Below are 72,089 nucleotides of genomic sequence, written 5' to 3' on the forward strand. Positions count from 1 at the left end.
TTATATTTGTTTTTGCATTAAAGATTGAATGTTTGTTTTGCTGTATTTCTTTCAATTAGCTTATAAGATTTTGGAAGACAAACTTATGATTATTGTATGAAACAAAATGTGAGTTTGGAATTGTATTTTCCTTTAGTTTGTTTATTCATGTTATTTCTTTTGTTTTTGTATTTGTTGTAGTCTATCCTATTTTAGAATGCATTATGTTGTAACTGGATTCAGCTTTGCATTTAAGCGACTTGGACTAGATTAGTTCTATAATTGTATTTATTTTCCACCTTCTCGAATTGAATGAATTTCAATGGAGTTCCTTCTAGTAGTCCAAAATAGATATTTTCAGCTCTTCCAAATGACTGGTTTCATTGATTTTTATCTCTATTACATGTGAGGGTTGTACGGGCTCTTAAGCTCATGAAGGTGGGTTTCTTGGGAACATTTGATCCATATGTTAAATTCAGATTGAATGGTGAAATGTTTCCAACAAAGAAAACCATAGTTAAGATGGAGAACCTGAATCCTGAGTGGAACGGGGATTTTAAACTTATTGTGAAAGATCTTGAGTCTTAACTCTCAAGTCCTTCAGATAAATGTCTATGATTGGGATAAGGTTAAGTCTTTCTCATTTGTTTCCTAAACTTCTATGTTGCTTTGCTTCTTTATTATAATGATGTTAGAAAAAAAATAAAGACAATCACTTCAATGAGGCAGGGTTGCTTTTGGTTATAGTCCATGGTGCCAACTACGTTGAGGGGAAAGCATCACAATAACCCTTACGCAATAGTCCTTTGTGGAGGAGAGAAGAAGAAAACTAAGGTGAAATTTGTTGATCAAACTTGGACTTGGTTTTATGAGTCTTCATTCCAATTTAATAGTAAAACATAGCTAAGTAATTGATAATATTTGTTGACTTTAAGATTGTTAGCTTAGTTTATCAAACGATTCAGCCATTATATAACGGTAATCTCAACCAATCTAATCAAGTCAACATTGTTGCAAAGCAACTTTGGAGGAGTTTGACATTTGTTTGTGAAAATTTAAGGCAATTGGTTCTTGGCATTTCAAATGTTACTCAGGTGTACCAAAGCCAATGTTGATTTTTAATTCTATGTCCCATGCACAACTTTACATCTCCCCATGATCTTTTCTAACTTAGAATAAATGGAATGTGTTTTTTATCAATGGAAACAAACATAACAGATCTATAAAACCTAATTAAAATAGCTTTCTAATATCTAATAATCCATGCCTAATATTTTCATTTTCCACACCAATGTAATATATTTGATTTAAACTTCAAACCATCTTTTTTTTCTTTCTGATTTTCTAAATTTTTAATTATCAAAAAGTTATCTAATTAATCACCAGGAGATAATTAGACATTCGATTTACACTTCCATAATATTTTCCTTATGCAATATTCAGTTTTTTCATTGTTATGCTTCTATTCTGTGGTTGTCCTCTCCCCTTGTAATTTGGCAGGGTGTTGTGGGTGATAGAGTATGATAGAGTCATACATCTGTCAAACTCTATCCTGTACATCTCTATCCTGTACACCTGTCAATTTCTATCATGTTCTAACTTATTGCATTCTTATCTTGTACATACCTGTATGATGAAGACTCTTGTACACTGAAGACTCCTGTACACATAGTACTCTTAAGAATCAATATAAATTCAAGTCCAAGAACTCACCGAAATCATCAAGGTGAGATTACTAATTTTTGTGTTCTGTGATATTATTGTTTATAGTGTTCTGTTTTATGGTATCAGAGCATAGGTTGTTAGCCTCTTTTGCAACTCAATCATGTCAACTGTATCTGCAAGCTCAGGCACTACTGAAGCTGGAGTCACAACCGTTGTGAACTTGAATCTACCAACTACAACAAGCCATTTAATCTCCATCAAACTAGATTGCATGAACTACTTACTATGGCGATCTCAGCTTGTGGCTACTCTCAAAGGTTTTAAAGCTATGGGCTACATTGATGGTACTATCCAATGCCCACCTAAGACCATTGAGAAGGATGATACTTATACTATGAATCCAGATTTCATTTTATGGGAACAACAGGACCGGTTGCTCCTTGGTTGGATCCTTGCTTCTCTCTCAGAAGGTGTTTTGGCCCAGGTTATTGGGTACACAACCTCAAGAAGCGTATGGAATACCCTGTCAAAGCTGTTTGCTTCAAAATCAAAAGCTCATGTGATGCAACTCAGATTTGAATTGACCCATTTGAAGAAGATGAATTGATCAATGGATGATTATCTAGAAAAGGCTCGTTTGATCTCTGATAGCCTTCTGTTGGTGAAATAGTCACAGACTCTGAACTGATTCAATTTGTGCTAAGAGGACTTGGCCCAGACTATGAATCTCTTGTTACTACTCTCTTGCTGAAGGGAGAAGATCTATCATTTGATGACATACATGCTATTCTTCTCAATCACGAGATTTGAATGCAGCACACTAGATCTCTGTTTGATCCAATATCTCCCCAGGTCAATGTTGCAATGCAGAAGCAATCTCAGTCATTCAAAACAGATGGCTACAAGTCTAAGTCAAAGCCAGGTGAGCAGAAAGGTAAGAAACCTAATCCCTATCAAGGGGTTAGGTGCCAGATATGTCTAAAATTCAATCATATAGCTTACAAGTGCATGGCTCATTTTGATAATAATTTTCGTCTTAATTCATCTCCTTCTGCATACACTGCTGCAACTGGTCCAGTCATTGATAATAGTTGGTACCCAGATTCGGGTGCTAGCCACCATATGACTGCAGATTTGGCAAATCTTCATCTTCAATCTGAATATACTGGACCAGATCAAATAACAATTGGCAATGGAGAAGGTCTGTCTAGTGCACATACTGATACCTCTACATTACATGCTTCTGAACATTCCTTTATTTTGAAAGACATAGTCCATGTTCCTAACATTACTAAGAATTTACTTTCTATGGCTAAATTTTCTAAGGACAACAATTGTTTCTTTGAATTTCACCCCAATGAGTTCTTTGTGAAGGACTGGGAGACAGGCAGAGTGTTACTTCAGGGTCATAAGATCGACATCTTAAAACCAACATCAAGTGAGAAGGAACTGAGCTTCTGATACCAAGCTCGAGGAGCTTGTTTTAAGCCATATAGGGACTTGCGCAGATGACACACAATCACGATGCGTTGGGTCCACAAAACTGGGAAGTTGCTTCATATATACGTCCTCCTCAAGATCTCCATGGAGAAATGCATTTTGTACATCCAGTTACTGAAGAGGCCATCCTTTAGAGAGAGCAATACTTAAAACAACACGTATGGTTGTGGGCTGAATGTCTCTGTATAATCAATACCATGACGTTGATGAAATCCCTGAGCAACTAGTTGCGCTTTATAGCGACTGATGATGCCATTTGGGTTTCGCTTAATGCGAAAAACCCATTTTCATCCAACCAAATTGACGTTAGGTGGGGGTGGTACCAACACCCAAGTTTGATTGTGGTGTAAGGCATCAATTTCAAACTGCATAGCTGCTCGCCATTTTGGACTGGCACTGGCCTCAGCAAATGATGTGGGTTCAGTAGACAAAGAGGATAGTGGATACTTGGAAGCCATATATGATTTAGGTTTGAATATCCCACTTTTGCTCCTAGTCTGCATAGGATGACAGTTCAGAGGAGCAGAGGAGGGAAACATCGGAGCATCATTAGTAGAGGAGGGAGAAACAAGCTCACTGGTACTGTTTTATGGTTAAGGTAAAGGAGATGAAGCAGAATCAGTTGGCGAAGGTGAGGTGCATGACTGTACGAAATCAGGTGGTGCAGATGAGGGTGGTAAGGAGAGTGGCGGGTCAGCAAAATGTGCAATAGGAGGATCAGCAGTAGTAGTGGGACATGATACTGAAGGAACATGACTTACCATAGGAGGCGGTCCAAGAGAGAACCGTGAAGGTGAAGACTGCTGTTTGGGTTCATGGGATTCAAACAAAAACACATCTTCATCAAATAGGACATGCCGAGATGTAAAAATGCGTTGAGAGGGCAAATGTAAGCATCGATATCCTTTGTAATTATCATAGTATCCCAAGAACACACAAGTTGATGAACGAAAGTCCAGTTTATTACAAGCATAGGGCCAAAGATATGGGAAGCATAAACACCCAAAAACCTTTAAGAACTCATAATCGGGCTTATGTTTGAACAATAGTTCAAATGGTGATTGCATGTTGAGTGTCGGCGTGGGAAGTCTATTAGCCAGAAACAATGCTGCATGAAAGGCCTCCGACTAGTAATCTCAAGGCACTGAGGACTTTCCTAATAATGTAAGTCCTGTTTCAACAATTTGGCGATGGCGTCTTTCAACCATCCCATTTTGCTCTTACGTATGTGGGCAAGAGAGTCGATGAGAAATGCCACAGTGCTCAAGGTAAGATTGAAATTTTCTAAACTCTCCCCCACCATTAGTTTGAAGAAATTTAATTTTAACATTGAAAAGATTTTCAACCTGTTGTTTAAATTTGACAAATGTAGGAAGTGCATCTGATTTGTGAACAAGAGGAAAAATCCACTGATATCTGCTAAAGCCATCAACAAAGACAATATAGTACCTGAATCCATTAATGGAGTTCACAGTAGAAGGTCCCCATACATCACTAAAAATAAGTTCAAGTGGAGATGTATATGTAGTAGAACTAGAAGAGAATGGTAGTTTATGCGACTTGCCAAGTGGGCAAGAATGACAAAATGTCATCTGCTTATTAGAAGATAGAGGAAGATTATTGGAGGTGACAACATATCGAACCAGCCTTGCAGCAGGATGCCCAAGCCTTTCATGCCAGTGATCAATAGAAGTCCGCACCCCAAGGAATGCAGTAGAAGGAGGGACATTATTTGTAACTCCACTTGAAATCCCCTGTAACTCATACAAGCCGTGTTTACTATGACCCTGAATCAGAATCAAGGTCATCCACTAAGGCTATACAGCTTACCATTCATCAAATGAGCAGTGCCTTTGCAGTTAAAGACTTGGGTCCATTACATTTCTTCCTTGGTGTTGAGGTCATTCTTGACAAAACATGTTTAATCTTATCACAACGCCAATACATTGTTGACCTCTTGCGTCGTGCTTCACTAAACGGGGTGAAACCTGTTTCCACACCAATGGCTTCCACCACTAAGCTGGTCCAACATTCTAGAGAGCCTCTTGTTGATCGTACTACTTTTCATAGTATCATTAGTGCTTTACAATATCTGACTCTAACTAGACCTGACATTGCCTTCTCTGTCAACAAAGTTTGCCAATTCATTCATCAACCCACTTCTGATGTTAAGCGAATTCTACGTTATCTCAAGTCTATGCTTCTTTTTGGATTGCGGCTGTCTCCTTCTACATCTCTTGATCTCCATGCCTTTTCAGACGCAGACTGGGCTGGCTGTCCTGATGATAGACGATCCCATGGTGGTTTTTGTGTCTTTATGGGTTCCAATCTCATTTGTTGGTTCTCTTGTAAGCAAGCTACAGTTTCTCGCTCTAGCACGGAATTAGAATACAGAAGCCTTGCTTGTGCTACATCAGAACTGATTTGGTTGCAGTCACTCCTTCGTGAATTGGGTGTTTCATCCACTACTTCTCCCACCCTATGGTGTGATAATCTTGGTGCAACCTATCTTACAACAGATCCAATCTTCCATGCTTGCACCAAGCATATTGAAATTGATTATCATTTTGTGAGAGAGCAGGTTGCTAAAAAGGATCTCCATGTTCGATTTATTTCTAGTCATGATCAGGTGGCCGACATCTTCACTAAGCTCCTCTCTCTTGCTCGAGTCAGCATGTTGCGTGACAAGTTGACTGTTGTTTCACCCCTGTCAACTTGAGGGGGGATGATAGAGTATGATAGAGTCATACATCTGTAAAACTCTATCTTGTACACTTGCCAATTTCTATCGTGTTCTAACTTACTGTATTCTTATCTTGTACATACCTATACGATGAAGACTCCTGTACACTGAAGACTCCTGTGCACATAGTACTCTTAAGAATCAATATAAATTCAAGTCCAAGAACTCATCGAAATCATCAAGGTGAGATTACTAATTTCTGTGTTCTGTGATATTACTGTTTATAGTGTTCTGTTTTAGTGGGGGAGAGGAATAACCACATTTTCAAAGGTAAAGTGTTGCAGGTGGAGGTTGTGATACGTAAAGCAGAGAGGTTACTAGCAAATTGGGCTTCTCTAAAGGAGTTTAGTGGTCTCTCATTTCAGAATTTGTGTATATGCTATGTTAAGCACACATGGGTGCCTCCCTAATCATATTGCTATGTTTGGTTTGAGTACAAAGTACATTTGAGAAGTGGTTTCTTAGGTTCATATTCCTACCTTGGCAAGTTCTCTAGCATCTCCCTGTGCCCCAATTGTTCTATTATTTATTTATTTTATTTCGTCAAATTTAATATATGACTTGTTGATTGGCAGTAATGACTTTGGACATGTTATTTCTTTCTTGTGTATCAACATATCCATTCTGAAGCCCCTAACGCTACCATTTCTTCCTACTTTCAACTTTAGGACATCTAAAAAGGTAAGTAATTGGAGCAGAATACAAAACCTGTTGAATGTAAACTTTTAACCCAAGGTGTGATCAAATATTGTCAAGTTCCCATTTGTTGGTTTCACAACAAGACCAGATGGGGCAATGAATGGCATGGTTGACATTTTCTTTATTTGTAACAAAATTAGACTCAGACACCATATTATAATTGTCCATGTTTGATGTTTGAGAAAGAGAAATAGCATATGGTGTGAGACGGGCCTTTGGTCAAGAAATAACCAATTATGAAAGGGATGGCTGGAGAAGAAAATCATTCGGCACAAAACATTAAACAACTTGGAAAAACCGAAGTTAACCAAGTGAAGCATGTAAACACAATTGGACAGGCATAATCCAATCTGGCCATGCCTAATGAGCTTGGTTGCAATAAAAAAGAATTCTTGAAGCAATGTGGATCTTGTTCTATTCACTGTTGGTCTTAAAGGTTTACATGCTAATTATTTGTTCCTTTGATCACTTGTGTTTTTTCCCTTTAATTTTCTTAAATATTTCTTATCATCTTTTTGTTCTTGTTTGTATGATGAGAAATTCACCCATTCATCTTTACATAAAATTGCAGTTCCTTGTTACATGTTTCTATGCTTCTTAATTCACATAATTTTTCTTAAACAATGAAATCTCATGAGGCTTAATCATCGTTGTGAGCTCTGGGAAGCCCATGGCTGGCTCAAAGAGTTGGGGTTGCCACCCATTTTTAGATTTGAAAAACTCGATTTAAGTCTTTGATAGTGGCTTTGTTTTCCATGGGAAAGGCACAGAACCGAGAGATTTCGAGTCCCAAGGATTGGGAGAGGGAAGGTGTTAGGCACCCCTCTCTCTAAGCTACTGTTGCAGCCCAATACAGAAGTCATTCAGGCTCAGTTTATTTCTGAGAAAAACATAAATGGTTGCAATAATTTCTTAAATCTGGAGGAACATGTTTTCAACTTTTCCTAAGACTGATTTTGAGGTGATGTTATTGGGTCTTAGGTACTGATCGATTTCTCTAAGACCCTCGTCTTTTTGCCCTTATTCTCAATCAAGAAAAAATTGCAAACAATGGTTCTCCAACATTTTTGAACCTCAAGCAACCTAGAAAAAAAGACGTACGCACCTTGTCAAAAGTTTTCCAATAGCTAGGAGTACTTCAAACGAAATTTGAGTAAGGCAGGAGTTGGGTTGAGTGTTTCCAGTGTTATGTTTGGAAGACAGGGGATGAGGCTTGAACTTGACTTCAGTGATTTTGGGATTACAAGCAGAATGGGTGTATCACAGAAGTTGGAAAACTTTCCCCCTGACGGGTTTGTCGAAGCCCTCAAAATTAGTACTAGTCCCACAATAAAATATTTGCAGTAAAAGTGGTTCTAGGTCAAATCCCACAGGGAGCAAATCAATAATCTCTTAGCCGAATGGGTAAAGTAATTGTGTGGGAAAAATAAATAACTAAAATTAAAAGAATAACAAACTAAACAAACAAGAGAAAATCAGTCTTACCGAATTCTGGTTCAAGGGTTCGGGTTGAATCAATTGGCCATCGATCCTAGGTACAATTTAGCATTCTTGCAATTCAAGCATTTAACCTTAGATTTATTAGGATAGCCATAATAAACCTTGTGTTTTCCTAATTCAGTTGACCAAACCCAGCATTCGATCAACACTTATCACCACTCAACTGGGTACGATAGTGTTCCATGTTAAACAGTGATAGCATTAAGATTTGTGAAAACAGTTAAACCAAAATAACAATAATTGAGATAGCTGCAATTACTGAATTTTGTTCCATCGATTCTTTTAGGTTGAACCATGTTAAAACATTGGTCAAAGGCTGTCACGAACAATTGACCCAAAAAGATAACAACCTAATTGCTACTTGTACCATTATTCGTGACAATTACGGATCACCGAAATCATGGATAGCAGTAGGAAAATCAACATTAATTCAGTTTGTCAGACTAATTAACATTAACATCCAATAAAAATGTGCACAAGAACCAATGAATACTTGAATTAAAAAGCAAGAAAATAAATTAACTACAGAACCTCACAATGACACAATCGAACCTCTCCCCTTGAACCAGAAAAAAGAAGCTTAGCTGCTCATGATCTGTGCAATCTCCATGCTTTGCTTCTCCATGGCCGAACTGATCTTCTTGAGTTGCTTGATGCTTGATTGCTGAATGATTGAGTGATTGCTAGAGCTGGTTCGCCCCCCTCTTTATATAGCCAAAGGAGAGGGCTGTTTTCCAACTCCTTCTAGGAGATCATCTTATCCTTAGGGAGTTTTGATCTTATCTTGAACTAATCCTATCCTATCTCTTATCTAATGCTCTAATCTCAATCTTCTTATCTCTCTAGGATTACATTCAAGAATTTAGATCTGATAAAACTCTCTCCTTGGAGATTACATTCGAAATTCGGACTCTTAACTCTTGAATTCGAGTTGGGCTGCTTCAAGCTACTTCTGCGAGTTGGGCTTAAGTTGTGAAATGGGCCTGGCTGCGAACTTGCTCCGACTTTGGGCTCGTTTTCGTACTCGATGCGGGCAGAATCTGTCAAAAACCAAAACATAAAAGTTGTGGGCCTTACTTTCTTCTTTCTAATGCTTCTTGAATTGTCCAATTCGGTGTCCGGAATTGAGAGTTAGGCCCAGATTACTGACTGTCGCCGAAACTGTGCAAAATCATCCGATTTGTCCTGTTTTCTTCCAATTGCCTTCTTTATTGCCCTGAATCGAAATACAAGAGTAATGAGTCCATTTAAGTGCTAAATAAATGTAAAAGAGTGAATATTAGGGGATAAAATTAGGGTTCATTTTGGTCTCATCAAATCCCCCCACACTTAAACTTTGCTCGTCCTCGGGCAAGGCAAAAACTCAAGTAACACAAGAGATACTAACTATTGATTTTCAATCTTTTTTTTTTCTCTACATGAGGCCTAGTTCATTTCATACTTTAGTTCAGACTTGGTAACATTTCCCTTTTCATCTCTTTCTCCCCTTTTTCTTGTTTAAGAGTGATTGCAAATCACCATTCCTCATGGTCCCAAGTTAAATCGATAGTCAAGGAGACAAGCCTTTCAGGGCTGAAAATCCTTGGACTGCACGGGTGCTCATTGCTTTTAACAAACCAATTCAGCCAGATGCAATTACTTTCCTTTGAATCAAAACAAGGTGTGCTTATTGCCATAAGCTTGCTATGTATCACATCTTCACCACTTAGTGTGAATTCCTAGGATCTGAAGGTGAGAATGGGGTTGGGGTTCTAGGGTGAGTGCATTTTATGCTCCATCTCACCCTTGCCTTCTTTTCAAGATGTGAGTGCATTTTATGCTCCATCTCACACTTGCTTTCATTTCTAAATGTGAGTGCATTTTATGCTCCGTCTCACACTTGTTTTTTGTTTCTAGATGTGAGTGCATTTTATGCTCCATCTCACATTAGTCACGATTTTAGTTTCAAACTCCCTTTCTCTTTTTTTTTTTTTCACAAGAATCACATGGTTTCACCGCCTGATCCATGAATTCATTGATCGTGGTCTCTATATGCCTAACACAACAAGTTCTAGAATAATCAACCCATGTTTGACAGATAATTATGTGAAAATCAATCAAACCCTTATGCATCTTGCCTATTGATCGATTAAAATCATGAGATACCATATGCAGCCAAGAAAGATTAAGTTAGTCATGCTTGCATCCTATCTTATCTATTCAGCCTAAGCACATGATTCCTGATAAGTTGAAATCGTTCAAAGATAAGTTTCTAGGGAGCAGAAATTTCAAGAAGGTAAGGTATCCCAAATTTCCATCAGATTTTCGTAATCCCCCCACACTTAAATTATACATTGTCCCCAGTGTATGTGATTATGCATAAAGTAGAAGGATTTGGGGGTACTTCCCTGTTTGTCTTGTTGGGTTCCTGCTAAACACAAAAATCAAAACCAAACAAAATAACAAAATTAACTAAACACAATGGGTTGCCTCCCACAAGCGCAATTGTTTAACGTCGTTATGCTCGACGTCCTCCTTTGCTACTTTAGCTCTCGTGGTTTCAGCTTTCGGTGTGCTCCCCTTCCATCCATCATGGGCGGGTTCAAATCTGGAATAGGGGCCTTCGTATCCAATTGTGCACTCGATTCTAGCTCCTCATTCATATCTTTTTCAAAAAATTCCTGCACAGTTGGATCAATAGTGTCAACCGAATGGTCTTCATTTGGGTACTTCATAGCTTCAAAAATATTAAATTTAATAGTCTCTCCGTCACATTCGACGAAGAGAGTACCCTCATCCACATCTATTTTGGTCTTGGCCATTTTCATAAATGGCCTGCCTAATAGAAGTGGGGCTGAACTTTCGATCGTGTCCTCCTCCATCTTCAGAACGTAAAAATCAGCTGGGAAAATTAAATCCTTAACCTGCACCATTACATTCTCAACAATCCCTTCTGGGAAGGCATTAGAACGATCAGCTAATTGGATAACAGCTTTAGTTTCCCTTAAAGGACCTAATCTCAAAGCATAGTAAATCGAGTATGGCATGACATTGATAGATGCACCTAAGTCTAGCATGGCATGCTCGATTTTCTTATTGCCAATTGCACAAGGTAGGGTGAACATACCTGAATCAGCATGTTTTCTTGGTAAGGTCCTCTTGATCATGGCTGAAACGTTCTCTCTAACTCTTGAGTCCTGCACCTTGTCTTCTTCTTGTCTTTTATCCACCTTCCTTGGTGAGGTAGGTTCTAGCTGCAGTTCCTTCCCGCTTCTCAGCACCACTGCACTTACATTCTCCTTGGGGTTGACTACCGTTTGTGATGGTAGTTTCTCGGAGCTCTGCACCTCCAACTTGCTAACGGCAGTGGCAAGTTGGCTGATTTGGTTCCCCAAATTCTGAATGCTGGCTCTTATTTCCTGTTGAAATTGCTGAGTATTAGTAGCTAGAGCCTTAACTATATCTTCTAATGACATACCTGAATTCGAGGGTTGGCCTTGCGCTGTGATGGGTGTTGAAAACTGGGGCTGTCGACTGAAAAAATGGGGCTGGTATTGCTGCTGTCCTCCTTGGTTCCCGTAGCTTAGGTTTGGGTGATCTCTCCACCCCGGATTGTAATAATTGGAGTAGGGATCATACTTTCGTTGGGGCTGGCCTGGGAATCCTCCTACGGCATTGACTTGCTGCACCGAACCATCTTGCAATGATGAACACATGTCCGTAGGATGGCCAGGAATCGAACAGATACCACACACCCTGGCAGTTTGTACTTGTCCTGCAGCGAGTTGTCTTACCAAAGCAGTTAGGTCAGAAATCTGATTTTCTAAATTTACATGGCTTACCTCATTAACCCGTCTAATGGTACCGTCTGTCCTTGCGCCGAACTGTTGTGAATTTTCGGCCATGTTAGAGATTAATTCCCTGGCCGCTTCAGGTGTCTTGTTCACTAGAGCTCCTCCACTGGCTGCATCAACCATACTTCTATCCATGGGCTGCAGCCCTTCGTAGAAGTATTGGATTAATAGATGTTCGGGTATTTGGTGATGTGGACAGCTAGCAACAAGTTGTTTAAATCTTTCCCATGTGCATACAGAACCGGGAGGGAGAATATAAAACCAATCCTTTGCTTTATCTCTTAAAGTAAATGGAAAGGCTATGAGTTTTACCTGGTCCTCGGTCATACCATGGGGTTTCATGCTTGAACAGACGACATGAAATTCCTTTAGATGTTTGTTAGGGTCCTCACCTGGGAAACCATGAAACAGAGGTAATAATTGAATCAAACCAGATTTGAGTTCAAAGGCTACCTCAAGAGTGGGGTACGCGATGCATAAAGGTTGTTGGTTCATAATTGGTGCAGCCAACTCCCTTAATGTCCTCTCTCTGTCAGCCATTCTTTCTACTTCTTCGAAGATGGGAAGATCACAATCTGAATTCACCTTCTTTGGTGAACGATCCTTCCTTTGCTTCGCCTCCTTTCTTAAACGATGGGTGGTCCTCTCAATTTCGGGATTGTACTCGAGTTCACCTCGTTGAGAAGCACGAGTTATAAAACAAAAGAGGTTAACAAGAGGAAGGTAATAGCTAAGAAATTAAAGTTGCTCCTCGGCAACGGTGCCAAAATTTTGACGGGTTTGTCGAAGCCCTCAAAATTAGTACTAGTCCCACAATAAAATATTTGCAGTAAAAGTGGTTCTAGGTCGAATCCCACAGGGAGCAAATCAATAATCTCTTAGCCGAATGGGTAAAGTAATTGTGTGGGAAAAATAAATAACTAAAATTAAAAGAATAACAAACTAAACAAACAAGAGAAAATCAGTCTTACCGAATTCTGGTTCAAGGGTTCAGGTTGAATCGATTGGCCATCGATCCTAGGTACAATTTAGCATTCTTGCAATTCAAGCATTTAACCTTAGATTTATTAGGATAGCCATAATAAACCTTGTTTTTTCCTAATTCAGTTGACCAAACCCAGCATTCGATCAACACTTATCACCACTCAACTGGGTACGATAGCGTTCCATGTTAAACAGTGATAGCATTAAGATTTGTGAAAACAGTTAAACCAAAATAACAATAATTGAGATAGCTGCAATTACTGAATTTTGTTCCATCGATTCTTTTAGGTTGAACCATGTTAAAACATTGGTCGTCTCTTCTGGTGAGTCCCAATCGCTGTCAGCCATGTCTGGGTACCCGTACTACACCTACCACAGGGGCGATAACCAGGACGACGATGCTCCCTCGAGCTCGGGGGGAGCCTGGGAGCAGATCCTGGAGGCTCGGGAGGCCTCCGACGACATAGCACCTACTTCTAGGGGGAGGGAGCCTGACACCTTTGACCCTTCCTTGATGACAACGGAGAGACTCAGATCTCTAATCCGCTACTTTCGCCTCCCTGGGGACCTGGTTTACAGCCTCCCTACCGGCAACTTCCCTTGGGAGCATGGTCCCAATGACATAGTAATCTTGCAGGAACAACTCGAGGCTGGCTTGTGTCTCCCCCTACACCCCTTGATAGTGGAGGTGTTAAATCACTTTAACGTCACCATTGACCAGCTTCATCCCAACGCCATTCGAAACATGGTTGGGACTATATCTTTGTGTTATGAGTACTGTCTTCCTCTGGACCTTGATATTTTTGCCTCTATCCTCTGTATAAAAAATGTTGCTCCTGGGGTTCCTCCGGAGAGGCGCTTTTACTACCTCTCTCCCCCCCGTGGCTATAAGCTCTTGTACGAGCTGCCGAACAAGATTCCCGCCTGGAAGCGAGATTACTTTGTGGTCCATAACCCCAAGGGGTGGCCCTTCCCAACTACTTGGGCATCGGTAGGATTCCTTTGCTCGGACTACTTGGCCGAGGAGAAGCTTGTGCAGGTCGGCTTGAGCCCGGGTAGGTTGTCTTTTTAGATTGCGTGGTTTCTGTAACGATGTTGTACTTACATTCGCATGCATATATTTCATTTTTGTTAGACTAACACTGATGCTCTTCTTGGCAGCCATCATGTCCAGTGCCAATTTGCACTGCCTTCTCTCGAGCAGCCAGAGGCGCCATGCAAAGAGGATGTGCCCCGACCGAACTCCCCCCTCAGGAGGTACTGAGTTCGGGTCTGCCGAGCCAATTTTATCCTCCCCTCCGCCCGAGATTCCGACACCCCCACCCGAGGGAACTAGTGGGGTTGACTTCGGAGGGGACGAGCTCCCTCAGCAGGGGGAGGCTCCCTGTAACCCCCTCCAGCCACGCCCTTACCCCCGGTTCCCAGTGGGGAAATGGGAAGGGGTAAACAACTACCTCGTGGCTCGCCGGAGGAGCCGGAAGGCGATTACTAACGATGAGGTCGCTCAGTGGGGGAACATGGAGCCTGAGGACCTCGCCGCATTCGCCTCTGCCCACTGCATGGGGGTAAGTGATTCCTCTCCTTTTTCTTCTCTCATTTTGCTTTTCTCCGCTGTCCTCTGATCTTTTCTTCTGCTGGCAGGTGAATTCCGCCATCCATGCCATAGCTCTCCAGATGCGCGTCCATCGTGTTATGCCCTTAACCAACGTGCTGCTAACAAGAAGCTCCAGGGCGAGCTCGACCGGATCCGGGGCGAGCTCCATCACACTCTCAAGGGAAGCGAGTCTCAGGAGCTGCTCGTCCATGACCAGGAGGCTCAAATTGCCCGGCTTTCTGAAGAGAGCGTGCGTTACAGGGAGGAACCATTGAAGATGGCGGCGGAAAGGGAGCTCCTCAGGCAGCAGGTGCGGGACTTGGAGTCCACTCTTCTAAATCGAACTCGAAACTTTGATCAGATGGTGGAGGCTGAACGAGAGAAAGTGGTCTGTGATTTTAAAGACTCCCAGGAATGCCACGACCTCCAGGCGGAATATGATTCGAGTTCATACCACTCTGGGTTTAAGCTTTGTTAGTGGCTGGTCCGGAAGAAGTTCTCCAGACTCAACCTCGACGGCATCACTATGAAGGGTCTGTCTCCTGAGACGGTGGACCGAGCGGAGGAAGAGGAGCCTGACTCCCCAGAGGATGAGGAGGCGGATCCCTGAGGCGACGTTTCTCTGGACTTCTGGTGGCTTCCGGGTGCCATAAACCCAGTCTTTCAAAGGTCTTTGGTTGGGCGGTTGTGCCCTGTGATAGTCAGACTTTCTCGAGCTGTTTAGCTCGGTTATCGCATTGTTATTTTTCTTTCTTCTTTTTTCTCGTTTTTTTTTTGAAATGACAATGAAAGTTCTTCCCTTTTTTTCTTCCAAGTATGATGTGCTCTCTTTATCTTTGCTAAGGCGATCTCAACACCCAAGCTATTAGAGCTACGTACCCGAAGTAGAACACCTCAATAGTTGTTACCTCGAACTGTTCCTTAAACCATTTATGGCATCTTTATGGTGCATGACAAAGTGATTACCACGTGTGCCCGAACTATATGCTTGTTAGTCATTCTCTAGCTCGATCATCATACTAGAGCAAGCTATGCTTGGTGGGGTCTAAGCCGAGCTGCTTATACTCCTCACTTGAAGTTCACCCATGCCATGAAGACAACTGGGTCTGATTGCGCCGAGATCGTGTTAGCTCGGCATTTTGGCCCTTAGGCTCTAGGAGTGACTCGTGGCCTACTCAGTTGATACAGATAGTATTGTCTTAAGTTGACAATATTCTTTGCCCGAGGTACTTGTTTCCCTTCGAGGGTCTCGAGCTCATACGTTCCTTCCCCGAGTACTCGTTTCACTCGGTAAGGTCCTTCCCAGTTGGACCCAAGCTTGCCAGCGCTGGGCTCAGGTACCATAACCTTTCGAAGAACCAGGTCGCCAACGCGGAGGTTCCGCTTCTTGACCCTGGCGTTATAGTACCGAGCTACTTTCTGCTGGTAGGCTGCAGTCCTGATATACGCGAGGTCCCTTACTTCGTCGAGTAGATCGAGGTTGGTACGGAGCTCGTCTTCATTCGTCTGATCACTGTATGTTTCTAGTCGTAGTGTAGGCACCTCGATTTCTGCAGGGATCACTGCTTCGGTGTCGTAAGTGAGATTGAAGGGTGTTTTTCCCGTGGCGGTCTTCTCCGTGGTCTGGTAAGCCCATAGGACGCTAGGTAACTCATCTACCCACAACCCTTTAGCCCGGTCCAGCCATGCTTTTAGTCCGCGGAGGATGGCTTTGTTTGTGACTTCTGCCTGACCGTTTGCTTGAGGGTGCGCGACTGAAGTAAAATTATGTCGGATTCCCATGTCTTGGCACTAGTCTTGGAATTTGATGTCCTCGAACTGCTTGTTGTTGTTAGAAATCAATACCTGAGGTAACCCAAAGTGGCACACGATGTTCTTCCAAAAGAAGTTTTGGATGTTCCGGGCTGTGATTGTTACAAGGGGTTTTGCTTCTACCCACTAGGTGGTAGTCCACTGCTACTACTAAGAACTTCCTCCCACCCATTGCCGGCGGGAATGGCCCGAGTAGATCGATGCCCCATTGTGCGAAGGGCCATGGGTTGGTGAGATACTTGAGATCGACGGCAGGTTGGTGGTGAATATTGGCGTGCTTCTGGCATTTGTCGCATTTTTTAACAAGCTCAATAGCGTCTGCCTTCATTGTTGGCCAATAATACCCCTGTCGAAGTGCCTTCTGGGCGAGGGCCCTACCCCCCAAGTGTCCGCCATACAATCCCTCATGAGTGTCGTGGAGTACGAGCTTGGCTTCGGTAGGTCGCAAGCAACGCAGATAGGGGAGCGTGTAGGATCTCCTGTACAGCCGTTCGTCTATCATGACGTATTTGGCTGCCTGGCGCTGCACCCTTCTGGCTGCATTGCGATCTGCAGGGAGGGTTCCGTGTAGCAGGAAGCTCGCGAGTGGGTCAATCCACCTCGGCTCTGCTTGAACGACTGGAGCGATCCCCTCTACCCCCCCGAGAATGCTTGGCCGAGACAAGTCCTCTATGTACACGGTTCTCATGGTGATGTCGTTGGCGCTGGCTAGTCTGGACAGGGCGTTGGCCTCAGTGTTCTCCGACCTTGGGATTTGCCTGACAAAGTGTGACTGGAAGTTGAGCAGGGCCTCTCTAACTTTGGCTAAGTAAGCTATCATGGTTGGCTCGCGGGCTTCATACTCGCCGGTGACCTAGTTGACCATGAGCTGGGAGTCGCAACAGATAACGATGTGCTTTGCTTTTACTTCTCTAGCTAGGGCAAGTCCAGCTATCAATGCCTCGTACTCCGCTTCATTGTTGGATGCAGCGAACTCGAAGCGTAGCGCGTACTCCAGTTTCATGCCGCTTGGGCCGTGCAGAACTATTCTGGATCCGCTGCCCTGTTGGTTCGAGGAGCCATCTACGTGAAGGATCCAGGGCTCCTCATCCCAGCTCGTGGTTGGACGAACTAGGAGAGATGCCACGCTGGCTGCTACCTCACGGGGTTCGGACTCGATCGGCCTAGGAGCTTCGGGCTCACTCGAGCTGGGAGCCTTGTGCTCAACCGGCTTGGGGACTTCAGAGCTGAATGTGCATTCGGTTATGAAATCTGCTAAGGCTTGGGCCTTGATGGCAGTTCGCGGCTTGTATTGGAGGTCGTACTTGCTGAGCTCAACGGCCCACTTCGTCAACTGACCAGAGACCTCGGGCTTAAGTAAGACTTGCCTCAGAGGCTTGTCGGTGAGAACGATAACAGTGAGAGCCTGGAAGTACAGGCGGAGCTTCCGGACTGCAATTACCAGTGCGTAAGCCAGCTTTTATATCTCTGGGTATCTCTTCTCTGATCCCTGCAATACTTTACTAACATAATAGATGGGTCGTTGAACCCGATCTACTTCTTTTATTAGTACCGAACTGAACACTTCATCGCTTGCCGAGAGGTACAGTTCTAAGATATCACCCTCCTCGGGTCGGGTTAAGATCGGCACACTAGTGAAGTATTTCTTAAGCTCGTCAAATGCGAGCTGACAGTCTTGGGTCCATTCGAACCCTTTGCTTTTGATTTCCTTAAAGAATGGCAGGCAACGGTCCGCCGATTTGGACATGAAGCGGCTCAGGGCGGCTATGCGGCCATTCAACCTCTGAACCTCCTTCAACTTCCGGGGTGGTCTCATATCTAAGATGGCCTTAATTTTGTTTGGGAAGGCCTCAATGCCGCGTCGGTTAATGATGTATCCTAGGAACTTGCCCAAGGTCACACCGAATACACACTTATTTGGGTTCAGTCTCATATTAAACTTACGCAAAATTTGAAAAATAGAATGCAAGTCTTGTATTAATTCATGTGAAAATTGAGCTTTGACGACCATGTCGTCTACATAGCATTCTACTTTTCTGCCAATTAGTGGCGCAAACAACTTATTTACAAGCCTTTGAAAGGTTGACCCTGCGTTTTTCAACCCGAAGGGCATAACCTTGTAACAGTATAGACCGAACTCCGTGATGAAGGCAGTCTTTTCTTCGTCCGCCGGGTCCATCTTGATTTGGTTATAGCCCGAATAGGTGTCTAAGAAACTTAGCAACTCATGCCCTGAGGTCGCATCCCCCAAGCGGTTAATTCTAGGGAGCGGGAAGCAGTCTTTTGGGCAGGCCCGGTTTAGGTCGGTGTAGTCGACACACATGCGCCACTTGTCGTTGGCCTTTTTCACCAGGACAGGGTTGGCTACCCAGCTCGGGTAATGGACTTCTCTTATGAAGTCAGCTGCGAGGAGCTTCTCAACCTTCTCGTCGACCGTTTTCCACCGCTCCGGGGCTAGGTTGCGTTTCTTCTGTCTAACGGGCCTAACTACAGGATTAGTATTCAGCTTATGATTTATAAGGTCGGGGTCTATACCGGGCATCTCTACTGCGGACCATGCAAAAACATCCAAATTTTGAAGTAAGAAACTTACCAGTTCGGACCGTTGAGGTTCCTAGACGGAAGCGTCGATCTGAAGCATCCGAGTTGGGTCGGCTGTTGAGGTCGGGACTGCGACTGTTTTTTCCATGGGCGCGGCTCGTTCCTCGTTTTACTTCGTAGGCCGCTCCAGTTCGAGGTCATCGACCACCTTGGTCTTTCCCTTCAGGGCGGTGAGGTAGCACTTGCGGGACTCGAGCTGTTCGCCCCGCGCTACCCCCACACCGAAGTCTGTTGAGAACTTCATAGCCAAATGGTAGGTGGAGACCACCGCCCGTAGGACATGGGTGATCGGTCGACCGATTATGGCATTGTAGGGGGAGGGGGTCGCGACCACCAGGAAGTCGTGTTTGAATCTGACCATGCAAGGCCACGTGCTGACTTCCACACGTACTGTTATTTTCCCAAGGGGCCGGACTTCTTCTCCGCTAAAACCCACCAAAGGAGTATCTACAGACTTCAGGTCGCTTCTCTGCAGCTAAAGTTGGTTGAACGCAGCTTTAAAGAGGATGTCGGCCGAACTGCCTGAATCGACAAGTACGCGTCTGACCTCGAAGTCGTTGATCCTCAGCTTTATCACAAGTGCGTCATCGTGGGGGTAGTGGACCCCTCGCGCGTCATCTTCTGTGAAGAAAATTGGCTCTTCTGTCCTCGGCCGCTTTGGAGGGTTCTGCTCTTCTCAGGCGGCCTCACGAACTGACGTACGAGCCACTGATGAAGTACAACCCGCAACGATCGAGCCTCTCACTATCATGTGGATGGTCCCCCGAACCGGACTCTCTTCCGGAGGCTGCCTCTGTGGCTGTTCGGCTGGCCTGTTGCTAGACTCGGGAGCGTCCTTACCGTGCTCCCCTTGCCGACCTGCTTTATTATTACCATTACTATTATGTACAAAATTTCTTAAATACCCGCGATGGATGAGCTCTTCAATCTCGTCGTGGAGGTTTTTGTAAAAATTCTTATTTCTTTCATTGGGATTCCCCCTCAAACGAGGTGGCCATTTCACATACGGGGCGTCCTTGATCGCCATCTGGATTTCAGCCCGCTTCGTGTTCAGTGGGGTGTAATCAATTCGGTCCACTGCAGGAGCTCGGAACGACTGAGCTGGCTTTGCCCCCCGAGCTGCATCCTTTTTTTTTTCGGCTGTCCCCTTGGCTGGAAGGCTCTCCTTCCCTCTTCCTCTTTTCGAGCGCGCTCTCGCCCTTCTGGTTGATCTCCTCTTCGGTGGCTATGAACTTGTTCGCGAGCTTACGAAATTCAGTTATGGTCGTTGGTTGGTTGACGACCATGTGCCACTTGAACTCCTTATGCGTCATGCCTTTCTTGGCTGCTGCAAGGCGCACGGCGGGGTTTAGGCGCGGTATCTGCATGCAAGCGTCGTTGAACCGCTTGATGTAGCTCCGGATGGACTCTCCCTCTCTTTGCACTATGCTAAGGAGACTCTCTTTAATTCACGGACACCGCTTGCTGGTGACGAAGTGGGACGTGGAAGCCTGCGCGAACTGCGCCCAACTTCTTATGGACCCAGGTGCCAAGTTCCGGTACCATGTACGGGCTGCTCCTCTAAAAGTGGTGGAGAAGGCCACACACATGCACGACTCGTTGGATCTTGCCAGGTGCATCTACGATTGGAAGGCATCTACGTGATCATTTGGGTCGAACGACCCGTCGTACTTATCAAGAGGAGGGAGCTTGAAATCTTTAGGCATTGGGGCTGTCAGTAGCTCGGGAGATAGGGGGGATTGAACTGAAAGGATGGGGGCCTTGACTTCACTCGAGCTTACTTCTTCTTTGCCTCCGAGCTCGGACAGGTCGTGGATGGCAGACCGGCGAGCTCGGCGGCATCGTCTCTGCTTCTTGACGGGCTCGACATTCGTGCTGCTCACTTCTGTACTGTCAGGAATGGTGTGTGCAGGAAGCAACTCAGGCCGCTGGTGATGGCTACGGACAGAGGGCTGCTGCTTGGATCCTGCGGCCAGGATTTCGAATTGGTTCTCTATGAACGGGGTATCGGGCTTGGAGGGCTGAGCCGATGTCGGCCTGGCGAGCTGGGTCCTTCTGACCTGACCTCCCGTGGCGAGGCCGGAGTGGCCGGGTGCCGAGGAGCGAGTTGTGATTGCTGAAGCTGAGGTTGCGGCAGCTGGGGAAATTGCTGCTGATACTGGTACTGAGAGACCTGGTGCAGCACGTGTTGTTGATAGATCTGAAACTGCTGAAACTGTTGCATTTGAGCCCGCATGCACTACACCAAATCTTCCAGTTGGCTCGAGCTGGCCGCTGGGGGCACAACCAAGGGTTCAGTGAAGGTTGTTCCAACTGTGGTAGGGAGTGGAGCAATGACGGGTGCCCCTACAAGAGGCACGTTCAAACTATGGATCCCGTCCGCTGAGAGGGGGGCGGTGAACTGTCCGATACAGACAGTAGGGAGCTGGGGCTGTTCCGTGGAGTTATTCATTTCTGTGCTTCGTTCGATGTTGCTAGAGGAAGCCATGAGCGTTGAGTTTTTGGAGAGTAAAAAGATGTGAAAGTTTAGAGAAAGGCTTTTTGAAGCGTTTCCCACAGATGGCGCCAAATGATGTAGCGCGGTTCATTCGCGAGGATGAACCTGAGATGAGGAAGATGAAGAATCCTCGGGGAGTTTATCTGGTGGGGATACTCCGATGCTTAAGTTAGTATTATGTAGGAAAAGCAAGAAGGAGACGAAGGCTAAGAGTGCAGATAGCGCGTTCTCACTATACTCAAAAGGTTAGAGGTTTCAAGAGAAATCCATTTCTCCTCTACCCTGAGGGCTTTTATAGGGACATTTATGTCAGGTCGGGCATAACCGCCACTGGGCTCCTGCCACAATCGTTACCTTCCAGGGCTACGCAGGTGGCCATCGTGGTGTACGTCTCACCCGGGTGAATGACACGTCTCCAGAGTGATAGGCACACCCTTGCCTGCTGTGAGACGTGGACGCAGACTGTCGAAAGGACTGGGACTGCGCCATTAGTAAGGGATATGGCGCAGTCTGACCGATACGGTCTGCCAGTCGGAAGCTTCCTGGGGAGTGCTCGTGCGGTTCATTCGCGAGCTATTCTGTAGCAAACTTGGAATGCTCTAGGGTTACCCTTAGTAGAATTGGCCCTGGGGTGGTTTGTCTGCTTGGGAGCTTGAACGAGCTAATGACTTTAGCTCGCGAGCTAAAATTGCCTCAGAGTATCTCTTCAATGGTAGCTCGGGGAGCCCGGGGTTCGCGTCACGGTGAATCCCTTTCGCGAGCTACAATGTAGCGAGATGCTTTGTAGGCCCGTCACTTGGTCGTACCAGGCTACAACGCTGAGCTGTTGCTCGTGCTGAGTCAGTGTCCATGTGTCACCATTTCATAGGTTGGGTCAAATTGTCCTCCATTAGTATCGACAATGGTGATGTTAAAAAACTTAATGATTTCTACGATAAAAGGGTGGAGCGGGAAGCGCAGCCCGGCTACGAGATGCTCCTCGAAAACCGCGACCTCATGATGATCGTGATCCCAAGTATACTGGCCCTGGGGAATACGGAAGACAAGGTCATCGAAAGCCGGTAGCGAGCTATTAAAGAAAGAAGTCTATCTGAAGTCATCGTGGAAGGACCGAAGTTGTTTGGGTCCCAACCTTGGTAAGAGGTAGAGACCCCCTCCCTAGAGGTTTGTCGATCCTCCTGAGGTTCGAGCTCCTCGAACTGAGCTAGCACCTCTTCGAGTAAGGACACTCCCTCTGAAAGGTTTACAGAAGAACTTTTTGATGAGGAGCTGGCCTCACCCGCGGGTGCTGAGGTCCGTACCTTGGCACCCATGGACTCGCTAGACCCATTAAGGAGCTCATATAAATTAGGGCTAGACATGTTGAGAAAAGAAAAAAGGACAACCAAGCAAGGGAAGACAAAATCACCGAAGAAGGCGGGACAACCTCGGATACAAAGGAAGAAGGCACCGAGTTGAAAGACTTGAATGCGATCTCAAAGGGTTCAATCACGCAGTTTATGGCAAGGAAAATGGGTCATTCGACCCCTATTTATAAGCCATTACATTCAACGATCAACGGTTGTGATCTGCACAATCTGACGGCTCCGATAAAAATCGGTTACACGCTACCCGAGGATGAAATTGGTTGAGTGTGTTTCTTGACGTCCGCAGAGTTTATAAACAGCATGACATCTGTGCGTAGCCGATACGTGATCTGGAACATTTCCTAGTCGAGCCAAGTGGTCTTGTAGAACCAACCGAAGAACCGCCCTACGTACCATCTGGTCATCGTGCCAAGCCCACCTGGGCTTGTTGTGAACTCCCCGCACCGGGTCAAGACCCCTGGCACGGGGAGTGGGGGGCAATTGATGAAGGGTGATTTGGCCCGACCTAGTAAGGAAGGGACACGTGGATGCGACCTGCCAACAGGATGACAACTCAGTGAGGAGAGTCTCGTTAGTAGATCAGGAGCTCGGAACCAAAAGCCACTTCGTTGCCCATGTACCGAGGTGACACGTGTTCGATTCTAGATGCTTCCCAATGGACTTCGAACCCCCCGGGATCACGCCACGAAATCGAAGGCCTTATTCTCATCCCGCCCAGATCAGAAGGTAGTGATAGACTTCATTGACTAGTACGTTACCTCTCTTCCGGGGCGGACGGATCCTAACCACACGGGCCGAGGATCCTGGAGTCGTTTCGTGAGTCCCACGACGACTCAACTATATAAGGACTTCAAACCCCAAGGTCAAGGTACGCGCGATTATTTGCTCACTAGTACACTTATCATTCAACTTTCAGCTTGTAATACTAACTTAGGCATCGAAGCAACCTCGTCGGGTTAGCCACCCCGGGTTCTTTGAGTTTCATTGTTTTGCAGACCGAACCAGCTCGCCATGCAGCCAAGTTCCAGATCATCCTCCAGCTAGGAGCATCCAGATCGTGCTCCATCACTAATCAATGAGTTTGTGCTAGTTCACTCTTGATTGGTTATGTAGCGGAATAGATCTGCAAAGTGACTATGAGTTCAGATCTGCTAACCACTGGTGACTTTCATTTAGTTGCACATTAGAAATATATCTTGTATTTTATATAGTACATGATACCATTGCGTTGTGATCAGTAGATTCATGCCAATAATAAATTCATAAGCCTCACCATAAAGATGCAAACCCCGTGTATTTAAGTACGGGCATATAACCTTATCATTAGTTTCACAGCCCGCAACGAGTTCAAATCAACCCCCCACAAGATTGCCCCTCACAACGTTCCACAGTACATTCTCGCCATGTATTGAGAACATCTCCTAATGATGACATCATCATTTCTGAGATTATCATTGGGAAATGTTCCCAATACACGGCGGGGAACATCGCCCGCAACTCAGGACAAATCAAATTTTGTTTCCGTTTCCTTGTCAAATTGTTTAACACTTTTGAGTGTTGCACAAACGAGGGTTAAAGTTCGAGTGAAAATGTGACTTTCAAATTTAAAAGGATGAGTCCACTTAGCAAATATTCTGACAACTGTCAAAATATTTATAAAAGGTGGATTTCATCTCAACGAAATGTAATTCACAGTCTATTATAGTCGTACATTGGGAATATTTCGTTATTTTGTAGGGTTGTTCATAAGAAGGCCCAATCCGATCAAACCGACCAACCCGGACCGACCCAACCCGAGTTGGCCGGGTTTTTATCAATACGGGTCGGTTTTGGGTTGTGCAAATTTCTAAACCGATGATTCGGGTCGGTTTCGGTTTTCACACAAGAAAACAGAAACCAACCTGAACCGAACCGACTTAATTTCTAGTTCAAACATGAAGTTCCAAAGTCCATTAGGCCACCTAGTTTTTGAATGGTTGCAAGAAACTTTGGATTAGTGAATAGTGATTAATGAACAACTTTTGTGATTAACTTTTCATTTAAATTTCATCATAGAAGATAGCTGAAATGATGTTCAATTTATGACTGTTTTTAAAATTATCAAGATTTTATCACAGGGATGAACTTAGAACCGAAACCGACCGAAACCGACCCGACCCGACTCAAACCGACCAGGTCGATTTTGCTTAACACTGGATCGATTTTGATTTCTATGTCAGGTAACCCGACTAGATCGGGTCGATTGGAAAAACCACATTAAACCGACCCAACCCGACCCGTGAACATTGTTTTATGTTGAGGAGATATTCCCGTCACGGCTGCAGGGGACTGTGAGAAAGTGAGGATGGTCTTCTGATGACCAAGTCCGACAGCACCTTCATGAGAACATAATAAATATTCTGGCCATTGCCAAAAGTTGCTTTTTAAGTGATGGTCTGTGTACAAAAAAAAGGGGACATCACCATCACCATGTTTCTTTTCCTAAAGATGTCCATTACATTACGGTTGAAAGGTTGCACCAGTTTTTCTCCTAAACCAGAACTTCGCAACTTCTTTCCGCAGTCCGCATTATGGGATTTCCATTTCCTTCTCCCGCCATCTTTTCCCTTGCAATTCTTTTCTTCGTTATCTCCTCCTACTCTTCTCTTGCCTCCTCGGTGACCAAGAAACATTTCATGTACAAAGGATCTTCTCTGTTAGTTGAAGATTACCTTTCGGACCTACTCACCTCCCCCGACGAAACCTTTACCTGTGGATTTTACAGATTTGGAACAAACAACCGTTTTAGTTTCTCAATCTGGTTCACCAACTCTGAAGAAGGGAGTAGTCAAGGGACCGTGGTGTGGACGGCCAACCGACAGCATCCAGTGAACGGCCGAGGCTCCAGAGTTTCGCTGCAACGAGATGGCACCATGGTCCTTACCGACGTCGATGGCTCAATTGTCTGGTTCATCAACACCAACACCACCGGCACCGGTGTGGACAAAGCCGAACTCTTGAACACGGGGAACCTCGTTTTGAAGGATCCATTTGGTAAAATCCTTTGGCAAAGCTTTGACTCTCCTACTGATACTCTTCTTCCTTCACAAGCCCTCACCCGACACACCAAACTGGTCTCTGCAATGGCCATTGGAACTCATGCTTCGGGTTATTTCACTTTCAACTTCGACAGCGACAGTGTGTTGAGGTTAATGTATGATGGGCCTGAGGTTTCTAGCTTGTATTGGCCTGACCCTGATTTCACCATATTTGAGAATGGCAGAACAAATTACAACAGCAGCAGGATTGCGCTACTTGACGACATGGGTGCTTTTCTATCAAGCGACAGAGCCAACTTTTTTGCCTCTGATTTGGGTTCTGGGATTAAAAGGCGATTAACGTTGGATTATGATGGTAATCTTAGACTCTATAGCTTGGATGAATCAACCAAGTCATGGACGGTTACATGGGAAGCTCTGCCACGACCGTGCGATATCCATGGGCTGTGTGGTAGGAACGGTGTTTGTACTTACACACCAAAACCAAAGTGTTCATGCCCACCAGGTTATGAGATAGTTGACCCGTCTGATTGGAGCAAAGGTTGCAGGCCCAAATTTAACTGGACATGCGACCAAACCCAGCAATACACATTCGTGGAGGTTCCACATACAGACTTCTGGGGATATGATCTTGATTATAGACCATCGTCGTCGCTAGAACACTGCATGAAGCTCTGCTTGGAGAACTGCTCCTGTGAGGTTTTTGTTTATAGGTTAATGAAAGGAACGCAAAACTGTTATATGAAATTTGCGCTTTTTAATGGGCGTAGTGCTTCAGATTTTCCAGGCAGTGCATATTTGAAACTGCCGAGAAGTTTGAATCTAACATCAGCAAAGACAGCTGCTTTCACTACTCTCGTAACATCTGATTAATACTTGTAGACCTGAAGAGGTTGATCCAGTTGAGGTGGGTTCCTCCCAGACGTACAATGCAAACAAAAGAAGGACAAGATGGGTTTATCTCTACATGTTTGTTTTTGCAATTGGTATCATTGAAATTCTATTCCTTGCATCGGGTTGGTGGTGCCTTTATAGAAGAGGAGATGGGGTGTCAAAGTCGACGGCGAACGGATACCATACATTATCCAGTGAGTTTAGGATGTTTACTTATGCTGAGCTGAAGAAGGCAACCGGAATGTTTAAGGAAGAGTTGGGGAGAGGTGGCTCCGGGGCTGTTTACAAGGGAGTTTTGCAAGATGATAGAATGGTGGCGGTAAAGAAACTAGGAGACGTGCTTCAAGGAGAAGAAGAGTTACGGGCTGAAGTGATTACATTTGGGAGAGTCAACCACATGAACCTAGTGAAAATGTGGGGGTTCTGTTCAGAAGGAACCCACAGGCTATTGGTGTATGAGTACATTGAGAATGGGTCACTGAACAACTACCTCTTTTCTAATGCCAGCAATAATAGCAACAACGGAGCTATTTTACTGAATTGGAGGGAGAGGTTTAGAATTGCTTTAGGGACTGCCAAGGGTTTAGCTTACCTACACCATGAGTGTCTGGAGTGGGTTATCCACTGTGATGTGAAGCCTGAAAATATACTCCTCGATGGCAATTTTGAACCTAAAATAGCCGACTTTGGACTGGCAAAGTTGTCTAAAAGGGGTGGATCTGGTTGCCAGTTCACTAGAATCCGAGGAACAAAGGGGTACATGGCTCCAGAATGGTTTCTAAACCTTCCCATCACTGCAAAAGTTGATGTTTATAGTTATGGAGTTGTAATTCTAGAAATTGTAAAGGGCAGTCGACTTTCGGACTGGGTGGTTGTCGATGGAGAGGAGGAGGCTGAGCTCATAAGATTTCTTTGGGTGGCGAGGAAGAAGATTGCTGAATGCAAAGATGACTCATGGGTTGAAGATATGGTGGATCCGGCATTGAAAGGGCAGTTCAACCAGCAACAAGCAGCAATAATGATTGAAATAGGAATCTCTTGCGTGGAGGAGGATAGAAGCAGAAGGCCAACCATGGATGCAGTGGTGCAAACTCTATTAGACTGTGAAGACGATCCTAAACTAGTGCTTTAAACATTCTGTAAATCTTTCTGTGCATGGAAATATTCTGTATGCATCTATCATGTATGCCTTGTATACTTTGCTTGATAAAACTCTAGCTGCAACTCTATCTGAACAAACAATTTCTTAAAATTTCATTCCTACTCTGGGCGGGAATTCTTGTACAGAATTTTACTCAGTTTAGAAAAAGACTTCATAGCAGTGACCCAGGTAGGAAAAAGTAGGAAAAGGAAGGGAAAGGTAGGGAAACCTTTACAAACCTTGTATAGGTTTCCCCACCTTTTCCTTCAAACCAAACAAGCCATAAAATTTGTATATATTTATAGTTTTTCCCATATAACATAATAGAAAATTTAATTTTCTTTCCTTTTTAGTAATCGAGCTTCAATTCAAGCAACAATGATTAACCTTAGTGCTTTCTTACAAAATTGAACTGACAAAGATAACAAAACTTATCCCTTTTTATATAGCTTATGTATTATGTATACATAAATCAATGGCTTAACATGCATGTGAACCAACCGATGGTAGCTTATTTAAGAGGCTCTCTGTTTAGTTGTAGTGGAGACCTAGGATTAAATACCACTGCCACTAAGGTGGAGGGATTAAGGGTTTGAAAGATAGGCTACCCCCAGCTGCTTGTGTAATCCTATAAAGCAATTACAAAATTGAATTGACAATGATAACCAAAGGTTTACATTAAGGTTGTTTTTGGTTTGAAGAAAAAAGTAGGGAAATGAAGGGAAAGATAGGGAAACCTTTACAAATCTTGTATAGGTTTCCCTACCTTTTCTTTCAAACCAAACATAGCCTAAGTGCTTTCTTACTACATTTTATTGTTGACCTAGAACTATCCATGAACAGATCTACATTAAAAAAGAGAGAAAAACCTGATAATCCATGGAAAAGAGCAATGATTTCTTTATACTTGAAGAAATTTGCTTCACACCATGTACTGGTGGACAAATTTGCATTTTTACATCAGTTTGCCCTTTTACCTAACTCAACCAATCAATGGGGGGAGATGTTATACAAACATTGACAAATAAGGTGAGAGAGAGTGCTCTTTGTGAGAGGACTCCTCACCTCCCTTCTTTCCTCTTTCTATTATATATTTAAATATAAATAGGTATGACTGACAGATATTACAAATTTGCATTTTGACATCAGTTTGCCCTTTTACCCAACTCAACCAATCAATGGGGGGAGATGTTATACAAACATTGACAAATAAGGTGAGAGAGAGCTCTTGGTGAGAGGACTCCTCACCTCCCTTCTTTCCTCTTTCTATTATATATTTAGATATAGATAGGTATGATTGACAGATATTACCAAAATGTAAGATCCATATATGGAATAGTAGGACTTCCTGGGTGGAACCAAGGTTCAAAATATCGATACGCCCGATACGCCGGTTTAGGGCTCCTCAACCCCCTGAACCGGTCAGACCCCCGATACACCCACTATAGGGGCGTATCGATGGGGTCCTAGAATGATAGTCGATACAAGCCAATACGTGTCAATACTTTGAACCTTGGGTGGAAGCTTAAGGTGGGGTCTACATATGAGTTGGGGTCTATCCATAGGACTCACTGGCTCACCTTTTAATTTCATTTTTCAAGTGAAATAAAAAGTGAGTAAAATTAAAGCATTATGTTATTAACCAAAATTTATTGTGTGAGGCTTTTATTAAGGTAAAATGAGGCTTTACTTCAAAACAAATGTATCGTTGGGCAATGCTAAGAAATGCTATAAGAATAAAAAAGACAAATATTAGTAATATATATAATGAACAATACACAAATAGTTGATGGGTTTTTATTTTTTATAATTTATAAATATATTTGAACTAATCTAGAGGTAGAAGCAGCTCTCTCTTTCTTATTTGAAATGACTTATAATTTTGTTTCATGTTTGTTACTTAGTTTAGGTAAGGATTTAAGGACGCTATAGTTTTGTCATTCGTTCCATGCTTTAGGTTCAGTTTGATAGGAATGCAAATATAAATATGTAGAGTGCAAATATACATTTATATTTGTACTTTTCTCAAACCTGGAAAGAGTACAAATACAAATATATATGTAGAGAGCAAAACCTTATATTTTGCATTATTCTGTGTACATATTTGTATTTATACTCTTTCCAAACTGAGCCTTAGGCTGTGTTTGGTTGGAGTGTAATTTTATTTGCACAAATACAAATGCATGAGTGCAAATAAAAAGAACACAAATTTTGGTTTAATTTTGGTTTGGGTTTTACTTTATTCTGCTTTAAGTTTTATTTTACTTCATTTGTACTGCAATCAAATAAAATACGGTAAGTTTTGAAATTAAAAATAAATCATAATTTTCATCAATATCATTTGCACTACCATGATTTTGCATTATTGCAAATAAATTCGCATTGTAACCAAATACGGCTAGGAATATGATGCCCTACCACTGAACGAGTCACAATTTGGACTCTGCTTGATTAAGTTTTTAATTTTTGAGTTTTGAGATGTAAAAAACAAATTAAACTAAAAAAAAAAATGTTTCAAGCATTTCATAAGATTTGCTTTTAAAATCATAACAATCTAAAACCGGAATGGAAGCTGTCAGCTGACTGGTTGGTAACGCCTCCCGCTAGTTGTAGCAGAGAATTGGGATTAAATGCTGCCTACACCAGGGTTTCAAGGATGAACTACTCTTGTAGTGTAGCCCAAAGAAACAAAAAATATAAATAAATAAAATTGAATCTAAAACCAAAATACTTCTTAACTCCAAAATACAAATCTTAAAATTTGGACATTCACAAATCTTGAAGTTTATTCAAAGGCAACCTTAATTATTGGTTATATGCCAAAAATCTACACATAGTTAAATAGCGCAGAGTGCTTCATGGCAACTTGGAGCATCACCTTCTACTCGCTTTCGAGTGTGTAGACAAGTTCAGACTCCCAAAAAAGGTTTGGAGACCTTCAGGGATCAAGGGATGGCAATTTCCTTGTCTTTTCTAGGTACCCCACCTCTGATCAAATCGGAGATGGAGATTTCTTTAGGGCACCAAAACAGGGGAGTGAAGTTCCTGCCCTACTTGTCTGCGACTGTAATATATTAAATATTTTTAAAATATTATTTATATTTTGAATTTTGAAAATTTATATACATATATTAAATATGTTAAGATGGTTTTGTATATATATTTTTAAATAGATTTATATATTTTTTTCAACTGAAATAAATGTTAGTCAATTATTAAACCAACTTGGATTAATGAATTTTTTTTCTTATTGGAAATCTATGCCATCACGAATCCAGATCTGCTTCCATTGGGGCAAATGGGTGCCCACACGGCTCTAACAGTCTTTCCATACCTTGCATTGGAAATATCTCCCCATGAAATAAAGTATATGAATACGGAGATATTCTTAATACAAGGCAGTAAAAACTGTTCAAATGGGCTTTGCCCTGACTGAAGCCCATTCCTCACGAATCATGGATGAGATTCTTTTATTAGCTGTAATGTCATATGGGTTGGTGTGGATAAAATTATTATAGGTAAAGATCTGAATTGCATCGGTCAGGCCAGGATTCGTGTGACCAGTATTTCCAGTCATTGACCTGATAAAATAATCGAAGAGAACCTTTTCTCTGTTGCTTGTTGAATTTTCTATCACATATGGGCTTTTTTTTTTTTTTAATGTGTACCAATTTTAGACCCGATTAGTAGTGGATTAATTGTTTTTAAAATTTTATAGATTTCGTACAATGTCTATGCTTGCCCATCCTCATACCCACAGACCATTCAACCCAAGTCAAAAATCGGTTCCCAATTCTCCTACTCAACCAGTGGGCCTTTTATAAGTCTGAGATTCTTAAAATTTTATAGATTCCGTACAATCTCGGAGGCTGTTGAGCCATTAAACCAGCCGGACAACAAGAACAAGAGGCCCAACGAGAGACTAACCCGAATTCAATTCGAGACTAATCTCAACTGCACCCGAAGTTTTATTAGCCTTTACGTTTGCGGTTCAACAACTTTGCACCCCCTAGCCACATTATTATTGGTCCTATATTGGGCAATATAGCTACAAATTATGTTTAGAGATATAAACGATCAGGATTTGAAATATGATATATTTGAATTCAATTCAATAAATTCAAATCTTAGATATGTTTTGAATCAAAGATTTGATTGAATTTTATAAATGTTGATTTAAATTTGAATCCATTAAAGATGTTGGATATCTGAATTTGATCTGATATGATTTAATTTAAAAAAATTATTAAAATGAAAAATATAATCATTTATATAAAAAATAAAAAATACAAATAATTTATTTAATTATTTTCATCATATATACATGCATTTTTATAAAAAAATATAAAATACAATTTAAACATATTTATAAATAAATAAATAACATATGATCAGTTGATAGGCTGTGGAGTTGGGACCATCTAACGAGCAGCATGGCACTTGACCACTCTCAGAACTAACTCAGCTGCTCCTAGAATGTGGACACTATTGTATACATTGGATTCGAATCAAACAAAAACCAGCCTACAGCTAACTCCATATACTATACGACGTTGTTTGGGGCACAACTTAGACGGCCCAACCTGAGCTTAGACTGATCCAACCTATATTTCTTTTGTATTCTGGGCTTGGATTTTTGGTACTTAAGATGGGCCTGGCCCAAAACCGTGGGTTTTTCTATTTTTCCGGCTGGACTTAGGCCTAGCCCTAAGTAGTCGAAGCCTGGCTTAAACCCAGCCCAACTATAGTCCAATTCAAACCCGGTATGCATGCATACACACATATAAACGCCCAAACCCAGCATAATTTCTTATATTGGCAGCAACAAAAGCAGAAATCCATTGATTGATAGTAAGAATTAAGAAGTTGCCAAATTAAACTAATTGGTGAGCCTTATTGAGTTAAATCTAAATTTTTATTGTCTCAGGAACAATCTAAACACTTGAGTCACAGACTCAAAGCACTCATAATGGGCTTCCTATCAATCCGCACCTCTGATATGAATTCTAGATAACCACAATGTGCCAACTTCTTAATATGAGAAGTATGGGAGACCTTTTGACCACAGGACTGAGTCTTTGAAACTGTAGGATGGATGGTTGGCTTGGTGATTGCACGCAAATAAATATAAGAAGCTTACTGTTGCCAACCATATATTGGGAGCATTTTCCAATAAAGATATTCCCAATGCACGTTGAGATATGCATGTGGGGTGCTAATGTGATCTTTCAAAAACACAGCACATATTTGAACTGTTTTCGGGCTGGGCCCAGAAATTTACAGGCTGGGCTGGAATGATCACCTTTACTCATATTGTATTAGAACCATGGTTGCTAGGAATGAAGTAAACACCCAATCTGTGGCAGCATCGTTTCAAGAATGACATGTTGTCGATGCAGCATTTCAGAATTTACTTGTAGCAATGGTCATGGTGGTTAGTGGGTGCTGCTTTAAAAAAGTCACCACAATAGCTAATTTTATGTGGATGGTTGACTATATCGCCACCATCTTCATTGTTATATAAACTGTAGGCCCTCAATAAAAGAAGTGAGTATAAATCTTCGCATGGCATCTAAATTTAAATCAGACAAATTTGGACTGCAACAACTCAACCCGCTTTGCAGCTCTTATGATGTGTGCGCACTTTCTGATTCTAATTGTTCAAACAGACGTTTTCGTTTTATTTAACAATCTTTGTTCAGAATTCTATACTTAGACATGGTGCAAGTGGGGCTAAGTTAGGTCGGATTGAGGTCAACCATAGACTAAATTGAGTTCATGAATGATAAATCCTCGACATTAATCAAGGTTCTTAAAATCGGACTGGACAGGAAATTGTTCTGGGTCTGGTTCTTAGGTCGAACAGTCTGACCGCCCGATCTGAATGGACGGCCTGTTCAGACAAAAAAATTTAAAAACATAAGAAACAGCCAAAACCATTTTCGGGTCGAATGGTGTAATGGTTCAACTACCTGGGTCAGCAGTTCACTGACCAAATCAATGGTTTTAGGCCAAAAAGCGATTTTTGGGTTAAATGAAACTGCTCAGGTGACCAGTTTCTGGTTTTTCTAGTCCGGTCTAACTTTGAAAATATTGCCATTAATCCTAATACTAATCCAAACGTCAAGGTAATGACATCAGGTTATTGGGACAGAGTTGTTTTTCGGTTGTCCCAATTTCATTGCTTAATAGAGTTAATTAGGATGAATCGACTAGGGTTGACTAGCCCAACTTGAGTTGTTAATCCCTATTATTAATCTTAATCGTTACCCCAACTTCAAGGTAATGACATGAGGTTGGGACAAAGTTGTTTTTGGATTGGCTCAACTTTCTTGCTTAATAGACTTGATTAGGATTAGTTGACTATGGTTGATTAGCCGAACTTGAGTTATTGAATCCCTATTACTAATCCTAACCCTAACCTAAACTTCAAGTTAATGGCATAATGTTGGGACAGTTGTTTTTGGGTTGGCTCAATTTCTTTTCTTAATAGAATTAATTAGGATTAATTGACTATAGTTGATTAGCCCAACTTGAGTTGTTGAATCCCTATTATTAATTTTAATCTTAACCCAAACTTCAAGGTAATGACATGAGGTTGGGACAGAGTTGTTCTTGGGCTGGTTCAATTTCTTTGCTTAATAGATTTAATTAGGATTAATTGATTATGGTTGACTAGCCCAACTTGAGTTATTGAATCCCTGTTATTAATCTTAACCTAACCCAAACTCCAAGGTAATGACATGAGGTTGGGATAGAGTTGTTTTTGGATTGACACTTCTTTTTTTTTCGCTTAAGAGACTTAATTAAGATTAATAGATTATGGTTGACTAGCCTTTACATTATTTAAATTAGAATATAAACAAGGGCAAAGTTATGGTCCTTTGGAGGTAACATCATATGGATGCAAGTGTGCAACTAGGTTTGGGTTAGTCCAAAATTGAATCAGAAAAGTTGGGTTGTGTATATATTAATTTATGTATGCACCGCATCATGTATGTATACGGTATACCCCAAGACACATTTTTAAAGGCCAAAGTTTTTTTAGTGTAACATAACTATTTTGCTCTTAAAATACAATAATTTTGTCATAAATACACTAAATCCCAAAACTAGTTAACCTTAATTGACCGATCCTAAGTTAAAAAATGGGAACTTTTTTTAAAACATAAAGAAGCGAAGAAATTGGGCCAACTTGATTTAATCCAACCCAATGTTATTTGATTGGGTTAGAATTAAGGTGGAACCCAATCTAACTGGGCAATACTTGGCTCCTATCCCATTGGAGCCTGGAGGACATGCATCCCACCGCCTTTTCATTTATAGATTTAAACCCTAAAATCTAAAACGTAAACTCTAAAATTTAAGCCATAAGCCCTTTAATCTTAAAAACCCTAACCATAAACCCTAAATCTCATAATATAAAGTCTAAACCCTTAAAGTCTAAAATATAAATTCTAAACTCTTTAAACCCTAAAGTTTAAATCTCTAAATCCTAACCTTAAAGCTTAAATTTATTGTATAAAATGCCTTTAATAGGATTCATGTCCTCCAACATGGTAGGAGCCAAGTATTTTCCAACCTAACCTAACTTAGTCCAACTTACTAAACACAAATAAATAAATTAATATTTGCTATTTTGTCTAACTTAGGTAATTATATGTAATAATGTAAAGACCTGATCTTGTTCTTTTTTTCAAGGGCCAGATGCTATTTTTCCCCTGTCATTTTTAACTCCTTCAATTTGTAAGAAATCACTTTTTCTAATAAGTGTTGCAAATGGTCTCTTGTTTATGTGATCAAATCATCTCAATTTACTTTTTCCCATTTTATCACCTATTGGAACTATTCCTAGGTTCTTTCGCATGAATTTATTTCTGATCCTATCTCTATTAGTTTTGCCACTCTTCCATCTAACATTTACATTTCTACCACACTCAATTTTCAGATTTCTTGTTTCTTAACCACCAAATACTCTATTCCATAAAGCATAGTTGGTTGTATAATTATTTTATATAAATTTTCTTTTAGTTAAAGTAGGGATGCAAACGGATCGGATTGGATTCGTATCAGAATACTTGAATCCGATCTGACACTATTCATGATGGATCCGATCCAATCGGATCTGATAGGACTCGATTTGATCTGACTTATTTTATTTAAAAATAAAAAAAATATTAAAAGAAAAAATAAAATATATCAATTTAAATTAAGAAAAAACAAAAAATTATAAATAAAATTTAATTATTTTCATCATATATACATGTTTTTTATAAAAAAAATAAATAATATAACAAATTTATAAAAATACAATATAAATAATATTTTTATAAATAAATAAATAACAAATATATATATATATATATATATATATATATATATATATATATATATTATTTATATTTATAAATATATAACACATTGGATTGAATAGAAGTGATCCGAATCCAACATGATCCGATCCATTTGCACTCTAAGTTAAAAGTTTTTTTTACCTATCGCAAAAGACTCCGGATGCATATCTCTTTTTTGCTCATTCTTCTCAAATTGCATGACTAACATCCTCAAAATTCCTCTTTTATTTATGCATTATTGAATCAAAGGAGACAAAAGAGGTCGCATTGTGTTCTTGTGTTATATTTTTTATTTATGGAGAGATTTCCCTATGATCACTACATGTGCTTGCCACCTACTTGTGTTACAGGCGTAGATTCTTGGGCTATCTTTTATTTTAGTATTATTTTTTTTTTCTTTTTGTTTTTCGATTTGGCAGAGCTGTCTCTGACCATGTTTTGGTAATTGTCACAATGTGCTCAAATTAACTATAGTGTTATGTAATTCTTCTTCAATATCATAAAGTTTTGTTGTCACAGTGGGAGACATTTTTGTATAGGTTTTCTTATCTTTTTCCTTCCCTTTCCTATCTTTTCTTTCAAATCAAACACAGCCTAAATGATTGTTCGTACAATGCAAATTCATCAAACCGGTTACTCAACTTGCACACAAGGTGCCAAACAGGTGGTTGGCCTCCTGTTTGTCGTAATGGTGACTTCGGATTGAATTCCGTTTGCACTTGGGTTGGAGGGGTTATGGGTTTGGGGATGGGCTATCTCTCATTGTATAATCATAAAAAAATAAAAAAAATAAAAAAAATAAAAAAGCTTGCACCCGTAGGTGTATTGGTAAAACTCATGTTGACAACTGTGGGAACCCGGATTTGAGTTTGAGAGCAGCCACCATTTTATCCCTCCCAAGAACGGTATATGTAGGACTAGAGGGTAGAACATGTGCGAATTTGATTACTTTTGTCAAAATTTGAATCGGCCTGGCCCAACCCAAAGCAGTGTAAAATGCTAACTCCCGCCAACCTGAATTGCACCCCTAGCTAGGACTAACAATGGGTAATGTCCTTTTTATTTCTGCTGCTATTTTTATTAATTTCAAACAACAATACTAACATAACTTTCACGGCTTCGCCCCTATCCAATGAATCTAACCGGCTCAAGTTGCACCCATTGTAATTGAGTTGCAATAAGTTTAGGCTGTGTTTGTTTGCGATGTAAAACCTCATCGATATTGGAGTTTTACACCTAACTATCTGAAATTGCTGAACCATTGAACATCAAAAAACATGATTATAAATGTAGGTCAAAACAATTTTAAAAAATAAAGTAAAATACAGTAGGGTTGGCTGAAATTTACTCTTTATATAGGGATATTATCTAAAACTCATAGACTATTTTTGTATTTCTCTAAGTCACTATGACTTTTCAAACCCTGAGGAGAACCCCCTCTTAGTGAGTTTTTATTGTCTAAACTTCATCTTTCATCATATCATTGAAAAAAATTGTCCACATAAGCATTTAAATAATTTATATAACCAAACTACCATGAATGATGAGTGAATAAAAGGAACCTAAATCTCACTATGACTTATTGCAAATCCAAAGTTTAATAGATCAAAAGCAAATGGGAGGAACCAGAATCTTCACATTTAGCGAAATCTGAAGCACGAGTGTTTCAAATAATCCAGAAACCAGAAAAGCACTATCAATTTACGTGGCAAAATTTGATTTTGCCGCACGTGATTCGTAAATTCTAATGGCTCTCCTCCATCTTCCTTCTTCCTTTCCTTCGTATATACCTTCTTTATTCCACGAACTGATCATACTTGCGGAGCTGAAAAGCAAGAGAAGGCGAGAGAGTTAGAGATGTACAGAGTTAGAATGCGGAATGAGTCAAAGAACAAAAATGGTCGCGATGGTGATGGTGAACTACTGCGGAAATAATGGCGATGGTGGCAAAGTGTCGATGAAAGTAGATTTGAGATTTCTCAGTCTTAGATCTCATTCTCTCTCACTATCTCAGATTTTTTTTACCATTTCGCATAGATCTGTCTCACACATCTCAGATCTCTCTCACCATCTCGTGCGAGAGAGATAGATCTGCACAGATATGAGATTCCTCAGATTTTAAAACTTTGCTACAAACCGTTCTCCGAGTCGAACGGTTTAATGGCCAAACTATCTGGGTCAACGGTTTTTGACCAAAGATCGAGTTTGGGGTAAAATGGAACCGATCGCCTAAACGGTTTCTAATCCAAATGGACCGACTGTCCGAGTCAACAACGTTTCGAAAACATTGCTTTTACCTGACATGTGGTGTGTGTTGGGGCATCCTTCGCTTGAGGTCTTAGGGTGGTTTTGTGCTCCTCATCCTTGGAGGCTGTGGAAGGTTAGTCATTCACAACGTGCCCCATTCCATCTGGGGTTAACTTTGGCTGTTGGGGCCCAACAGCATAGGCTGTTGAGACAATTTCTAGGTTGGGCACGTTCTGGCAGTTCACCAATTCACACCCATGCTTTGGTTTTTAGTCTAAATAAATTAAGATGTGATTATTAATTTACCCATTCTCATGCTTACGTGGCATTTCTAACAATTCTCTCAACAACATAGACTGTTGGCCCCCAACAGTTAAAGTTTTCAATGCATTTCGTGGTCGTTGTCTTTGTTATGCAACGAGGGTTCACTCTGCCACGTCAACTTCCACATGGTGGTTTGATCTGGCAATGATAAGGCTCCATATGGGTAAAAGGAGAGAGAGAGGAAAAAAAAAAGAAAAAGGTGGAGGAGGGGCGCCTTTGGTTTGGTTCTGTGAGGAAGAAGACATGAGTGTTTCTTCAACTCATGGTGGTTGAGTGGAAATAATGTTTCGAGGGGTAATATGGAAAGTTAAATAAAACTGTTTAGGTTTTAATTGTGGATCAGTGGTTGTAGGGGGTTATGTGGAGGTTTTGAAGGTCATGGTGGGCTTAAGAGAAATGTCATGATAAGTCTTATATAATATATCATTTTCTTTTCCAGTGTGTGTTGGTTTTCTAGTCCAATTCGAAGGGGGCAACTGGCTGAGTTGGTAAATGACTGGAGTTCAACCTACTTGAATTATATCAAATCCCACTTTTTTTTCTATTTTAAACAAGTCCCACTTTTACCACTCTCCCCTCCTAAATTCCCAGCCCAACTTTGCTGAAAAAAAAAAAAAGGAAAGATAAAATATGATAGAAAGACTTCGGCCCAATTGGTTCATGCCTTATCTGACCCAAACAGACGTAAATCTGGAACTGGAAGGACCGAAATCCAAATAATTTCTACTTAAAAAGTAGTTTAAATTAGACACATCACACATGGTGTGCCCACGTGAGAGAATAATGCAGGCTACCGCTGTACGTATCTTGAGAGACAGATTTTGGTCAGAATAATGCAGGCTACCACGTCAGAGAGACAGATTTTGGTCAGAATTTGGACCGATCGCATCTTTAGATTTGGCAATTCTATACGTATCTTGAGATTTGAATAGCGTAATGCACGTGGTTGTCTCATGGACCAGGGATTCTGACTCTAATAAACTTGCAAGCGACCATCCAAGATCTGCATCAGCTGCAATTAAATTCGTCAAAGTTGAGTTGTTCAATTTTCAGCGAATGGGGAACTCATTATGTAATTTCCTCTCCGATTCAGTAATCAGTACTACTGTGAGTCAGATGGAATTCAAATCGTTTACGGTTCCATGCTTGGTACTGTGCCAATCACGATACTATGCACAAATAATTTATTTGATGCCATCAAGGCAGTGCTTATCCTGCCGATCATATTGCTTTTTTATGTTTTGGTGGACGGATTTTGTTGACTCGATTCATTGAATTTCAGACAAAAAATGTCACGATGTTCTGACTATATATGTGTTTGGTTATATTTATGTTTATTGGATGGGCATTTATGAAAAAAATTTATTTCATAAATACCCATTTTAAACATTTTTTATTTTGTTATTTGGTTAAGGCGTTTTAAAAAATATCCCTTTACAATTTAATATAATAAACCTTTTTTCATTTCATATTGTTTGGTGGGGTGTTTCAAGAAACAGCCATATGAATGTTTCAGTGTGAGACTTTCACTTCGGTGTATAGAATTCATCAGTCAATCCAATGGTCCAAATTACATGTACTTGTATTTAAAGACCGATTTTTAAATTCAATGGTAAAAATATGATATAATCCACATTCAACGGTGGATATATGACTCTCTCTTTCTCTCTCTCTTTTATTTTGTTATTTCATTAATATTTTGTTAATTGGGTTAGGAGGTATTCCTTTTTCTTGCTAAAGGAAAATAAGGAAATGTATTATAAATTAACAAAGTTTTATAAAAAACTATTCCATATGAATACTCAATTCTCACTTGGCCAAGCTCATCTGGATGTTTTACTAAATTTTATTTATCCATGGACCTTTACCCCCCATATCCTTTTTGATCAGGTCCAGCACCTGAATCCATTTCTTTAGATGATTTTGCTCTACAGTCCCTTCACTGAGTCAATATTTGCTCTACAAGTGCATGAGAAGGGGAGGTACAGGCCCTGTATTTTTCACCTTTTCAGCCCTCTTTAAGGCTTGTGCTGAAGCCCTCAATGTCAATCCTAGGTGGCAAATACATTGCCAAACTATTTTGGTTGGTAGGTTTGAGTCAGAACTTTATTGATGTAACAAAATGTATATATCTAGAATGTGGCTGCTAAATATTTGATGCAACAAAATGTATATATCTACAAGTTGCAGAGTTGTTTGATGATTTGCCTGAGAAAGACATGGTGGCATGGGCGGCAACTGTCACAGGTTATGCCCAAAATTGAAGGCCAAAAGGAAGCACTAAGATTTTTCAAAGAAATGCAGGATGTAGGTGCAGAAACAGATGAAGTCACATTAACTCGAATGCATTCTGTTACACTGCAGTGATGTGGGGTTTGCAGTACATGGACAGGCTGTTTCATCAATAGATTGCTCTCTGAGATGACAGAGACAGAGGCAGGGTGTCCATTACACATCTGCCCTGAAGCCTATTGTCCGAGAGACTGGTTTGACAGAGGCAGCCTTGCTTCTACTTGTTTTCTTATGAGAATCTATTGCCTTTCTGAGTTTCTGACCATGATTTTCTATTTTACTTGTGTTATTTCCCGATAAAAAAGACATCTTCTTATTTTCACCTTTAATATGGGTTAACAAAAATTCTCTCATGCATTTGAATCCGATCAACTTTTATTTAAGGATATGAAAATATTTGAAATTACTTACAAACTTTCCTTCAACTTTTTGTTTTCCTTTTATTTTCTGTCAAAACAAACACAATCTAAAGGTTGTAGTAAATCAGATCAGGATATCACCTCTATATTGGAGTTTTGATTTCAGTGACTTGACCATTCAACCCATCACCCATGCTACCATTTTATTTTAATCTATTCATAGTATAGATTTCTATTGAATGCTAGAATATTTCTATTAAATTTTGATGAGTTGACCATTCAATATCACCTCTATATTGAATGTTAGAATATTTCTGTTTTCCAACTTCATTTTCTTAATCTATTCATAGTATAGAGAATTTTTAAGTGTTTCAAGTTTCAACAGTTATTCACACGCATGGGCATCCGTCATTTTACCCTTTTATGCTTTGAAAGACCAACCTAACTGACATCATAAAAATTTGAAGAATTTGTCTTTGAAATTCTATCGTATATGGCTAAAGTAAACACTCAAATTAGACGAATTGCTTTCAACAGTAACCGAAATCAGCTGAATAATCTGTAGTATAACAAGTAAAATCAACTATAGCCAAAACGGATATGCTTCTCAGTCTATCTCTAACAAGGATCAGGAAATCAAGATGATAGTGCAATCAATGAGTATCTTTTCAAGCTCAAAATCAAAGAAAAAAATATATGGTGAAAAGTAAAGGGTGAAAACGATATAAAAGGATAGATCTGTCTACGGGCAAAAAGAACACAGGCTTAAAGAAGAAAACGATAGACAGAGAACTTAGGAAAAAACAGAGGGAAAATCGAAAGAATAGAAAATGATAGATCTATTACCTTGCCGATGAAGAACGACATCCACTGCTCCTCCGGGCTCCGGTGTTTCTCCTCCGATCATCTATCTACGGGCGGCGTCAAGCTTGCTCATGGTCAGGGTTTCAACGAATAGAGAAACAAAAAGAAGAAAATCATGGGATGGTAGATTGGGTTGCATCGGATCAAAACTTGCGGGTGCCACATCATACAACATGTAAGCTCCATGTCAGCTATGCGTTTCATGAAACACAAAGCCGTTGGGGGAAGTAAGGAATGAGAAAACGTTTATTGCCGTTTTTTGATTAAACACTGCCACCAAACAGTGGTTTTGGCCCCAATAAACGTTTATTGTGCCAAAAACTAAACTGGCACTGAGGTGGCAATGTTTATCTGATAAACGTAAATGGAACCAAACATCCCCTATGCTATTTAGAAAACCCTTTTTGTTTTTTTGGATCATTTTGGAAGAGGAGAAACTTTGTACAAAGCCATGGTCATATTGATACGCTGAAACAACAAAATTAAGTGATACAATCCCACCTTGAAATAGATAAGTCTTGTGAAACGAGTTCACATCTCCGCCCTCATTGGTAGACATTGTTGGATTTTAATCTCATAAGAGATTAAATCCAATGGGTTTGATTGGTCAATTACATGAGAAATTGCACATGTACATTTGTTTGAAAAAATCAGTTTTTCTCTTACAAAACCCAGTTTTGAACTTGTCCCACATTGGAAAATTATAAGTTTTGTTTTCAATATTTCAATAGGAGCTGATTTACACTCCTTAGAATTAGTAGAGGAGAGTATGGGGATTCGATACCATGCAACGCGCGTGTGTGGCGCACTTTGCTCGCACTTCGCGCGCCGCATGGCTTGCGATGGACGGCTCTGGTTTTGGTATGTTGATGACCGTTGATCACCATTGATGAGATCAACGGTCACGATTCGATCGGGTGTGATCAAGAGGCACAATTCAAAGTTAATAGTCACCAATTGTTAACAACTTTTTAAACAGTCACAACGGTTGAAATTGTGATTGTTCAAGGTGCATTCTCTAAACCAGCACCTACCTTTTCCTTATACCTCTTCACAAATTATTTAAGGAGCATGAATCAGACTCCAAAACACACAATTTCGAAATTCACTATCTCTCTCTCTCAGTCCGATCTACTACAATCTCACAAAAGGTTTCTTTGGAGACTCTTCAACTTTGCTGGTTGTAGATTCTCGCCCAAGGCTCAGTTGTATCATGGGAACGAATTTGCCTGTAACCCAACAGCAAACTCAGTAAAACTGAGTGGGGGAAAATAACGTTCTAAAGACAGTGTCTTCAGACGCGCTTTAGAGCTTCTCCTCCTAAGTTACAGTGACCCCATCTTCCCCAACAATTTTAGAACGTTATTGTGCAATGGAGGCGGAAGCAAGCATGATTTTGATCAAAATGATGAACCAAGATCTTGTTCGACTAGACCAGTTCGATAGAGCAAATTCAACCGATGGCAAGACAAGATGATCTTCTTTCTGACCACACTAAAACTATACTATTTGTTGGACCCGAATCTGCAATCACTTCCTGAACCCACTGACAAAGACTCTGAGAAACTAAAGAAGGAAAGAGCAAAACGGGAAGAAGACTCACTTCTGTGCCGAGGACACATACTGAATGCCTTATCAGACCGGCTCTACAACTTTTACAAGGAACTTGCATCTCCAAAAGAAATCTAGAAGGCCCCGGAATTCAAATACAAGGTGCAAGAAGCATGTACGAATAAGTATCTTATTGTAGAATACTTTGACTTCACCATGAACGACCATAAACCTATACTGGAGCAAGTTCATGAACTACAGGTGATAGTCAATAAAATTCGACCCCTTAACATCATCCATCTTGAATCTTTCCAAGTGGGAGCAATCATTGCCAAACTTCCACTCTCTTGGAAGGATTACAGGAAGAAGCTTCTGCACAAGGCTGAAGAACTTACCTTAGAGCAAATTCAGCAACACCTTCGTATTGAAGAAGAGTCTCGAATTAGAGACAGTAGGGATAAGACCTTGACCGGTATACTGAACTCTAAGGTAAATTTTGTGGAAAACGGATCGAAGAAGACTAACCCTGCATTACAAGTAAAGAAGAAGGATGGAAACTTCAAAAAGAGCAACAATAAGAAAGGGTCCTGCTATGTTTGTGGAAAGAAGGGGCGTTATGCTCGAGTCTGCCGATATCGAAAAAGCGGAACCAAGTCTACAAACACGGTAGAAGACAATCTCGTGGCCATGATTACTGAAGTCAACATGGCAGAATCATCTTCTGGATGGTGGTTTGATTCAGGCGCCACAATCCATGTTTGTAAGGACAAGTCCTTATTCAAGACATATGAAGAAGTGACTGATGGTCAGGAGGTACAGATGGAAAACCAAAATGTGTCAAAATTGTTGAAGGAGGCAACGTAGAGTTGAACTTCACCTCCGGAAAGACACCGACTCTCCTGAATGTTCTCCATGTTCCTGACATTAGAAAGAACTTGGTCTCAATAAATCTTGTTTGTAAGAGGAGATTCAAAGTTGTCTTTGAATCCGACAAACTAATCATATCCAAGAATGGTATGTTTGTTGGAAAGGGATATGGTTGTAATGATATGTTCAAATTAAGTATTAATGAAGGAAAAATTTCTGCTTATATTGTTGATTCTTTCTCTTTATGGCATGATAGATTAGCACACTTGAATTTTAAATCCATAAAGAACATGAGCAAACTAGGTATAATTGCTTACAGTAATGAATCAACTAGAAAATGTGAAATATGTGTAAAATCTAAAATGGCTAAGAAACATTTCCCTAGTGTTGAGAGAAATTCTCAACTTCTAGAAATAATCCATTCTGACATCTGTGAACTCAATGGTGTATTAACTATAGGAGGCAAGAGATACTTCATAACATTTATAGATGATTTTTCTAGGTACACCTATGTCTACCTTATGAGAACTAAGGATGAAGCCTTTGACATGTTTAAACTATATAAGACTGAAGTTGAAAATCAACTAGAAAAGAAAATTAAAATCCTTAGAAGTAATAGGGGTGTTGAATACTTTAAAAATGAGTTTACTTCTTTCTGTGAAGAATTTGGAATAATACATCAGTGTTCTGCTCCTTATACCCCTCAGCAGAATGGCCTGGCTGAAAGGAAAAATAGAACACTTACAGAAATGATAAACTGCATGTTGTTAAAAACTAATGCACCCTTAAACCTGTGGGAGGAAGCACTCCTAACAGCCTGCCATTTACATAACATAATTGTTTCTAGAGTTAACAACAAATGCTCATATGAATTATGGACAGGAAAAAAACCTACTTTAGCATATCTAAAAGTGTGGGGGTGCTTAGCATATTGTAGAGTTCCAGATCCTAAAAGAACCAAATTAGGATTCAGAGCTAAGAAAAGTATGTTTGTTGGATATGCAGAACATAGCAAGGCCTATAGGCTTCTAGATTTAGAGTCCAACATAATAATTGAAACTAGAGATGTTGAATTCTTTGACAATAAACTGTGTTATGAACCTGTAGAAAATGAATCCACAGGAAATGACAGAGAAACTCAGATCTCAATACCTGTTGATAATAATGAGACTGAAAGAAAAAATGACACAACTATAACACCTACAATAGGACTTAGAAGAAGTCAAAGACAAAGAACAGAGAAACACTTAGGTTCAGATTTTATCTCTACTCAGTCAATTGTATTTTTTGTTGAGGCTGATAGAGAGAAGATTTTAAATAAAATACCCATTGTCCTAAACATTGAAAATAATCTAAAAACCTATAGTGAGGCCATGACCTCTAGAGATGCTGCCTTTTGGAAGGAAGCTATAAATGATGAAATTGATTCAATAATGTCAAATAACACATGGGTGCTAGTAGATCTACCTCCATGATCAAAACCAATAAAATGTAAATGGGTGTTTAGAAAAAAATACAACACTGATAGAACTGTGCAAGCTTTTAAGGCTAGATTGGTAGCCAAAGGATTTAGTCAAAATGAAGGGATTGATTACTTTGACACCTATGCACCAGTGGCTAGAACAACTTCTATTAGAACACTTATAGCATTAGCATCCATTTATCATTATCTGTTCACCAAATGGATGTTAAAATTGCTTTCTTAAATGGTAATTTAAATGAAGAGGTTTACATGGAACAACCAGAAGGATTTGTTCTTCCTAGAAATGAGAAGAAAGTCTGTAAACTGGTTAAATCGCTATATGGGTTAAAACAAACACCTAAACATAATAGTGTTGATAGATGCATCTACTCAAAATTCACTGAAAATTATGGAGTAATTGTGTGTCTTTATGTGGATGATATGCTTATTGTGGGTACAAATATGGTTGGCATAAATGAAACTAAAAACTACTTATCTTCTGTTTTCAAGATGAAAGCTTTGGGAGAAGTAGATACCATCTTGGGAATTAAAGTTAAAAAGCATAGTAAGGGCTATGTATTAAGCCAATCACAGTATATTGAGAAAGTATTTGAGAAATTTAAGCATTTAGGGTTTAAAGAATATAGCACACCATATGATTCTAGTATAAAACTAGTAGAAAATACTGGTAGAGCAATTGCACAACTTGAGTATGCTAGTGCAGTAGGGAGCTTGATGTATGCTATGCTTTGTGCTAGACCTGATATTGCATTTGCAGTAAGTAAACTCAATCGGTTTACAAGTAATCCCGGTGCAGAGCACTAGAAGGCAATTGGGAGAGTTCTTGGGTATCTCAAGAGAACCTTGGAACTTGGCTTATTTTATTGTGATTATCCAGTTGTACTAGAAGAGTACACTGATGCAAGTTGGATTTGGTAATGGAGATAACAAGTCCACATCTGGATGGATTTTTTGTCCTTGGTGGGGGTGCGATCTCTTGGGCATCCAAGAGACAAACTTGTATATCTCACTCGACCATGGAATCCGAATTCATAGCCTTAGCGGCTGCTAGAAAAAAGAGGTTGAATGGATTAGGAATTTATTATTGGATATAAAACTTTGGCCTAGTCCTATGCCTCCAATTTTCATTTACTATGATAGTGAGGCAACTCTGTCAAGGGCCTACAGTGGTACCTACAATGGTAAGTTCAGACATATAAGTTTGAGACATGAAATTGTTAGGCAACTGATTCAAGATGGAGTCATCACTATAACCTATGTGAGGTCAAGTAAAAACTTGGCTGATCCTCTTACCAAGGTTTAGCCAAAGAATTGGTAAGAATGACAACCAAAGAGATGGGATTAAAACCCTTTACTTAGTCACCTGTAATGGTAACCCAACCTGAACTGAAAAGCCATCAGTATTGGGTTTAATGGGTAACAACAAGTTACAGCAATGTGACTGTTAGCATTGACATTGAGAAATTTTCTATCACAACATAAACAGTGCTGTCCATTATGATGAGAGGTTGAGATAAACTCTTAATGAAGTTCTGAAATGTATCAAATAACGGAGCACATAGTGGAATTTCACCTATGTGAACATAGAAGTGGTGCCGCTTCTCATGAGGGTTTGGGTTTGCTCTCGGGATTGTTCATGAAACCAGGAAAGAAGCACATGAACATAACAGTGCTGAGCAAAATTTGAAACTCTTGTAGAGACTGAACATTTTTATGTGTATAGTTGTCTCCGGTCTGTTTTGAGAGTAGTTGGTTTAATGTCTTACCACCAATAACTTTGACAAGACTCTGAGATAACTATACTAACAAGAGGTTTAAGTTGATAAACATCTTTTGTATGCATAATTGTGTCATAGTAGTTTGCATTGAGAGAGAACTATGTAATTGATCAATCAATGTGGGGGATTGTTGGATTTTAATCTCATAAGAGATTAAGTCCAATGGGTTTGATTGGTCAATTACATGAGAAATTGCACTTGTACACTTGTTTGAAAAAATCTGTTTTTCTCTTACAAAACCCAGTTTTGAACTTGTCCCACATTGGAAAATTATAAGTTTTGTTTTCAATATTTCAATAGAAATTGATTTACACTCCTTAGAATTAGTAGAGGAGAGTATGGGGATTCGATACCGCGCAACGCGCGCACGCGTGTGTGTGGCGCAATGAGGCGCTTTAGATGCGCACTTTGCTCGCACTTTGATCGGGTGTGATCAAGAGGCACAATTCAAAGTTAACAGTCACCAATTGTAACAACTTTTTAAACAGTCACAATGGTTGAAATTGTGACTGTTCAAGGTGCATTCTCTAAACCAGCACCTACCTTTTCCTTATACCTCTTCACAAATTATTTAAGGAGCATGAATCAGACTCCAAAATACACAATTTCGAAATTCACTATTTCTCTCTCAGTCCGGTCTACTACAGTCTCACAGAAGGTTTCTTTGGAGACTCTTCAACTTTGTTGGTTGCAGATTCTCGCCCAAGGCTCAGTTGTATCCTGGGAACGAATTTGCCTGTAACCCAACAGCAAACTCAGTAAAACTGAGTGGGGGCAAATAACATTCTAAAGACAGTGTCTTCAGACGCGCTTCAGAGCTTCTCCTCCTAAGTTACAGTGACCCCATCTTCCCCAACAGACATTTCCAATACACAGCAGGATGTGCTGGGGGACATTGTGGGACGGCCCTTGTGGAAGAGAGATTTGAACTCCTGTGAAACCGTCATATGTAGGATAAGATGACCTGTAAAATGAATAAAATAAACCAGCTTCAAGTGCCACTTTAGAACTAAACCTATCCTCTTTGGCTCTTTGCAACCTAAAAAATATCATTCGGAATTACTTGTGGATAAAGACGTGCTAAGTGCTGGATTTATTTATCTTAGTACTTGTGATCTACCTTGTTCTTTAGTTTTTATTTGTAAGGGTGATTTGTGGGGTGGTACTATCTCCATCTTGTGTATTTTTTTTTTATTTTATCAAAAAATTTAAAATAAAATAAAATTAAGTCTTTGTTCGTATTTCGATAAATTATTTATTCAGGTAAATACATTGACCCCGATAATTGTTTCCCAGAAAAGATTCACACGGTTAAGTGCATTTACCCATTTTCTTTTATTTTCCATATAAATAAGGCAATGATCATTTTATCCCTCAAAACCCATTATTACAAGGGGCATTTTTGTCCTTTTCAAGTATTGATAACTTTTCTATGAGGTGGAAAAATTATTTACCTACGTAAGAGATGTGTATCACTTATCCGGATAAGTGGTACCCATGAAAATAAACTTTCTCCGGTCCTCACATAAATCTAAAAAAAAAATATGGGATTTTTCAATGAGAATCAAAATCCCATTGACATGATTGAAGAAATTGACTAACTTTTACTCTTACTATTTACATATTGTATTAAAGTACTTTTAAGTTTTCATTGATTATTACTCCCCTGCTGCCATTAGGATTCGGTCACGATCTACTCACATACTATACCAAGTGAATATTATATTTTGTGAAAATGACAATAATGCCCTTTTCATTATTGATATTAATTTATTGTCTAAAACAATCACGGGAAACGGATAAATTGTTCTCTCCACAAACAAACGGTGAGTGAGGGCGAAAGGAGGGGAAAGAGAAAAAGGAAATGGATGGTCTTTGCCAAGTCAGTACCAACTATAGGTTGATTCTCTCTCTTAATTGGATCAATGGGAGCAGAACTTCTTACACCCGACAGAACTCTCGCTTGTCCCCTTTGCCGCCTCTCTCTATCAGCTTCATCGGGGGGCAAACTCGGTTTTGCCAATTCGTGCGCTATTCGGTCACAAGATCCGGGAACGAGAGCTCTCGAATAAGAGTTATGTTTCATCAATTGCCTGCAGTCGTCGAGGATGCCAGTAGATTTCTAACGAGGAGGGACTGTGTATTGTTTAACAGGCTTTTAACAATTGCCTTCAAACTTCAAAGCAGATGTTTTCATACTCCATTGCCAGACCGATCAGAATTCCTTCTTCATTGCCATAGTGCCTCTGCATCGATAAGAATTCCGAGGGGGGAAGACATTGACTTGCTTCGCAGGTGAGCTTCTTCCTGGTTTCTTGCAATTATACCAATTCCTATTAATCAGGATTGTAGAGGTTGGATTAGTTTCAGTTTTCTCAAACACAAATCTGTTCCTTTGGTTCCATATATTCCAGGCTATGATGGCACCATCTTCCAGGAAAGATTGATCTGTGCGCAAGCCACGAACAAGAAGGTTCCTCCACTCTTGAATCCAGTTCATCAAGTTCAAACTCATGCCAGAGCTTCCAGACTTCATCCCAAGATGAGACCTAAGCCAAACTTGCTCGCATCACAGCAACCAAACAACATTTTATGGGTGCTTATTTGCGTAATGCTTTCTTCTTCAAAGTTACAGAGGGCAGATGGCATCCATCCGACATCTTTAATTCTCTTGGCAAGATTCAATTTGGACGGAACGGCACCCATCAATCACCACCATATAGCAATATTACTGCTCTTGGCTAAACAGACTGAACTCCACATGGTTTTCCAAATGTGATCCCTTCGACTACAAGAAGAGATTTCCACTGTTTAGAAATGTTGATATACCCCAGAAACATGTATTCCTGTTTACTCTTCAAAAATAAAAAGGGTTAAACATTGCTGCAGCCATGGCGGTCTCACCCACTTGGGTTGTTAGCGGCCGTGGCGGTCTCTTCTTTTAGTTCTTGCCTTTCATTTTCAGGGTTCAAATTAGAACCCTCTTGATATCGACCCTCTTCTCTTGCCTTCTTTTCTTCGAAATCACAAAAATAGAGAAGGAAAATAGGTTAATATTGCAACAGACGCCTCTTGATAGGTTTATTCCAGTTCTTGAAAATTTTCGTCAATTGGATTTTATTTTGAAAATTTGAGGTATAATGGAGGGCAAATGCGACACTTTGTTTTTTTGCTAGTACTTAACGGTGATTTCAATTGTTAGAACACTTAAAAGGTACTTAAAGACAATATGTAAACCAAGGTTTTTAAAACCGACTTGGAGAACGAACCAATCAGGGGTCCGGTTCCTGGGTTGAATGGTTGGTCCGTTCTGATAAAAAAACAAAAAATAGTTAAAACCGTTGAATGGTTCAACCACCCGGGTCAGTGGTTTTCTGACCAAATCAACGTTTTTTGGGGAAAAATGGATTGGTTCCCAGTTTTTCTAGTTTGACCGTCTAGTCCAGTCCGGTTTTGAAAATCATGATATAAACAATAAGAGCAGAGCTAGTCAATTTCCTAAACCATAGGGGGTACTTTAAGAATTTTGCCATAAAATTAACTATCAATCTCACATCAACAAGAATTGACATATTTGCCCGCAATAATCCTACCCACATGATACTATAGTTATACATTGGGAACATCTTGCCATGAATATTAATATGTAAATATGGGAAATGTTCTCAATGTATAGACTCCGGATCTCTTGCCCATGAGAACTCTGCTCATGCCTACCCACAATACACTATCCTGTTAGGCAGTGTATGCCCTTAGCTCCAATCAGCATGATGTACATTATGACATTTATTGTAAATGAATAAAGTACATATTTGATTCATGTTATTGTGGTGTGTTTCTGTATAATACCCTTAAACTGGACACATATGAGATTCGTGTTAGTTTAGAATCTTCACAGTTGTTAGATAGATCTGGGGAGATTTATCCTGCCAAGGTTGACGCTGATGTGCCACCAAGTTGGTTGGGGTGGCCTGTCTAAGCTACCAGGGTGAGGCCTGAGGCACATGCAGTGTAGGTTTTCTTCAAACCCTAAATCGGACCAAATTCCAGTATTGCCATTGACTTTGGAGATAGATGAAAAAAACAGAAATGTTACACCTGACCCCTAGACTCGATTATGATACTGCACTAGGTATCAGATTGGGATGTCTTTGATGTGCCAATCAGTGAGATCCTTAGAAGGGGTTAAAACATGGGTATATTGGGATAGTCTGAGAATTCACCTGAGTGGGTGATCATAGTGACATGATCGGTCCCTTTGTCGGACAAAGTGAATGATCAGGGAAATACACTCTCTCTGATGGAAACGTAAACTACCGACAATGGATTTCAAATGTGTTTGAAATTTGGTTTTGCAAAATATATTTATATAGAGATATACTTAGATATTATGGTTTCACAAATTGTTTACAAAATGTTTTAATTCTCGGGATCCAAGTGAGTAGAGAGTGCAACACTATACCTTACAGCCGAGGGAGATGTCCTCTCTTATCGAGCAGTGTTTGATCATTAAGGGCTGAGAAGTTAAGTGTAAGACCATTGAGGGTTATACATGATGTGCTAATCTTGCATCTGCCTACAGTTATTGGGCCTTCATAAGATGGTTGGACCCAATGACCATTTAGTATAAATGTTGGGTCCATTAAGAGCCCATAGTGATAGACTCAGGGGTTTATTATATTCAATAGTGAACTCGACCAGGCCTTGAAATAGAGGCTAGGATGAACCCATGTGGCTGATATGTAGATCAATGATAGGGTTCCATGCCATACAAAGAGAGTCAAACTAGCCAGCATTAAAAGGAAGTGAACCTAAAAACTTAATGGGCCTAAAGCCCATTTTCGAACTGGGTTAATTGGATTAATTAAAAAATGAGTGAATCCGGGTTTGGATCAGTAGATAAGGATAAGAGAATAACTCTTATCCACTTGAAGAGTCCAGATCCAAATAAAGATTTGGATAAGGGAACTCCTAATTTGATTAGGAATGATTGATCTTAATCTGCAAATAAAATAATGGATTATTTTTATCATTTAAACAGTCCAGATCCAAATAAAGATTTTGATAAGGAGACTCTTAATCAGATTAGGAGGTTGTCTCTTTAAGGCTATAAATAGAGAGCAGGGCAGACTTGAAAAAGACACAACACATAAGACAACTCAATTTGACTGTTTTTACTTTCAATTCTTTTTCTCCCTACTTTTGCCACCCTACCCTGTTCGATCTCTAATTCTTTGAAGTGATCAAGATTTGATTTTGATATTGTTTCTTACTAGAAGAAACAATTCTAAAACTATGCTCACTGCCCTATTCGATTCTTGCTAAAGAATTAGAGGTTCTTGGTGAAGAACTACCTGCTATTCTTGCCTCATCTTAAGTTGTATCATCTTCAGTGGAGAGAGGATTTAATTCACTCTTTGAGTGTGAACACCTGCGTTAGAAGGCAAAATTAAAACCCTGTCTTCATTGTATCTCATAGCTTCTATATTTACTCTTTAATATAACACCACTATTCTCCTCTCTCTCTCTCTCTCTCTCTCTCTCTCTCTCTCTCTCTCTCACCTCAATAGTCAATGTTTATAATATCTCCCCTCCCCATTAAATCCCTCTTTTCCTCTTAAATTTTTGTTAGTTCCTAGTTACTTTTGGCTCTGTCTAATATAATAGGGGTGTTAATTAGATGGATTGAATTAGGTTAAGGACCAACCTGAACCTACCTTTGACCCAAACTAATATCAAAATTTGGATTTGCCCACCAATACATAGCGTGAGCCAATTTTCTTCTTATATAAAAGTCTAAAGAAATCATTTCTCCTTTTTCATTAGGTTTTTCTTTATTCCTTTATTATTTGAATGTAAATTTGTTTTGTGAAATTTTCTGGTTCAATAATAAAAATCACTTAACACGAGGCTGTGGCTATTTTTGCCAATTCAATTTTGAAATTATTTTTTTAAATTAATTATTGGTCTTATGTTAAGAACATTTTTTGGCTATATAAAAATAAATAGCTCAATAATTAAAAAGGAAAAAGTTATTTTTCTATCATTTTATATATAAAGATCAAGAAATATATAAAAACTTTAATGAAACAATGTTATTTCAATTTTTTTTAAAAACACTTTCTTTTAAACAGTCCATATCTATATATATACACTAAAAGGCAATGTATCTTTTCCTGGTATTTTTTTTAATTTTCTAATATTAAAGCTTTTAATTAACACTTCACATTAACTCAATATTATCCCTCTCTCTCTTCTTTATGTCATATTTTAAAGCAGTCAATAAAATGATGGAGACGCTTGGTTTTCCAAAATGTCTCTTGCCCAAGGCGGTGGAGCTAGCAATTAAACGTAGGAGGAAAAATTAGTTTTCCAACGAGAGAGAGAGAGAGGATTCTTAGCCTTAGTTCTCATTATTACTTTTCATCCTCCTGGCTTATGCCTGGTTATTGAAACCGGTGCAACTGGTTCATGGATCTTGGTTTCAATACAAGGACATCTTCCTTCTTGCTGGGCAGAGTAACATGGCCGGATTGATTGACATGTCAGAGTATATGGAGCAACATTTCGTTGTCAGATTGATTGGCGCTCCTCCTGGTAAGTTTTTTTTTTTTTTTTTTTTTTTTTTCTAGATTATTAATATTACGCCTGTTTTCCAGAAAATGAGATTTTGTTCCTCACATTTAAGTTGGGATTTTCAGGTATGTTGGAGATGAAGAAGGCGGGCAGCTCACTGAGGCTGTGAGGCGGAGACCTTACAATGTCATATTATTTGATGAAGTCGAGAAGGCGCACATCTCTGTCTTCAACACCCTCCTTCAGGTTCTTGATGATGGTAGACTGGCTGATGGCCAAGGGCGCACTGTGGACTTCACCAACAAAGTGACCATTATGACTTCAAATCTTGGAGCAGAGCATCTCCTTGCAGAACTCATGGGCAAATATACAATTCAGAGTGCTAGGGAGAGAGTCATGCAGGAGGTAAGAATTGAGAACCATGTTGCTTTTTGTAATGCATGAGCTTTTGACGGGAGTTGGGACATATAGTGACCAATTTTCCTATTTTGATGAGTTGCAGGTTAGAAGACATTTGAGGCCAAAGCTGCTCAATCGAGTAGGTGAGATCGTGGTCTTTGATCCTCTTCCTTGTTGCCGGGTAGTGTAACATGGCCGGGGGACTTACCTGTACAACCAGTTGGTGAGGAGGGGCTATGGCGTCTCTCAATGAGGGTGGAGCCATTGGTTGTCCGGGCGAAGAAAGACGACGAAAACGGGTATGTTGCGACCCGTTTGTGGTAACCCGAATACGAACAGACAGGTTGTCATAGACCCAACCAGTGCATAATATGGGTCCACTGGACCCGTGTAGAATATGGTTAGGTGGAACCCATGTAATGCATAGAAATTTGTTTAAAACCCATCATCACTTTGAATTCTCTTCAATTCAACATAAGTTTTCACTAATGGATATCGCTAATTTACTATTTTACCCTTTATTATGTTCAACCCATTTTACAATATCCCAAAATTACTTCCGTCATTCTTCAACCCGAAGCATTGGCCGCAACTTCTTCCACCATTGGTCATTGCTTCTCCCATCGTCTGAGATACTCGTTCTCTTCTCCCTCTCTCCCCCCATTACCGTCATCCACTGTTGTCTTGGACCCACTCGCTTTTCTTCCTACGACGATTTCTGACACTCACCCTAGTGCTGTCATGGAAGATAGGGAAGTCTTTGCATATCTTATCCCTTGCTCCGGCGGTTCGGGAAGCTTTTCCAGCGTCGAACCAAAAACAACCACAAGAGTCTTTCCGGAGACCACCCAAGTTCGCTTCACTGCAACTGCTTCAGGTGCTATACAAGCTACTGGGTTCGTTGGTACTCTTCACATAATCGTCAACTGATTCACGAGATAATTGATGCTTTTGAAGATGATTTGTTGCAGAAGACGAACACGAAGAACAAAACAGAGAAAAAGAAGAGAGTGTGCAATGAGGGGTCGGTTGATGGAAAGCGCCCTGAGGAGATTTCGGGAAGAGAGGAGCTGGATAATCAGGAAACATTGGAGGCCTGTAGTGATGAGACAGGCAGAAGTGAAGAAGCGGAGGATTTGGAGAAGGGTTCGGTAAGGAGATTTGTGAGTTTTATTGGGGAGAGGATACGGGGGGTTTGGGGTTAATAAAATGGCAGAAAGCAAAAAAGATTGGTTCAGATGTTGAATTGATGTAGCGCGATCCGACTGCTTCCTACTAGAGGATGATCTGATTTTCAGTTGGACGGCAACCTGAACAAATCTGTAAGAAAAGATTAGAGAACTTGGGGTGGTTAATCCGGCGAGGTCGCTCCAATGCTTAAGTTAGTAATCTGGTGCGAGCTTAAAGAGCTTTGAGAATTTTAGAGAGCTAGAGAGCAGAGAAATCACACGTCCGTTCTGTCATTGGGGTTGGAGCCTTTATATAGTTGAGTCCTCGCGGGTTTTACGAATCGGTTTTGAAATCTTCATCATGATGGGATCCATTTCCGCTTTAATTGGGGGATAATGCTGACAACTAATAAAGCTTATTAATTCCGCCCGAACTGGATGGAGAGGAGATAAGGTTGCCGTTGCGCAATGAAATCCCGTGAAGTTTAGAGTCTTGGAGGGGTTTCTGAGATCATTATGTGGTGGTCTTGAGTCAGTATTCCCGAGCTGATACTTTTATAGTTCCAAGCTAGATTGAGCGCCAAGTGCCTTGGGGTCGAGGTGATTATCCCGAGGTGATCTTTTGCTGAGGTGACTTTGTGCCGAGGTGGTTGATTATTTGACCTCAACTATTGTGGCGTGTCAGGTTGAGCTTTCATCTCTTAGTTAGGTCGTGTCAACGTGTCCCCTTTTTACTAGGTCGGGCCAAATTACCTTTCATCAACTTCTATTATGCATTTTGGAACTTTGTTTTTGTGTAAATTTCCCTTTTTTGGAATGTAGAGAAGAAATGAGCATTGGCCACTACCTCTTCCACCATTGGCCGTTGCTTCTCCCATCGTCTGAGAACGTGAAGATTTGAGATTGACTTCCGCAAAGAATGAACAAAATTAGAAGAATCAAGAGGAAAGCCACCACCGACCCGATTGCGATTCCTGCAATAGCTCCTATAGACAACTTCTTCCCACCACTGTTATTGTTGTTGGAGCTGCCACCTCCGCTTGTCGACGACACCGCTTCATTGGGACAAGGAGAAAGCGGCAAGCCGTAGAGTGAAGTGCTAAGGAATGAGTAATAAAAATAATAATGAATAATAAAAATAAAATAGGGTAAATTAGCTTTTCATTGAAATCTGTCGTTAGAGTATTTGCTAATCCCCATACTATCCTTGTAATAACTATTAATAGGGAGAAAATCACTGTTCATCTTCCCTGACCTTACAATACACGAACAGCAGCCATGGCAAACTTCCGTTGAAGTCCTCCCACTCTCTCTTTCTCTCTCCCCCAATCTCTCTTATTCTCCTTTCCCTTTCTCTCCTTCCCTTTCTTCTTTCCGATTTTCTCTGTTTTTTTTTTTTTTTTTTTTTTTTCTGTTTTTCATTGTATGCAGATGAAGAACAAACAACTTACAATTTGATTATTGACTAATTGCCTACATCACCCTACTATTCCAAAAACCAGTACCCCTGAAACTTGGGACCAATCAGATACAATTGTTAGGAATGACAGTCGAATTCCTGGTAATATATATTCTGCAATGTTCAATTTCCTTTCTTTCTTATCTTAAACAAGGAACTTAAGTAAAGATCTCTCTCTCTAAATAAAGGATAGTGGAGCCTACTTGAACATTAGGCTTGCTGGTGTTCATCGTGTAGCTGTCCAAGGTTTGAACACCAGAACACTTGATCTATCGACCAATGGATGGAGACATCAGGTAATCATGCATCAACTTTCTAAGCTTAAACTGCACCATATATCTCAGTCCATGAGCAGCAGCTACCCAATGGATTAAGCTTGGTGCATGCCACAGGTTTGAGTGGATGGAGAAAAGAACCAAATCTTTACTCCAGAGGGAACATAGAAGGTATCATGGAAAGAGGCCAAGGGGGGTGGATATGCTCTTACATGGTACAAGGTATCATTGCGGGAAACCACTACTAGTGGAATCTGATCGATCAGTGATCAGACCGAATTTGGTTTGATGTTTTTGCTTTTTCTTTTATTACAACTCATATCTAGCTATGAATGGTAACAGATAAGATGAAAATTTCTCATTCCAGAACTTCGACGCTCCTGAAGGAGACAACCTAGTCGCTCTCAATCTAACAAGTATGGGCAAGGGCATGGTTTGGTTTAATGGCAAAAGCATTGGTCATTACCGGGTAGACTACAAGTCTCCTTTGGGGAAGCCCACTCAGTCCAAGTATGTTTCCCATGATCGCGGCATCGTCGGCAACAGCTATATAGACGAGATTAAAGACCGAGAAGAGAAGAAAAGGAAAATGAGAAATGGATTTCTCCGTTCTTTTATTTCGGAGAGTTGTGAGAGAGAAAGAATGAGAGAAGACGATAAGGGTGAGAGAGGGGAAAAGAAGAGAAGAAAGGAAAAATAATAGGTTAAATAAGTTTTAAGAAAAAAGGGGCAAAAAAGAAAATAGAAGAAGTTTAGTGGGTTAGCGTGTTCCGTCATTTGACTTGACGATTAAAGGGGGTCTTTGTTTCACGGTCATAGTAGTGGGGTCTTTGTCGCAAAACAAAGTACAAGGGAGGGTCTTTGTGACAGACCCCATAGTACAAGGGGGATCTTTGTAATTTACCCAATAAAATAATTAATATTTAATCATAATCATAACAATTAATAAATAATAATAATAATAATAATCAATATTATGTAAATTATTATTATGATTAATTATTAATAATTAATTATAAAATAATAACTAATAATTAATAATTAGTAAATGAACTACATTAACTTCTTTTCCATAAAATACATTGTTTATGATTATTTCTATAAACTAAGCAATTGACTTTGTTTTATTATAGTTTATTTTAAGTTTTTTATTAAATTGATCGAAATATTATTTTGATTCTTTTACTTTATTTATTATTATTTCATTCTTTATTAACAAAACCTGTGCGACGGGTAACGCTAATTAATCATATAATAAAAGGTATACGATTCAAAGCTGATGGAGCTTCGTAGCAAACAACTGCTGTCAAATTATTTACGCTTCTTGAAATTTGCGAAAGCCTAAGGCACAGTCGTAGTTCTTAGCTTGCACGTTTACTCTCCACAGGTAGGCAAGAAGAAGACACTTTGACGGAGCACTTGTATTTTTTTTTTTCGGTACTTAATGCTACGTCTGAATTCTTCGTAGCATAGAGACCGTCGACCCAGCTCAAACTCGGTGGCAGCGGTTAACATTTTCGGTTTTCCTACCCATACCCATGACAACTCTATTCATACCTACCAATCACACGTGAGGAACGTTTCATCTTCTGTAAGTAGTATTTTGTGGGTAGAATTCTTATGAGTAGGAGATGAGGAATCAATTCAATTAGCATTAGCATTGTATCTCATTAATTCATCTAAGCTCATTTATTATCTATAAGTAAGCCCATCTATTATCTGTAAATTGCTGAAAGTTTATTTATTTGTCTCAACCCATCCGAATCCCAACTCCCGTAATACTGAACCAATCACGTAGCCATCCACTATAAAAGTAGGGTCTACGTACCAAGGACAAAAGTTAAAACAGTACTTGTCTTTCGTTGGCTCACTCCAAAAATGTAATCTTTTCTACACTGTTGGGAGACGGACTTTGTTGACTCGGTTCATTGAATTTCACACCAAAACGACTACCAGACCGCGGATCCACGATAAAGAGAGCCAATTTAGATTTAAATTATTGGTTTGAAAAAATGGGTTAATCAAAAAATCAATTTAGTTTAAATTATTGGTTGAGCACGATAAATTATTATTAGGCTTCAAAATAACAATTTGAAGTCTTGTTATATGTATTTGCACAGAAAATACAAGTAGGCACAGAAAAATGACAGCATATATATGTATTTGCACCGAATATATTTGCATTTGTAATATTCTCAAATGGAGATGGGAAGAGTGCAAATAGTTAGGATACCAGGTATTGCAATTGAACATATTTGTATTTCTATTCTTCTTTGACTCAGTTTGAAATTAAAGAATGCAAATATAAGTATGTAGAGTACAAAATCTTATATTTTATATCATTTTATACATATTTGCATTGCATATATTTGTATTTAAGATTGTGCCACTTGATTTATAGTCTGGCAATGGATGGTATCTCCACAATTAGGAATGCAATTTGGGGAATTTGGATTTAATTGAATGTTTTAACTGTGTAGCATGCTGTGGTGTTAATGATAATGCCCTATGTCAGTGACGAAATATGTGGACGCACATTAAGAGGTTGAGTGGTTGTTAATCTTTTTTTTATTTTAATTACAAACGGTTGGACTGGAAAAATCAGAAATCGGATGCTTTACCCCCAAACCACATTTTTAGCCAAAAATTGTTGATTTGATCAACGAACTACTGACCGGAGCAGTTGATCCGTTAAACCAAATAATAATTTTAGCCGTTTTTTATTTTTTATCAAAACAGACCATCCGTTCAGACCAGACGATTAGTCTACTTGATCTGAAAACCAAATCCCATAATGATTTCCTATCCGGTCTAACTTGGGCCAACTGGAATTTCATAGACTCCACTAAATTTTCAGGCCAAACATGGACTTTTTAAATGTGATCAGCCCAATAGTATCATAAATAATAAACATATATTAGTACTAGGCATTAGGTTTGGTCTTTATATTGTTTTACGTGTTTCTTTTGTTTCAATTTAGAAGTATAATTGTATCTTGGGTAGAAATATTTTTATGTGCAAAATGTGTGAATGGATAAGAATAAATTAATATATATATATATATATATAAATAGAAGATAAAACCAGGATATTGGATGATATAGAATCGGCTTTGAGTTTTGTATCAGAGCCGGACTCGGGTTAAAAAATAGGCCGAATAATCAGACCGGATCCGGACTCGAGTCTAGACATAATAATTAATAAATGATTAAATGGTACTAAAATCGGGCCAGAGCCTGATCCGTCATTAACAAGTCAACTCTAGAGTCCAGTGACCCAACCTGAGTCGGCTGGGTTTTCTTTACTGTTGGCCAGTTTCAGGTTACTAAAAAGCATAAACCATGGGTTGGTTTTATTTCGGTTTCTACACATGAAAACTGAAACTAAACTGACTTAGTTTCTAGTTAGTACTCAAATTAGTTTCTACTTTCTAGTATTCTCTTTAGGAATTGCCATTAGTTCTTGCATTTTTTGAAAGGTCTTCTTAAAAATTTTAAATTTTAGTCTGTTTTTTTTCTAACACAATTTGACTCTCTTTTCTTGGTAACTTCTAACTTGGTTCGCCTTTACTTCTTTAACCCCTCAACTTAAACACTCAAACCGACCAAAACCGATTTAAATCGACTAAATCAATTTTGCTTAACACAAAATCAGCTTTGATTTCATTTTCAGGCAATCCAACCAAATCAAATCGATTAAAAAAAAGCAACAAACCGACCTAACCCGACCCGTGAAGAACCCTAATACACATAGCTTTTGCCTTTTATAAAAGAGGAACCGGAGATTACGAAAGCCTCGCTTATTTTACCTTGAAAAAAAGGCCACGCCCACCGGGACAACTGCTTACAAAACCAAAGTGGTTTTCCGTTTCTGGCGTTCTGGCAATCTACTCGCCAACTTAAATTTCTCGTTTCTACTTCAGTCATGAGCAACCCGATTCGTCGTTCTCCGTTTATCCCTTTTCTTCTCTTTCCTATTTTCCTCCTCTCCACTTTTGCAACTTCAACACCTCGGGATTCCCTGAACAGAGGATCCTCTCTATCAGTTGAAGATTATGCCTCGGATTTCCTTACCTCTCCAGACAAATGGTTCACCTGTGGATTTTACCCTGTTGGCACAAACGCCTTCAGCTTCTCAATTTGGTTCACCAATGTAACGGAGAAAACAGTTGTCTGGATGGTCAATCGAGACCGACCCGTCAATGGCCGACGCTCCAGAATTTCTTTGCGCAAGGACGGCACCATGGTTCTCACCGATGCCGACGGGTCTATCGTCTGGTCCACCAACACCACTGGCAAAGGATTCCAAGCTGAGCTCCTCAACACGGGGAATCTTGTCCTGAAAGACAGTCACGGTAACTTATCCTGGCAAAGCTTTGATTTTCCTACTGATACTCTTCTCCCTTTACAACCCTTCACCAGGAACACGAGACTCATCTCTGTAAAAGCCAGAGGTCAATATTCGTCAGGCCATTACATTCTCTATTTCGATAACGACAACGTTTTGAGAATTATGTATGATGGGCCAGACATTACTACCTTATCTTGGCCAAATAACGAATTGGGTGTGTTCAGAAACAATAGAACTAGTTACAACAGAACCAGAATTGCAGTACTCGATGAACAGGGTAGTTTCACGTCGAGCGACAATACAGGATTTTATGCCACTGATTTGGGCTATGGGATTAGAAGGAGACTGACCATCGATTTTGATGGTAACCTTAGACTCTACAGCTTAAACCAATCAAATGGGTTATGGATTGTAACCTGGGAATCTAACCCACAGTCGTGCTTTGTGCGTGGACTGTGTGGGAAAAATGGGATTTGTGGGTATACACCAAAGCCAACTTGTTTATGCCCGCCGGGATACAAGACAAGTGACCCAAGTGATTGGAACAAAGGTTGCGAGCCTATGTTCGAGAGAAACTGCGACAATCCCGAAGATATGACATTCGTGGAGCTTCCTCATACTGATTTCTATGGATTTGATTTCAACCGTGCATACTTTATACCACTAGAAACTTGCAGAGATCTCTGCTTCAATATGTGCGCTTGTGAGGCCTTTACTTACAGGCTATCAGGAGATCCATACTGTTTCCTGAAAGCTTCACTCTTTAATGGCTACAACACTCCAGGCTTCGAAGGCAGCGTGTACTTGAAGGTTCCCAAAAGTTTAAATCTGACGTCCAAGGTCTCCACTCCCCGAGGATCCAATCCCACTTGTGGAAATGGAACTAAGAGCAATGAAGCCTCCCCGACTCCGTCTGGCAACTTCAAGTCAAAGAAAAACAAGAGTACCTGGGATTATCTGTATTCATTTGCTTTGTCGATTGGTGCGATTGAATCCTTAATTATTGTATCTAGTTGGTGGTGTCTCTTCAGGAGAAACGAAATGCCAACGTTGATGGAGAATGGATACCGTGCGATGATGAGTCAGTTCAGGAAGTTCACCTATGCTGAACTGAACAAGGCAACCAATTTGTTCAAGGAAGAGCTAGGGAGGGGTGGGTCAGGAGGTGTATACAAGGGAGTTTTAAGGGATGGCAGGGTGGTGGCGGTCAAGAGATTGGGAGATGTGTTTCAGGGAGAAGAAGAGTTTTGGGCAGAAGTGAGCACATTTGGGAGAATCAATCACATGAACCTGGTCAGAATGTGGGGTTTCTGTGCAGAAAAGATCAAGAAATTATTAGTTTACGAGTACGTTGAAAATGGTTCACTGGATAAGCATCTCTTCTCCAATACTAGTTTTTTGAATTGGAGAGAGAGATTCAGGATCGCTCTGGGAACGGCCAAGGGTTTAGCATATCTTCACCATGAATGTCTCGAGTGGGTAATTCACTGCGACGTGAAGCCCGAAAATATACTTTTGGATGGGGATTTTGAACCTAAGATCTCAGATTTTGGATTGGCAAAGTTATCTCAGAGGGGTGGCTCTGGTTCTGAGTTCTCTAGAATTCGAGGAACAAAGGGATACATGGCTCCAGAGTGGGCTCTGAACCTTCCTATCACATCCAAGGTCGATGTTTACAGCTATGGGGTCGTTATTCTGGAGATTGTGAGAGGCATCCGTCTTTCCAATTGGGTGATGGTGGATGGAGAAGAGGAGGCAGAGATGACGAGATTTCTCAGGATGGTAAAGAGGAAGATTCAGAATGGAGAAGATGTCCCTTCACATTGGCCCACTTCCCCACCTTGTGTCCTTGTACATGGTTTTCCCAAATGATATTACCCCCTAATCACGTCGGATGGAACATTTAGGGGTCGTTTTGACGACAGCTGAAGTGACTGAATTGTATTGTTTATGTCTTTGTCTTTTTAGTTATTAAGTTAGATTAATATATCTTTGAATGTTATATTATTTAATTATTATATTCTATTTAAATAAAGCAATAGCCAATAAATACATTCAGCCACACCAACCATTATCAATTTGTTATCTTTGGTGTAATTAAGTGGCATTTGAAAGGATATAAATGTCCTTTAAATGTCATCTAACTTTCTTTATTAACCATAGAAACATTAACAAAAAATGAAAAATCCTAAATCCTTGCCTCTTCTATTCAAAAAAGTTGGAGTCACCATTCACCAGAATGTTTACTGAGATATTGACCCCAACTTTTTTTTAAATGGAAGATAAAAGAATTTTGGACTGTTCACTTTTGTCAGAGCTTGAGTGAGTGATAAAGAAAATTAGGTGACACTCAAAAGACATTTATGTCTTTTCAAATGCCATTTAACAAATGCTTAATGGCTAGTTAACATAGATACTTGATCGGCATGTCTTGAAAGCTCAGATACTAAATTGTTGCATTTTAAAACTTAAAAACTAAAATAGCACTAAACTCAAAGTACAGGTACTATTGGGAATTTTCCCTTCTTTTATTGGTGGGTATTTGAATTTTGAGGGGCCCACGCTATGTGTATATCCACTCGTGATTGGCTACACATAGTCAGATTCCTTATTTTTTTGTCTTTTTCTAAAGAAGAAAAAAAAAGGATTCTCATAATATGAATCCCATTTCTGAGCTTTACTACAAATTTGTATGAGATATGAGTCGAATCATAGCCAAATGCAACAGATCTTGCAGTACTGTAGAAGTCTATTTTTTAACTCAAGGAGACGCTTGTTGTGGCTACCTTAAAAGGGTACTATGGCATCAAAATAGTTTCCAGATATTTGAAACGCTTAGGTGAGTTTTTAAGGCTCCAGTTTGGAGGGCTGAGGTGAAGATTCAACTAACGTGTTTCAATTTCTTTGTAGCTCTCCAGATAAACTATTCAGAAAGGTTGAAATGAGCATTGCTTCAATTGATGACCGACCGGCAGTCAATTTGGTTTTATATAGCAGGCATCGATTTTCACCAAACATAGTTTAAATTGTATGTTGTCTATGTAGGGCCAACGTCAGAAAGTTAGAATTTGCTGCACTTCAAAACAGAGGTTTGAATTGAAGATGAAGCTATGCTGGTTCAGCTGCTTTAAGAGCTCTAGCTAAGTTATTCAAAGAGGCTCAAGTGGACGGCCCTTAAAATGACCGATCAGCAGTTGATTTGGGTTATCTAATTTTTTTAGCAAATATGTTATGTTTTTAGTTTTGTGGGCATTTATTTGTACTTTTTCACTTTAAATGTTTATTTATACTTTAAACATTTCCTTGTCTTTGTTGTTTGGTTGAACTTCAGTTTAAACGTTTTTTATTCTCCACCTCATATTAATATTCATTAAAGTGTGACACATCAGCATTTGGTTTCAAGAAATGCAAGAATTTGTCATTTTCTCAAATGTTTCATACACAAAAATCAAAGTGTTTCAGTTTTCTACCATTTATTTGATAAACCGTGAAACCAAACAATTGTTTCATTTTGTTTGATCTTCAATAAACACTAATGCATATGTATCACTGATGTGATAATGATTTTTAATAAATGCCAAGGGAACCAAACATTCTCATAGTTTGTAGCCTGTTTCTGTGGGGCCCACCTTGAAAAAGGCAAAAGCCATTGAGCAAAAAGTATCGGTTTGGGAGGGCTGGAACGCAGTGGCTTCTGGCTTTCCAAGGTGGATACGAACAACCTAAGCTATGCTTGCTGTAAAATCTAGAGAACTTGGAAATTCATGGTTTTAGAAAACGACTTAGAAATGGTACCGTTTTGGCCATCAGTTTTCAGGTCAACGGTTTGATCTTCCAATTCAAACAGACAGCCCGTTTTGACAAAAAAATATAAAATAACTAAAAATAAAAAAAAACGACCAAAAACCAATAAACGAGTCAACACTTCAATGGTTTGACTCCTCAAATCAACGAATCATTATTTAATTCAATGATTTTTGACCAAACACCGAATTTAGAATAAAACAAAACTAATTGCTTAGACGATTCCTAAGCCAAACAATCCGACTGTCCGAATCAATGGCGGTTTAAAAACCATAAAAAAAATGATTGAGTGACGCTCAGTAATTTAGGATCAGGCACAAAAGAATTGGAGAATCCCATGACCCAAGTTTGTCAAACGATCAGCTACGAAAATGGCTTTCTCTGAATACGGGGATGTAGGAAATTTTGAGTCATCCTACTAGATTACCTGCCACTACAACCTTGATCTAAGAAAAGTGTATGTAATTTCAGTCTTCGGTGATGTGGTTGAAATTTGTAGTTTAGATAATATCTGAGTGCATTGTTATAATTTAGAGTCTTGAAGCACTGATAATGGGAGACGGGATTCCCTCGGCACAAAACTCTGCATGTATTCTGAAAGCACTGCCATCCACCTGGACGTTGAGAATATCTTCTGTCATATAGACATGGGATCTCCCGCACATAAGGAAAGGAGATATTTCCAAATTCCAATATACGGGTGGTTGCGAAGGAGTGCTTGTTATGCTACCTGAAGGGAATACTATTGACGGCCCACACTGTAACACCATTAACTCCTCTCCTCATGAAGGAGGTGGGCCTGGAGGCCCATAAGATAGTAGGGGTATCAAACTAGTTGCCAGATTTTTGAAAAGGTTTAGTGAGTTTTTAAGGGCCCATTTGGGAGGGCTGAGCTGATAATTTAGCTAGCGTGCTTTGAATTTGAAACGTTCAAATAAACCATTCAAAGAGGTTGAAGCCGACAGTCCTTGAAATGATGGCACTCTCAACCAATTTCGGGTAGAAGGATTTCCCACCAAACACAGCATTTGCACACTCAGGAAGCCAGAAGCTGCTGCACTTCAGCCCACCAAAACAGGCACCAAGGGAGAGTTGAGCTAAAGATGCAGCCAATCTAGTTCCGCTGCTTTAAAGCGCACTCTGGATAAGTCACTAAAAAAGGCTGAAGTGGACAACCCATAAACTGACTTACCAACAGTTGATTTGGCCTCTTCGGAACTATTTTACCAATAGCTTGTAAGTAAGTTGTTCGTATGGGGCCCACCTCAGAAAGCTTTGCGCTTTAGTCCTTCCAAACGAGCAATACCACCTCACACAGTGACTTCTGACTTTCCAAGGTGCACTTACAATTCTACATAGACAGCCTTTTAAGACAGTTTTGATAAAAAATCTGAGGAGCCCAGGTTGGCTGTTAATCAATTATTTCAATTATTATTTAGGCTGTTTGTTTCAGCCCATTTAGATAGTTTATCCAGAATTCCAGAGCGACTCAAAGCAGCTGAATCAGTTTAACCAAATGTTCAGCTCAGCCCTTTAAAATGAAATGCAAGAAGGTACTAGGCTACTAGCTGGAGCTTGAAACCACAACCATTGACCAATGTCTTCAAACCATGGTTTTTGAATCGTTATTGATTTGGATGGTTGGACCGTTCGGCCTGGGAACGATCCAGGCAATTGATTTCGTTTTACTCTAAACTTGGTCTCTGCTCAAAAACCATTAAATCAGTCAATGATCCATTAACTTAACAGTCAAACCACCGACTTGTCGACCCATTTAATGGTTTTAGCCATTTTTAATTTTTAATTATTTTTTTAATTTTTTATTAGAATGGGCCATCCATTCAAACCAAACAGTCAAACCGTTGACCTGAAAATCAGTGGGTAAAATGATTCCATTTCCAAATCATTTTTTTTTTAAACCATGCTTCAAATAACTGTTTACAATCATTTCCTTGGGCGAGACCAAAGTGACCTTGATTCCAGTGGAGACTGGTGGCTCAGTTGGTGGGATCTCTGCTTGTTTGTAATATAGACTCAGTATCCACTTTGGGGGGTTGAAAAAATTAAGTGACCTTGATTGTTATAAATTTTTCTTTTTCTAATGCTGGCACATTCCGATTAATTAAAACATGTAATACACTTATGTTTTAAATGAATCTTCCCCCTTAGAAACATTGCCATGAAGAGAGAAAGACGCCTGGAACCTATTCACCACAGAAGTAGCTAGAGTTCGAGCAAATCAAAAGATGATGGCAGCCCGACTCTTTAGATTTCAATAAACCTTTGTAAACTGCAACTAATTCAGCTCCCTCTGGAATCTGGGATACCCCATTAGTCACCCAATTAATCGACAACATGCTTGTCATGGAATCATAAGAGGCCAGGTGATCCGTAATAGGAGTCTTATATTAAATGATAGATGGAAGAGGATTGATGAACTGCGCTGAAGGACAAGTTTAATTATAGTAAATACGTCCATGTAACGATGTAACTAGGATGGAAAATGTACGCAAACTGTTTGAGAAAGATTTTTGTGTTTTCAGGAAGAAATCTAGACGATCATAGTTTCATTGCAGTTTTCCTGTACCACCTATAGAATATACTCAAATGGTCTAATTTATCATCTTCTCTGAAAGATGCAACATCTATTTAAGAACGTAAGTTAGATATTGATATAGGGGTATTCGGTCTATTCGCAGATCTTGACATGTGGCATCGGTCATACGCATCCCGTCCATCCTATTGACCCTGACACGTGGCATCGGCCAGATGTATTCTGATCACCCATCACCAACTACTACCAACTGTCACCACCTGTTCTCAACTATTCTTCCTTTTAGGCAATTCCGACTATAAAAAGGGGTTCCCACATTAAGATAAACATATATTGGAACTTAGGCTCTAAGTCTCCTCTCTTACTTGGTCCGACCCCTAACAGCTTTCGACTAATTTGACCGTCGAAATCTCCACCCCTGAGATACCTCCTAGAGCCTCTGACATACTTCTTCTCTCAACAAGTTGGACTCATTGGCCTTATACGCTTGAAATTACGTTATTATCGTTGGCTCTGTATTTAGCAACAACATATATTTAATGCCCTATTTATGCCCTAAACGACAGATTCATAAATTGATCGGCAGAAATTACAAAACTTAAACCCATTATTGATGATGAGCCCTTATATTATTGACTAACATCAATATTTATGTTCTCAGCAACACACCAAGCACTAAATCACTCTTAAAGGGCTTCTGCGATCACACCTTAATTCGTCACCAAAGCGATCTTCCTCCCACCTGCTCCGGTTCTATAGCTAGCCATCAAGGTTTTTAAAATTGAACCAGACAATAAATCAGTTATGGGTCCGGTTTTTTGGTCAAACAGTCTGATTATTCGAATTGAATGGATGGCCTGTTTTGACAAAAAGTTAAAAAAGTTAAAAAGATAAAAAGAAAAATAAAAATGGCTAAAACCACTGAACAGTTCAAACAATTTGAACGATTTGATCACCCGAATCAGTAGTATACTGATCAAATCAACATTTTTGGGCAAATTAATGGTTTTGGGGTAAAATAGAACTGATCACCTGACTGATTTCCGATTTTTCTGATCCAACCATCCAATCCGATCCGGTTTTGAAAACCATGCTCGCCACTACGGAGGAGGCATCGGTCTTAGCCATTAGCAATTTCGCTGTGTATATGACAACATTAGCTCCGAATCTATGAGTCCCAGACACCCACAATACTCCACCATAGACGATCGAGAACATTCCGATCACGTTGCATGATGCAAGCATAGTTTCCTTGTCCTCTATTGGTATTGCTTGCCCAAACTGCTCCGTTGTTACCATAGGTAACAAGGTTCCCGTCACTCTGCATTTTTACAAAGTAGTTGGAGCTCTTCATATACGTGCCGGATCCCCAGAGACAGCCCAGAGATCAGGTTGCAGTCACCCTGCATGGGCAGTCTATAGTTCCCATTTTAGAGTAACTGACCAGAATAAAGACTGTCGCCTGTGTAGAGTATGTTTTCGCCGGTACTGATTGAGGCAAGGAGACCAAAGATGGCCGGAAGGATGAGGAGAAGCTTGGCTTGAAGTGGAATTGCAATTGGTAATGGTAAGCAATATTGAGACTATGCTTCTCAAAGATTTGGTGCAACACTTTTTTCTTTTTCAAAAGAAACAAAAATGTACTACACACAACAAGGGTAGTACGTCCCTGAAAGTTAAAATCTAGAGAAAAAAAAAAGAAAGAACCTCTGGAGCCAGCCAGTCAGCCGCCTGATTTTAAAAGATTGTACTACACTGGGGTTTGGATATTTTGGAAGCACAATTTATTTGTTTTGGTATAGATTGATGTTGTTTGGTTTCACGCATAAACGAATAACAATCAACTCAAAGACAGCCAAACAATGTTTTTTGCAATCAAAGTGTGGCTTACATAATATATTATCATCATTAGGATTTTCTTTTCAAGGGAAATTGTCTAAAACTCACCATGAGTTTTCAACATCTCTTAAACTTACCACAACTTTTCAAAATCTCTAAAACACACAATGTCACTAAGTTGACATTAAATAGACTAGCGGGCATTAATATATTACCATTTTAACCTTCATAGAAAAATATAAGATATATACAAAATAAATTAACAGGTGTTAATATATTACCATTTTAATATTTAGACATGAAAAATAGAAAAAGTTCAAAAAAATATTTTCAAATATAAAATACATAAAAACATAGAAATTACAAAAACATAAACATTATAGAAATTGCAAACAAAAAATTATTTTTAAAATAGAAACTATAGAAATTGAAAAACAAAATCAGAAATAAAAATTGTAGAAAAAACACCAAAAATTTATAGATTGTAGAAACTAGAAAAATGTAAAAAAAAAAATTATAAAAAACATTGGAAATTATAACAAAACATTAAAAATGCAAAAAAAAAAAAAACAAGAAAATTGAAAACTGAAAAAGACCATTTTTCCTCTAACTCACCATTCAAGGGTAATTTGGTCATGAAAGTTGTTATTTATGCTGACATGGACACCTCTGTTAAGAAGCATTAACGGTGCACTAATGGAAGGTGAGTTTTGGAAAATAAAAACTAACTGACATGGTGAGTTTTAGACATTTTGAAAAGTTGTGGCGAGTTTAAGAGAAATCTTGAAAACTCATAGTGAGTTTTAGACAATTTCCCTTTTTTCAATTTTTCTTTTCTCTTTTTCGGTATTATATCATGGTGAAAAATATCAGCAAGCAGTATTTTCGAACCATCGTTGACCCCGAAACCATCCAAGCAATCGGTTCCATTTCACCCTTAACCTGGTCCTTGGCCAAGAACCGTTGATTTGACCACTGACCTATTGACTTAGGTGACTGAACCATCGATCCAAATAATGGTTTTGACCATTTTTTATTTTTTAAATTAGAACAGACCGTCCATTCAAACTGGATGATCGAACCACTAACCCCAAAACCAATGGCCAAAGCAGTTATGGTTCCAGATCAATTTTTAAAACCTCAATATCAAATTCAGGGGTACAAATTTCTCTTCTCTTCTTCTACTTTTGCAAGTGCAGCTTACATCATACATAAGTTGGCCTCTTCTATCACCCCAAAGGCCCAAATAATATAATAGCATAAAGCTCCAGCTCTATGGTGTGAGATTCATGCCTAAAGTTGTATCTTTATTTCTCTCCGATCAATTATTTTTTTGCCTATTAATTAACTTTATGGTGAATCCACTAGATCAGATTTCACATTCAATGAACACACTGACACCTTCTATAAGTATTCTAAGAGGCAGCTATCTTACCTGGATTGATCAGGAGTATTTGCCAATTCATCGAATAAGAATTGGCTTGAAGTACATTTGTAAGTGCTTATTTTAACAATCACTTGTTATTTAGTAACCCATTTGTCGAATCATTTATTGAGTTTTAAGCGCTTATTGGGATGGGGATGTTTAGTGAGCTAGTATTCACACAAAAGCTATTTTTATTTTAAATGACAATTTTAACCCTCATTTCATCCACACATATAAACAATTTAACAACAATTATAATAATAATTATTATA

At 39.9% G+C, this 72,089-nt stretch overlaps 2 protein-coding genes and 3 long non-coding RNA genes across 5 annotated transcripts; 3 read left to right on the forward strand and 2 right to left on the reverse strand.

The window, feature by feature from the left end:
• The first annotated feature begins 25,318 nt into the window (after positions 1–25,318).
• LOC148870674 (putative receptor protein kinase ZmPK1) lies at positions 25,319–27,962 on the forward strand. The gene is made up of 2 exons (XM_088973715.1): positions 25,319–26,670; positions 26,705–27,962. The coding sequence occupies exons 1-2, from the start codon at positions 25,345–25,347 to the stop codon at positions 27,836–27,838; spliced, it is 2,460 nt and encodes an 819-aa protein (XP_088829841.1). The 5' UTR covers positions 25,319–25,344; the 3' UTR covers positions 27,839–27,962.
• A 9,780-nt stretch (positions 27,963–37,742) lies between these two features.
• LOC148870675 (uncharacterized) lies at positions 37,743–42,585 on the reverse strand. Its single transcript, XR_016107928.1, has 2 exons — positions 42,270–42,585; positions 37,743–38,026 (listed from the first exon to the last, which is right to left on the reverse strand). It is a non-coding gene; the product is annotated as an uncharacterized LOC148870675 (long non-coding RNA).
• Positions 42,586–49,794: 7,209 nt separating this feature from the next.
• Positions 49,795–50,854, forward strand: LOC148870676 (uncharacterized). The gene is made up of 2 exons (XR_016106833.1): positions 49,795–50,261; positions 50,381–50,854. It is a non-coding gene; the product is annotated as an uncharacterized LOC148870676 (long non-coding RNA).
• Positions 50,855–61,570: 10,716 nt separating this feature from the next.
• Positions 61,571–64,066, forward strand: LOC148870677 (putative receptor protein kinase ZmPK1). Its single transcript, XM_088969985.1, has one exon. It carries the CDS (start codon positions 61,769–61,771, stop codon positions 64,064–64,066), a length of 2,298 nt encoding a protein of 765 aa, XP_088826111.1. The 5' UTR covers positions 61,571–61,768.
• Positions 64,067–69,099: 5,033 nt separating this feature from the next.
• On the reverse strand, positions 69,100–70,146 carry LOC148870678 (uncharacterized). The gene is made up of 2 exons (XR_016108125.1): positions 69,585–70,146; positions 69,100–69,409 (listed from the first exon to the last, which is right to left on the reverse strand). It is a non-coding gene; the product is annotated as an uncharacterized LOC148870678 (long non-coding RNA).
• Between the last annotated feature and the right edge of the window lie 1,943 nt (positions 70,147–72,089).

The sequence above is a fragment of the Nelumbo lutea genome, chromosome 2 (assembly GCF_056320005.1).
Source record: "Nelumbo lutea isolate HS-2025 chromosome 2, American lotus-T2T, whole genome shotgun sequence".
In the NCBI taxonomy this organism is placed as follows: domain Eukaryota; kingdom Viridiplantae; phylum Streptophyta; class Magnoliopsida; order Proteales; family Nelumbonaceae; genus Nelumbo; species Nelumbo lutea.

Bases quoted from the DNA above. Each gene is read 5' to 3' on its own strand.
- LOC148870674 (XM_088973715.1), top strand. From the start codon at position 25,345: ATGGGATTTCCATTTCCTTCTCCCGCCATCTTTTCCCTTGCAATTCTT. The intron at 26,671-26,704 runs GTAACATCTGAT...AGACCTGAAGAG, and splicing joins CAGCTGCTTTCACTACTCTC to GTTGATCCAGTTGAGGTGGG.
- LOC148870677 (XM_088969985.1), top strand. From the start codon at position 61,769: ATGAGCAACCCGATTCGTCGTTCTCCGTTTATCCCTTTTCTTCTCTTT.